We start from the raw sequence: 72,089 nt of genomic DNA, 5'->3' as shown, positions 1-72,089 counted from the left end.
AAACACAATAGGCCTTCGCCTTTTTTTCTGCATAAGACTTCTGACGATCCTGCACGGCCTTCATAAATGCTTTAATCTTGTCGAGCTTATCAGTCGTAGCCTCGACCACCTCTAAACTACCCAACTGCTTTTGACCAATGGAACCCCAACAGACCGGAGTCCTACACCTCCTACCATACAACATCTCAAACGGTGGCATCCCAATCGTGGCGTGATAACTGTTATTATACGAAAACTCCACCAACGGTAAGTGACGGTCCCAACTACCACTAAAGTCGATAACACAAGCCCGCAACATATCCTCGAGAGTCTGAATGGTCTTTTCGGACTGACCATCCGTTTGCGGGTGGTAAGCAGTACTGATGAGGAGTTTGGTGCCCATCTTCTCGTGAAACCTTTTCCAAAACCTGGAGGTGAAACGCGTATCCCTATCCGAGACAATAGATACCGGCACCCCGTGCCTAGAGACGATCTCACGAATAAACACATCGGCCAGTTGCTCAGAATTAAAAGTCTCTCGAATCGGCAAGAAATGAGCGCTCTTGGTCAGTCTATCCACGATTACCCAAATGGTGTCATAATTGCCCCTAGGAGTACGAGGCAGTTTAGTCACGAAATCCATAGTAAGATGCTCCCATTTCCACTCAGGTATTTCCGACGGCTGAAGTTTCCCAACTGGCTTCTGATGCTCGGCCTTAACTTGTAGACACGTCAAACACTTACTCACGTATGAGCCACCTCAAACTTCATCGCAGGCCACCAATAATTTTTCTTCAAGTCTTGGTACATCTTGGTCGCGCCCGGATGAATGGAATAGCGTGACTTGTGCGCCTCATCCAAGATTTTATCTCTGAATCCTCCACACCTCGGTACCCATAAACGACCATCCTTATATTTCACCCCGTCACCGACGTCTTTCAACAATTTCTCCTGACCCCAAACACGTTCTGACATAATCCATTCCACCTGCAACGCTTCATTCTGGACGTTGGCTATTTGTTTCAAAATGTCGGGTTTGAGAATAAGCTGGTAGGATTTCACACGAATCGGCTTCGGTCTCTCCTTTCGGCTCAACGCGTCGGCCACCACGTTAGCCTTACCGAGGTGGTACATAATATCCAAATCATAGTCCTTAATCAACTCCAACCATCGACGTTGGCGCATATTCAGTTCCTTTTGTTCAAAGAAGTATTTTAAACTCTTATGGTCGGTATAAATAACGCAAGGAACACCGTACAAATAATGTCTCCACAACTTAAGCGCAAACACCACCGCCGCCAGCTCCAAATCGTGGGTAGGATAATTCGCCTCATGAGGCTTCAACTGCCGTGAGGCATAAGCGATGACTCACCCTCGCTGCATCAAAACACACCCAAGCCCCTGATAAGAGGCATCAGAATACACTACCAAATCATCGGTGCCATCAGGTAAAACTAAGATCGGGGCATGCGTCAATCTGTTCTTCAACTCGAGAAAAGCCTCCTCCTGATCCGCACCCCAAACGAACTTAACACTCTTCTTAGTCAGCTTGGTCAGAGAAGAAGCAATTTTTGAAAAATAGGGAATAAAGCAGCGGTATATCCCGCCAAACCCAGAAAACTACGGATTTCGGTTGGAGACTTAGGAGACTCCTATTCATTCACGGCTTCCACCTTTGCAGGGTCAACCAGAATACCACTCGGGTTAATAACATGGCCCAATAATTGAACCTCACATAACCAGAAGGAACACTTAGAAAATTTCGCATACAATTTGTTCTTCCGCAGAGCCTCCAACACTTCCATGAGATGACTGGCGTGATCAGATTCACTTTTAGAGTACACAAGAATGTCGTCGATGAACAAAATAACCGAACGATCGAGCATCGGTCTACACACCCGGTTCATAAGATCCATGAATGCAGCCGGTGCGTTGGTCAAACCGAAAGACATCACCAGAAATTCGTAATGTCCATAACGAGTGCGGAAGGCAGTCTTAGGAATATCTTCCTCCCGAATCTTCAGCTGATGATACCCGGACCTAAGGTCGATCTTCGAGAACCAATTGGCCCCTTGGAGTTGATCAAATAAGTCGTCGATCCTCGGGAGCGGGTACCGATTTTTAACAGTGAGCTTATTCAACTGACGGTAGTCAATGCACATTCGCATGCTACCGTCCTTCTTCTTAACGAACAAGACCGGGGCACCCCAAGGCTAGATGCTCGGTCGAATAAAGCCCTTATCGAGCAAGTCTTCCAACTAAGCCAATAGTTCCTTCATTTCATTCGGTGCTAGGCGGTAGGGAGCTCGGGCAACGGGCTTAGCGCCCGGTACAAGGTCTATCTAGAACTCGACCTCGCGATCCGGCGGCATATCTGACAAATCATCTGGAAATACATCCTAGAAATCCCGAACAATAGGAACATCACCGACGGTAGCCACCTCGGTACTCACATTCATAGCAAACGCCAGATACGCCCCGCACCCCCGCTGCATCAACTTTCCCGCCTTAAGCATGGATATAATATGTGGCGTCGCAACATTCCGATCACCGAAGACCGTAATTCGAGTCCCATCCGGGGCCCTTAGACGAACGAGTTTCTGACCACAAATGATCTAAGCATCAACATTCGCGAGCCATCAGGTAAAACTACCAAATCATCGGTGCCATCAGGTAAAACTAAGATCGGGGCATGCGTCAATCTGTTCTTCAACTCGAGAAAAGCCTCCTCCTGATCCGCACCCCAAACGAACTTAACACTCTTCTTAGTCAGCTTGGTCAGAGAAGAAGCAATTTTTGAAAAATAGGGAATAAAGCAGCGGTATATCCCGCCAAACCCAGAAAACTACGGATTTCGGTTGGAGACTTAGGAGACTCCTATTCATTCACGGAACAACCCTGAATAGGCGTAGACACGGACACGGATTTTCCTACGGCGACCTCAACCTCAAACCCGTCGACTACGCGCTCGAGTGATTTATTCAACAAGGAACAGAAAGCGGTAGACACAAAACTCCTACTGGCACCCGAATCAAATAAAACTGAAGCATGTAACTCATCAAGTAGGAAAGTACCTGGGACGATATTATACAACTGCTTAACTCATACGATTTAAAAGGAACAAGAAATTATAACGGTGGAATGAAAGCTAAATAAGGAAAAAGTACCTGAAACGGCATCCGCATCCTCTTTTGCTTCCTTCTTGGAGATGTTGAAGGCCCTCTCCCTGGCCTTCGGCTTCTCATCCATCTTCCCCCTCGAGGAAGTCCCCTGCCCAGACCCCCCCGCCTTACCGGAAGGACAGTTTGATGACAAGTGACCCGAACCCTTACAGCGGAAACAGGTCAATCTCGGACACTCGAAATGAGGGTGTCCTACCTTATCACAACGAAAACAAGTGCCAGACCCAATCCTACATTCCCCCTTGTGCGGCTTCCCGCACTTCTTGCAATCACCGAACTCCGCACCCCTTTTAAACTCAGAAGTCTTAGTCTTTACCCTTTTCTCAGACGGATTAAAATTACTTCCCCCGGGCCGCTTACAGTACGAATTTGGGTTCCATGCCTTCCTATTCTTGGGCGGCGGTAACTTCTCCCTCTGATCATACAGCGTACCTGCTAGAGTGACCACCGAGTGAAAAGAGTTCATGTCGGTAGTCAACACACCCCTACGAATATCCACCGGAAGCCCCTTCACGTACTTCTTAATCCTCTTGGTTTCGGGAGTAACCAAATCGGGACATAAACGAGCCATCTTGTTAAACTTGGTGGTATACTCCCCGATGCGACATAGTACCAGCCTCCAAGGTCAATAATTCCTGCTCTATCTTATCCAATTCATGCGGAGGACAAAACTGATCGAGAACCAATTTCTTCAACTCATCCCACGTCGTCCTCCTAATCGAACGATCACCCATAGCTTGCGCCAAGTTATCCCACCAACATAGTGCCTCGGAACGAAACTAGGCAGTAGCATAAGTCACCATATCATCCCCCTTGCACTTACTAACCCTTAGAACAACCTTCATCTCTCTCACCCACTGATGTGCTGCCAATGCATCTTTAGTACTATCGAAAGAAGGGGGGTCGCACTTCTTAAAGTCACCATACGAGCAACCCCGGGTCGATACACTAACTGTCCGCACCTCATCTTCATCCCCACTCGGCACATACACTTCCTCTTCCTCTTCGACCTGTACCTCCGTACCCTTCATTCTCCTATCCGAACCTTTACCAACCAGTGACTTCTCCATGGCCCTGACGGCCTCAGCAACGACCTCAGGAATGGCGCTATGGAGCACCTGATAAACCTCATCCGTGATAGCCGTGCACATAGCAGGATCTAAGGCGGGGTTATCCCCCTCCTCGTGAATCGGGGTGTCCTGCTGGGAAGTAGGAATCTCACTCTCGGCTTCGGCACGTGGCTTACGACCACGACCACGAACACTAGAACCACCTCTCTTAGCTGCTCGAGTATTAACCATGACTTATCCCTACAAAGACAGAATTTTAATATGGTCAGGTACAAGTGGCATTTAGAACATGTAAGGTAAGGGTAAACTGCTAATGACATTGATAAAGTGTAACTAGTCGTTTACTTTACCCGCCCGTCCTAATCACCCCTACCCCTATCCACATTGGCCTTCTATCTAACACTTAAACAGTTAATCACATGCTGGAAACTTTTAAACTTAAAGGAATGACTAATAATCTAAAGTTACCTGTTGGCGTGCAGCTACTTGCGGTAGGCATACCGGTCTCTTTTCTTACAGTTCGAGTCCAAGCATTCGGGGATGCTCGGATCCCTCGAACCAAGGCTCTGATACCAACTTGTAAGGCCCCGAACCCCCGGGAACCCCACAGTTGATAATCGTAGAAAACTCTTGTAAAATAGTTAAACATAAAAATGATTCATTTCATTAAAATAAGAATTCAGAGTATAATTCAGCGGAAAACATGAATAATAAAATAAGTTCCCAAAACCCGGGAATTTTGCCCAAAATTAACATAGTTGTCATGCAAAAACTCGACAATTGAATTTATAAAAGCGGGTTATAATATCAATTGAATTTATATTGTCATGCATCACCATGACATTTCGAATTTTTAAATTATAATATCAATTGAATTTATAAATAAAGAAAACGGGTTGAAACTCGACAATGAATTAAAACTCGACCATTCACATAACCCAATGAGTTTTCAAAACCGTGATATAAAAAATTGAGTCTTCGAAATCACACGTTGTATAAATCATCATAACTTGTATGTTCCAATAAAAATAATAAAAAAATATGTAATCAAAACGAACCAAAAGCTGGTTATTCGTGTATCACCACGACTTGTCAGACTTTTAGTTAAAACAAATAAATTAAAATGCGAAATCAAATCGAACCAAAAGCTGGTTATTCATGTATCACCACGACTTGTCAGACTTTTAGTTAAAACACATTGTAAAACATTGAGGGTAAGAGTCAAATGTCGCATGAACCACTATGACTTGTGTGACAACCTTAGGAGTGTAACCATATTCTTATGAAGAGGAAATATCGGAAAACCGAAATAAAATCGATTGAAAATTATTTGAAAATATTCGTTTTAGGCATAAGCCTTAGAGTTTCGAGTGTGAATTTGTGTACACGCAATATAATGAAATAATATAACTACATGTAACGAGCATGCAAACAATTCATAAAAGCGGGCACATAACACAGAGTATATATATATCATGGACCTTAAAATATACTTATAACTATTCTAGGTCATTACGTCTAACCACCTATCTTATAGTCATTCGGCTCTGATACCAATCTGTAACACCCCGACCTTGGGCGGAATATGTCGGGGTGGTACGTACAGATTGCTCACAAGCTCATGACACTATTAATGTGACAAATATAATTACTTAATTTTATTAAATCATAAGTACATAATTTGGCATAAATCAAATAACTATACAATAACTTTGAATTTCATTATGATATGTTTGTAATAACCTAATGGTCCAACTAATCTAGTCTTCAATCCTTAAACTTCAACCTACAGCACGTTTAAAACAATATATTTTGTCAACAATAATGTTGGTGAGAATTCATAAAGTTTTGCGTAGTATATAGTACGAAAAGTGTAAAATTCACAAGTCAAGATGTATCGTCTTAATCATAAAGCAAAAGAAAAGTAAATACATGATATTCCCGTTCGCTTGACATAAGTCAAATCTACTAAGGAACCCCCGTTCACCGAGCTACTTGGAGTATAGAATAATGATAATGATACCGCCATTTAAAAATGGACGGCGCAAGTACGTCCCCTCGGAACCTCCCACTATGAGTATGTGTATGATACCACCATTAACAAATGGACGGCGCAGGTACGTCCCATCGGACCCTCCCACTGTGAGTATGAGTCTCCACCAACAAAAACAGTAAACAACTAGCACATAATCATATAGTTTACAAGCAATATGATACAAAACAAATACATACAAGACACGCATGTGAATTTTAGTTTGACACAAGAAAACCAAGTTTAGACGTGCTACACCCCAAAACGTTAAAAGATGAAAAAGGGGGTTATGAAAAATCACTTGTTAAAGTAAGCGAGTGAAGCAAAGTAAGCATTTAAGCGAGATAAACCGGACAAGTTCGGTTCAGCAAACGGTCCTACGAAATAAATTCTAAATTCAAAATAATGGACATGAAATAAAACATCAAAGGCGGCGATAGGTTTTGTTCAAAGTTTGGATTTTTAGAGTTTATAACGAAAAATATATTTTTCCCTTTATAATTGATTTAGTAATGTTTTTGACTTAAAAATACCCAAGTTGGTAAAATTTATTAAGAATTTGGGTTGCGATATTTATTAATCAATTTTTATGAGTTCGGCCATTCAAGAAAGTTAGAAAGGCCTAAAGAGTAAGAAAACGGTTTAAGTGAGTGGTTCGTTTACAGTCGGACCCGAATCCATTTTTATGTCGGCTTCGTTTCCGTCATGGTAAAAATATTATTCATTGGTTAGAACTTTAGTAGTTTATGTTTCAAATGTAGAAAAATAACCAAACTTTGTCCAAAATAAACATAAGCGAGTTGAGTTCGTTTTTAGTCAGACGAATGCCGATAGAAATATTTTTAGTATCGCATAATATCCTAAACAAACTAAAATCACAGAAAAATCAACATACGAACCCGAGGAGTGAACACAAGACAAAAAGAGAATAAACTTGAACTTGGGCGGTTTGACTTTCCTTGGTCAAACTTGGACTTTGCACAAATTAGAGAGCTAGAACATAATTGGGAGTGAAATGGGTTGTGATGCAAGATTTATAGAAGTAGAGGCTAGTATATATAGGCTAAGTATCGTTAAAAACAAGGTTAAAACGAATTAAATTGATGGCTAGTCATAAGGCTAGTCTTATGGAGAAAATTATGGAATTGACTCAATGAATGAGTCAAATGATGAATTGATGTTGGAGACATGTCTAGGTTCATGAAGTATCTTAAAAAAGAGTCAAATGAAAGAAAGTTTGATTTTTGAGAAGTTTAAATAAATGGACTTTGATCAAATAAATTTTGGGGATAAAATACATGAAAAAGAGTTTACGGTCGGTTCCGTAACATCGTAAACATCATAACAATAAAATCTTAAACATGAGTTACAAATGACATGAAATTCAATACCTTCATTAATGCCGATCGAATTATATCAAAATTTTGAAACGGGTCGGGTTTTTCGGAATTGAAAAGTAACGGATGTTACACTGCATTTGTCCCACTCAGGCGGTCTACTAGAGGCCGTCAACCTTCTACTCGTTATTCGACTGGTGAGTTCGTCTTACTCACCGATAGGGGAGAACCCGAGTATTACAAAGAGGTCATGGAAGATAAGCATAAAAGAGAGTGGGTTGAAGCCATGCAAGATGAGATGGATTCCTTGTATGAGAACAATACCTTTGAGTTAGTGAAGTTGCCTAAGGGCAAAAGAGCTTTGAAGAACAAGTGGGTTTACAAAGTGAAGACTGAAGAGCATACCTTGCGGCCTAGGTATAAGGCAAGATTGGTGGTCAAAGGGTTCAGTCAAAGAAAGGGTATTGATTTTGATGACATTTTTTCTCCAGTTGTGAAGATGTGTTCTATTAAAGTGATTCTTGGTTTAGCTGCTAGTCTTGATCTTGAGGTTGAGCAAAAGGATGTCAAGACAGCTTTCCTTCATGGTGATCTAAATAAAGAGATCTATATGGAGCAACCTGAAGGTTTTCAGGTTAAGGGTAAAGAAGATTATTTTGTAAACTTCAGAAAAAGTCTTTATGGGTTGAAGCAATCGCCGAGACAAGAAGTTTGAGTCAGTTATAGGGAAGCAAGGCTACCGAAAGACTGTGTCTGATCACTGTGTTTTCTTCAAGAGGTTTGGTGATGATGATTTCATAATATTATTGCTTTATGTTGATGATATGTTGATTGTTGGCAAGAATGTAGAAAGAATTGTTCAGTTGAAGAAAGAGTTAAGCAAGTCGTTTTTATGAAAGACTTGGGGCCAGCTAAGAATATTCTTGGCATTCGGATTACTAGAGATAGAGCTTCAAAGAAGTTACACATGTCACAAGAGCAATACATTGAAAAGGTGCTTAGCAGATTCAAGATGTCTAAAGTTAATGTGGTTAGTACACCTCTTACCCCCAACTTTAAGTTAGCTGAAAAAGATTGCCCTGCTTCTGAGAAAGAGATTGAAGAGATGGAAGGTGTTCCATATGCATCAGCGGTTGGAACCTTGATGTATGCAATGGTATGTACACGGCCTGATATTGCCCATGCAGTAGGTGTTGTTAGTCGGTTCTTGTCAAATCCGGGTAAGAAGCATTGGGAAGCAGTTAAGTGGATCCTTAGATATTTACGAGGTACTTCCAAATTGGGTATAACATTTGGAAATGGGGAGCCGATGCTTGTTGGTTACACAGATTCTGATATGGCAGGAAATAAGGACAACATGAAATCCACTTCTGGATATTTGATGTTATTTGCAGGGGGGCCGTGTCATGGCAGTCAAAACTTCAAAAGTGTGTTGCTTTGTCTACTACCGAGGCAGAGTATATGGCAGCAACAGAAGCATGCAAAGAATTATTGTGGTTGAAAAGATTTATGCAAGAGCTTAGCTTTATACAACAGCGCTACGTGGTTCTTTGTGATAATCAAAGTGCTATTCACCTTGCTAAGAATTCTATGTATCATAGAAGAACAAAACATATTGATGTGATGTATCATTGGATTAGAGATGGTATTGAAGACAAGTTGTTTGAGCTTGATAAAGTTCAGACCGATGATAATTGTTCCGATATGTTGACCAAAGCATTGGCAAGAGAGAAATTGAAGATATGTTACTCGCTCGCCGGGATGGTGAGTTCTTTCTTATAGACAAAAAAGAAGGAGATTTGTTGGGGTATTTTTTTGCCCATGAGAAAACCTAACAATTATATATTACATGGGTTGTTACTATTATTATCATTATTATTTTGTGTAACAGAAGAAAAGAAAAAAAAAGGTAAAATACATAATATGCTTTCGGTCATTGTTGCTCCACCAAATATAGACAAAAAGAAAAAAAAACTCAAATTAGTTCTTTGATTTTTTGGTGGGCTTTGGGCCTCGTAATCACACAATTAATTATTGTGTTGTTTTTCCTTGGGCTCCAAGATTTACACAAATATAAAAGGTCTTGGTGTTGTAATTCAGCCGACACACAAAAGAATTGAGGTTTTTTTTTCTGGTTTTCTCTTCTGCTACTTTCGAAAGAAGATTACAAAGAGAAGAAAGGGTGCTTCAAGGTTTTTGGTGTTATTTTTGAAGATAAAAGACGTACTAGAGATCGATTCATTCTCTTGTTGGTGATTCCTCTTACTCGTTTACTCTTTTGTATTTGGTTCCATATACTTGAAGATTGTTTGTACCAAGTATATGATGATTTGTGTATGCCTCTAGTTTTACCTAGAGAAGATTTTGTATTGCTCATTATTGGTGATAGTGGATTTGAAGCGGCTTTAGTAGTCCCGTGGTTTTTACTCTCGTCTTGAGAGGTTTTCCACACTAAAATTTTCGTGTCACTTTTACTTTTAAATTATACCCTATTTGTTTGCATCTTCATTGATTTATTCGGGTCGGGAAAAGGTTTAGCCAAATGAAGATTAATTCCGCAATTTTTGTTTACCGTTCGTGGCTAGGTGGTCGTTTTTCCAACATGTTTCCCCTGAGTTTAGCGAAGAAGATGGACCGAAAAATATAACTCGGAATGCATTTGAACTTAGAAGGCAGCCCGGCGAAAAAGATGAAGCAGAAGTGTAGCTCACGTGCTATACCTTATAAGGAATTAATTTCCTTTGTTTCATTTGAGCCCATCAGATTTTACTTTATAATTTATTTGGTCCCAAAGTATTTAAAAGAAATTTATATAATACACCCTTTTAGTTTCTTGTATGGCTATTGCTTCAAAGGTAACTTTATAATTTATTTGCATGGTCATTGTTAATTTACTTTTTTATAATAATAATAATAATAATAATAATTTATTTGCATACATATTGCTCCAAAGATATTTAGTATCATATATAGACGAATTTGAGATCTTCTCATCATCTTTAACCATGTTTTATTGTCTTGGCGTTACATGGAAATTAGGATAATGACGAACTTAAGGCTCTATGACTTATGTTTCATAAAAATATGATGATTAATTTTAGTAACTGAAACTCTTAACATTTTATTTTCAAATACAAAAATTTGAACTAAAGTGTGCTATTATTTTAAATTAAAAATCTTATGAAAACACTTTCTTTAATCTGATTTATATTTATTACCATCATTTGTTATATCACATCAAATCAAGTTATAAGAAATTAACATTTTTATAAATTTATTAATATTCATCATGTTCATGGTTTTATTTATATATATAATTATAAGCAATTAAATATCTTTCGTTTAATTTTGTGTATACTGCTTTTAAATTAAGAAATCGACTAACCTTCGTATACAAACTGCAATATCTTCTTTCCTAAGAATCCAAGACTGACATGCTCGTTATTCTACTTCTCCTTAGTCACTGTTTTAAAATCGTGTTGTCGCACCCATGTTTGAAAACCAAAAGCATCGACTAACGGATTATAAAAAACTTGCACTGACAACCTCTTCAAGAACACATCGTAGTAAAAAAAAAAATCCGCTACCCCTGAAATAATGTTCTGGATCCGCCACCGGTAGGTTCATGCTTGGTTCATTTATTTTAATTAGATGAAATGCTAACTACTTGGCTCGTCAAAATTTTGAGTGGTTTATTATTATTATTATTATTATTATTATTAAGTTTTGAGTTTGTTAGTAGTGAATTTATAATTCATATACTTTACAGTTAGATTATAATTTCAGGTTATAATTCGTATGTATCTAAGTTAGAACTTTAACATAAATGACGGAGCTAATGAGCCAGGTAATAGTCGAGTTAACTGGTTAAATTATGAGCTTACTTCGGCTATGGCTCATCTTACTTACAATAGATTCGGTTTCGTACAGGCTTTCCCAAGCGTTCTCTGTACGCGAGTGACTCAAGCTACGTACATTATGCTGCTCAACTAGGGATGAATAAATTCGGTACTAGTGCGATTGGTATCCGTACTATACCAGTACCGGTACCGATTTGGTACTATCGGTATCTAAGTTTTGAGTTTCGGGATCGGTACGGTACCGGTACAGTACGGTACGATGCTGATATTTCCCGAATTGTTACCTTCAATACCGGTACCGAACCGAATATTCGATACTGATACCAAGATTTTGTGATTTTCGGAATTGGTATTTTCAGTACCGGTACAGTACCGAGCTAATCCCAATGCTCAACAATCGTTATTACTTATTTTATATATAGATAAAAGATCAACATATGCCACAACTCCTTTTTAAAAATCAACTGTTTTATGATTTTGATTTCATCATTTAAACAAATTTGCTGGTGATGGTGTTAACTTGTCAGAGTTCGAATCCCTTGCATATTCTTATGCATCATTTATTTTTTTATCTATTTATTCTTTTAATTTTGGTGGGGTTTTTTTTTTTTTTTGTTTTTTTTCTATTTATTCTTTTAATTTTGGTGTGTCTTGATATTACGTTTTTTTAAAGCCCTTTCAATCTAGATTTTTTTTAAAGGTTTTTTTTAAGTATGATAATTTGAGGAAATTGAGGTTTAGATTTAGTTCTGGAATTGCAACAAATTTAAGCGATACCAACTAAAAACGTAGCGCTTTGTCGCCGCAACACCCGTGTTATTGTTTATTTAGTTTCGGTACCATAACAAATCTAGCCAATAACGAAATTATTTTTTATGTTTACTTTTGGTACAATAACGAATGCCCGTGTTTATTTTGTTTTTTGTTTTTTTGTTTTGTTTCAAATATGTCAACTATTTGGCACCAGTCACAAACCTACCTCCGTTAGCTCTGATGATTCGCTATAGTAATTACTACAATACCTACATATAGTTAATCGAGTATGAGAGATTACTTAGATACAAACGAATAAGGCTACATTGTAAAATGTCACCTATAATTTAAAGCTCATGTACAAAATAATAAATTCAACTAGTATGATCTCATTCCTCATGAAAATAAGATTGCAAGAATTACGTAACAACTAACAACTGTGGTTTAATAGTTTAAATTATTTCTTTACAAGAACACAAATAAATCTTAATAACAAAGAAAATTTATTTTTATATGTAAAGAACTAATTAATAAAATATTTATGACGACTTCTTGGTACATTTGAAAGATAAGAAATGATGAGACTATTTAAAAAAAAACAATGTTACAACGGAGACTAAAATTATAAATTAATTGGTGTCAAGTCTTTAGGGTTTTTTTAGATTAAAAATAAATCTTTGTTTAAATCTCTTCGTTAAATGATTGGTGTAATTTCAACTTTAAATTTGTTTTGTGGTTTGTTGCTCTACTAGTTTGCCGTTTTAATAAAAGCTGTTGTTTAAAGAAAACTTAAAAAATTAAAAAAATTTGTGGTTGTTGTGTGTGTTAAAGATTTACAACACTTTAACTCAAGATTTGAGATATATATAATAAACCCTAATACGTACTACGTGCATACGTCTGTGAGAGAGACATATATACCAGTGTTGGAAGCGGTGGTGACATGTCATTCTTATCAGTAAAGCCCATGTCGCCACGCATACAGCACACTCTCTCAACATCCATCGTTTCTTACATACCCTAAAGAGAGGTAGTGTGTGATCATGCATGTGTGTACGTGTGTGTATATGTATATGGGAGATTTCAAATGAGAACCACTTTTAGTTTTAATAACTCGAAAAAACTCAATATAACAATTTTTTTTTTGAATTTTTTTTATACATGCGTAATATATGTAGGTTACATATACGCAAAAAAATTACAGAATTTTTTACGCACCGACTTGACTTTTTACATATGTGTAACGGACGTAAAAATTAGTGTAATCACTTATTCACTTATATCTTTATTCTCTCTCATACTTCGACTTTTTAATTAGATTTAATTTCAACCACATAATCCAATCCATTTAATTAAATGTGTGGCCAAGAATTAAGTTTTTAAGTTCTTAAAACTTAACATGGTTTTCAAAATATCCCTCCCATATATATATATATATATATATATAAAAGAGGAGAGAAGGTGGCACACGTGTGATACCCGGTCTTTCTAAGTCTAATTAAGCACTAATGTAATAAGGATTCACCTTGTAATGCAATATTATGAACAATAATAACATCAATATTTTAGTCCAAGAACTCCAAATATATGTGTGTTATATTTTAATATGTCTAAAAAGTTCCTTTTTGGCGTATAGCGAATACTGTGTAAGTGAGGCACGGGCAGCAACCCGGGTTAGGCTAATAATCCAAGTAAATTCCCAAGGGTCGGGAATGACTTAAAATAATATAAGTAAAGAGAAAATATTAATGTTAGGACATAAGCATAATTCTAGAAGGTTCGGTTCACAAAGACGGAACAGTAAGTGAACAAAAGCCGGTACCCGACCACCGTAAGGACCTGAAACCAACCAACTCCAAGAATTTACATCTTTATATGGTTTTGAAGCTAATTTTATGAGGAATTCGAATATGTAATCGGTTTTGCATATAAATAAGCCTAACTAGTTAAAAATTATTAATTATAACAAAGTATGGTTAAAATACAAAACTTTATAACTTATTTAATAATAAAAAAAAATAATATACCAACCCCCCTAGCCATCCACACCACCACCATCTAAGACCTAGCTTTGAGATGTTGGAAGCATGGGAGTTTTCCATGTAACCTATACACATAAAATCATGCCAAGTGTTACATTACTTCCCCTATTTATCATACTACCATTTCCCCATACCTCCACTCCCCAACACAAACCACCACCCACTCCTCCTCCCTCTCCCTCTCTCTCGGCCGAACCCACACCCACACACACTTCTCTCTTTCTCTCTTGCACTACACCATCAATATTACAACAAAAACCCTAAGTTTAAACTCAAGAATATGGATTAGGAGCAAAGTAGGAAGGATGGAAGCATAAACAACCCCTTAGAGCCGCCAAGATTACTCTCTTTCATCTCTCTTCTAAACCCTAAGGTAAAAAATCCGAACCCTAACCTTGTTCTTCAAGATTTGGATGCAAAACATTGTTCTTGCATCTTGAAAGGGTTCACACAAGCTACTAAACCATAAACCTAAGTGAAAATGGAAGATTTAAAACCCTAGAGTATGTGTGTGCATGAAACCGTGGGTGTTTGTGTGTGTATGTGGAACCCGAAACCCACATGTACATGCAAACACACATGCATACCAATCCATTTTCATCTTCATTAAACTCGGTTTAGTGATTTAATGGCATAAAGGACTTGAAAATGGAACTAAAAATGGAATAGGGATTAGGATATAGAGAGAGAGCCGTGAGGTAGAGAAAGAGTATGCATGTATGTTTATCAATGTGTATATGTATTGCATGCATGTATGTATCTTGACTAAATTATGATTAAATTGTGACTAGTTTGCATGCATAAGGTATTATAACAAGAACATTAATCTAAAGATGAACTAATGTTACATGACTAATACAAGAGTCACTTAGGTTCATATTAAAACACATAATATATTCATGTTATGTATGTCATACAACATCTTGACTTACTAACATGCATTATACATGTAATATTGAATAATAAGGATTTTTGAAAAAAAAAATATAATAAATATAAGAAGAATGAAATCTGAATTTTTAAGAATATTAAATGTTTTAAATCATTGGAAAAAGATATTTTAAATATAGGTTTAAATGCATAACAAAAGGAATGTTAAGAAAAAAGTTAATGCATGTTTATAATTAATGAAAATATAAATATAAATAAAAATTATAAATCTGGAAATTTGTAAATATTTATATGTTATAAAAATGAGATTTAGTATAAAATATGATTTACATGCTTTATTTGGGTCAAAACGAGTATCGGCTGCTTAACTAGTCGAAAAATCGGTTGTTTAATGTAAACCGACAAGGATTTTATGAGTTGAAACAAAAAAGCCCCAAAAACCCAAAATCTTATATATATTACATATCATATCAAGTGTAATAAGGCCAAGATGGTAAGGCTTAGCAATAAGCGATTCGCGCTGCGAAAGACGACGCGAAAAACGCTCATTTTGCTAATAATTGAACAAAACCGACAAAAATACATTTTTACAAGCTAACTTGTAATATATATACTCTAACCATGAAGATTAAGGTTTTGCTTAAAAAGATTAAAACATAATAAAAACATTAACCGAATTAACGTTTAACGAAAAACCGGCTAAATCGGTAAAACATCCTTTAAAACATGAAGAATTATAAGTGTTGAAAAGACTTGATTAAATAAGTAGAATAAAAAGGTAATTCCATCATATTTAAACATAAAATATTATATAAATATTTACTAAACAATTTTGAGGAAACTTTGCTTAAATATCTTATGTACAAAAATTAATGCTAAGTATATATGTATGTATATTTTCACACACACACACACACATATATATATATATATATGTGAACACTTATAAATACTTGTGATGTGTGCTTGAGTGATAATAAATAAACTAAAAACTTTAAATAAGTAAAACTTGTTAAAACTAAAGAGCTAGTGTGAACACTTAAGTTGGAAGAACAACTTAAGAACTTTATGGGAAATAAATTATTAAAAACGTGTACTAAATGAATAGGACACTAGAAGGGGACAAAACCGACAATATAACAGTCGAGGTGAGTTTCTCATAAATCCCCACTGTTCTAACACATTTAAATGATTTTATAAATGTTTTGAGGGAAAACACGTTTGGGTCAAAACACATTTTATCTTGACAACTGTGGTATTGGAATGACTTTAAATTTGACCAATATGGTCGGGCTGTCGTGGGTAAAAATCGGGAACAATTCCACAGCCTTATAATCATTAACTGTTAAACAGGCATAGAAATATTGATAGATCTATCAGGGTGACGCCCTATCATCACCGGTCGCGCTGGTGGGGTAAGTGATAAATATTTCGATTATTGTACGCTTTGATTATAGATTTAAGGGAGTCATACATTTTTTATATTCCTAGCTAGTCTATAACTATCACACTTGTTAAATAAAATGTTGAATTTTATGCACTTTCGCTTCTATAGCGAAAGGGGGGCCAAATGGTCTCTCGTGGTAACACGAGGACCAGTGTGAAAGACTTGAATAATTTTCGTGTGTAAAAATGAAAGTGGACCTTGGCCAATTAAAGGCAAGGCAATAAATTGAGAATGTTGGTCACGTGTGGACCAAGTGGCATAAGCCGATAAATAATAATTGGTAAAGTTTTTATTAAATTGAGAACTCACCAACCATTATGTTGACGTATATTTTAAACGTGTTTTCAGGTAAAGGAAAACAGGGAACTTCGTGAAGGAGGCTTGGGGAAAAATAGGGATGTTCCCACTTCCCACCAGTTGGATATAAAATGTTGAATAATATGTAATCTGATAACTTAAACTTTGGTTTAAATTAATAAATGTCCAACTTGTATATTTATGGATATGTGTGTGTTTAAATATCGTGTGGCTATCAGCGTTTGTCACCGCCCGAAACGTCGTAATTAAGTATTCCGCTGCTAAACTAAGCTAAATTAAGCTAAGTTAAGTTTTCGGGGTGTGACAAAGTGTTGTGACACCGTGAAAATACCCCGATTTATTTTGTGCTAAAAATGTTAAATATGAAAGTTAAGGGACTGAAATGAAAATTCTGGTATATTCGCGCCACGCGAAGTGGCTGGCACACAATTCAAGAATGTTGTTTCTTCGTGCGACGCGAAGAGATACTTCGCGCGACGTGAAACATGGCTAAGTAATCTGATTCACGTGTCCTACCACGTGGCATCACGAGATTGACATGCAAGGATTGCGACGCTAAGGCGGTTCGCGCAATGCGAAGGAAGCTAAAATCTGGCTATAAATAGGGCAGCTGCGGGTACAGCCCAATTCACACCAAAACACCTTCATTTACACATAGTTAACTTAGAAATTCGTGTCAAGGTTTTTCGACGTTTCGAGGGCTTGATTTCGTGAAGAAACGAGGATCCGAGACGCTGCTAACACTCTGTTGCGATATTAAGCAAAGCACGAACTGATGAGCTGCTGATTTTCCTAGTTTTTATTCCCGAGTAGCCGACTAAGGTAGGAATTATGTTTTAGTTATTTTATTAGACAGTTAATTAGAACCTAGTTAAGGGTATAGTCGTTAAACATAATTGATTTTCTAAATAAATGTTTCAGCAAAATAATGACGTTACTTTCACGAGAAGTAATGTTATCAAAACTATTATTTTGACAGGCATGCAGTAACTTGAAGGGGATATCATTAGTAGACTCTTCTTGCCTAAGGTAAGTAATTCGTATAAATCTCAATCAACCGCGGGACCCGTTTACTTACCTGGAGAAGTTTGCCAACGTGATAGACTCTATTAGGCCAAAACATGCTATACCAAACGTCATATGTAAATTTAAAGTATATTTTCGTAAAACGACTATAACTCTACTAAAGTTAGGTCAGGCTTAAAGTCTGCTAATCAGACCTCGAGTCTGCTGAACTGAATCAGACTTAAAGTCTGCTGAACTGACCAAGAGTCTGCTGAATTGAAACAGACTTAAAGTCTGCTGATTAATCAAGAAACACCATCTAGGTACTTATGCATACCTATTACAAATATAGGTTAATAGCATACTGAGGAAAAATGGTTCTGATTATCACCGAACTGACAACAACAGGTGAACACGTTAAACCTTTTACCGTCTGAACTGATTTTACTCTTGTAATAGACAGTTTTTTTATTGCAAAAAGTCTGATAAATGTTGCATGAGATTACTTGTCTCTAAAAACGTTACAGTACAAAATAGATAATAAAAAGCAACTCAGACCGAATACACATGTGTCTGAATCCATAAATAACTGATAATTGGCATACAAAACCAACTCAGTCATAACCAGTTCTCCAACAGGGTCACATAGCCTAGGGGAAAGATTGTCTCCGAACAGGGGCTATGTAATCGGGGAACCTTTGAATTGTGTGTGTAGGGCAGTTGTACAAATCCCGAGAATGACAGGCGCTCCTGCTGAGTTTGTGAAACAGAAAACTATGTTTGTATTTAACGACTGTTATAAACTGTTTTATCGAGTCAACGTTTTACTAGCACATAGCTGATGTGTTTTTCCAACCCATGCAGGTAATTAAGTGGTAGACAAGGATTTTGAGTTACGATGTTAGAAGAAAGCTCTAGATGGCTCTATTTGAAATATAATCCTCGTAATAATAATAATAACACTATTTTGTAACTAAAAACTTGGGTATTTAATTCCCAAGAAATTTTGTAAATGTAAATTAATATTTTAAAAATATAAAACTTCCGATAAAATGAACCCGCTACTCTGATATATTTACAAAATAGGTACCAACTCCGATAGTCATGCCCAGGCCCTGGACCGGGGTGTGACACGTGTGATGGCAGCTACTATGTGTAAAGTGTAAGCGTGTGAACTGTGAAGGGTGTGTATATATGTATGCATATTATGAATAGGTTGTTTGTGGTCCTTTTTGGTTAGAGAAGAAAGTATAGCCAGTAGAGGTGTTTAAACCGGTTTAAAACTTAAAATCGGTTTGGTTTGGTCAACAAAAGTCAAAACTAGTTTATGATCGGTTTTGGTTCGGGTTGAAACCAATTTTCTGACCAGGTTACGATCGGTTTCGGTTTTTGTTTTGATCAGATTTGGTTTTGTTTTGACCGGTTTTTGCCAGGTTTTAGTCGATTTCAGCTCGGTTAACCGGTTTAGAATCGGTTTTGCTGAATAAAATTACAAACCGGTTCCGAACCTATGGTTTCAATGGATTCCAAATCAGTTTCTACATAATCGACTTCAAACCGATTCGGCTACAGTTCGATTTTCGGGTCGGTACGATTAACCGGTCTATTTGCCCACCTCTAATAACTAGGGTGCAATGATGCATGGTAGATGAAAACGACCAATAATTTTCTCAATGTTTTATTTTTAAATATTTTTTGGTTAGTTTTTGTCTATTTGACATCGTCTGGTTGAGAACTGACACCAACTGTAAATAATAGTGAGATCTAATGGCTCTAAATTGTAGACGTGCGTGTTAGTAAATACCCAAGAATCCGCGTTAATTACCATAATTAACTACCAAAACCAACCCGCACTCTCTAACTTGATTAACAAAATCCGAAACCGATTATATATCAACACCCATCATATATTGGGTTTGTATATTTGGATAGATTTTCAACAAAAAAAATACAACTAGAGCCAAAACTTGAAAAATGGTAAAATTGAGAACCACGAACCAGACCGTTAGCATTAGCGTTGGTCTGTATTGTAATGGGTTTTGCGGGTTACAATATATAGGGTTTGAACAGGTACTAGTTGGTCCGGATTGTAACGGGTTTTACGGGTCAGACTATATAATAACGGTTTGAACAACTACTAGGGGGTTTTTTTGAGTTATAATGTGGGTAATATCCTATCAGTGTTAATGATACTATTAACAAACTTGAGAAACAGTAGATTGTACACAAACCGCAATAAAAGACTCCCATATTTGAGGGTATATTGTCCTCCATCTCATATTTTATTAGTAGTTAGTGAAAAAATGTATTATTTAACTAATTATGAATATATACAATGAATTGGAAATGATGCAATTTTTAAAAGTAACGAATAATGAGAATAAATATGTATTTTAGTTAAATTATATGAATAGGAACGAGGATTCGATTATGAATCCCTACGTGACTAAAGATAAGGATGCAAATATAAATATGAAATGATTAAATCGAGTTTCACCAACTCAAAATTAGTTATTAAGTGTTGGTTATTTCTATTTTGTTTGAAAATGCTAATTATTCAATTTAATGCATTCAATAGTGCATTAAAATTCTTACATCATATAAAAATATATTTTTAGTTTAGTAGGTTAGGTATTCGTGTGTAACATAGGTTGGAATAAATAAATTTAGAGGTGTTCTTCGGGTTAGTTTATCGGGTTTGGGTCTTTCAAGACGGGTTCTTCAGGTTTCAAAGTTTATATTGAAACTTGAAACCCAACTCAAATCTGTCATGGTTTCTTCGGGTTCGGCTAATACGGGTTCGGATTTTTTCGAGTTGGATTAATCAGGTTTCGAGTATCTTAGGAAAAAAAGCTACTCAAATCCGTCACGGTTTCTTCAGGTTCGGGCTTTTTAGAGTTGGGTTAATCGGGTTTCGAGTATCCTAGGAAAAAATACTACATTGCTAAATTTAAATGTAACATATTCTTCTTTACTCGTAATATAAATAAGCCAGTAACAAAACAAAAATAAACCGATAAAGCATCCTAAAAAGAGTAAAATTTAACAAAGTTCAACCATAATACAAGACCGGCATAATTGTCTTCAGAATGCCGTGATTAGGATGTTGGATTCTAGTTGCTTTTAGTTATAAATTGAAATATTAATAAACAACAAACAGTCAATTGATAATAGGTGGAACGAAAGTAGTCGATTTGGATTAAATTACAATAACGTCAGCGGCTAAGGTTTAGCCTATAATACATAAAAATATATTCGGTTTTAAAACTAAAAGTTTATTCGGGTTTTTAGGTTGACCCGAAACCTATAATTCGAACGAACTAACCCAAATTACTTAGGTTCGGGTTTTTTGGATCGGGTTAGTTTGGGTACAAGTTTTCATGTTACATTTAGGGTTTCGGGTAAAAGTGACAGCCTAGATAAATTTATTTAAATGACACAATATGAAATAAAAAAAGTGTTAAACTATTTATATAAATATGTGTTATACGGTATAATAAATATATATTAAACAATATGAACACACACACACACACATATATATATATATATATATATATATTGTTAGGGGGCTCGAATTTTCAGTATTCTAGGAAAGCAGTATGTTCAGTATTACTTCAATATATGGTATCCTCCAAGGTAACATGTATCCTAAATATATTGTATAATTAACAAATTGTTCGTTGTCTTTCCTTGTTTACCAGGTCAAGATATTTATCATAATTCCCTGAATACTCGGACTTGCATTTAATAGGACGTGTTCAAAAAGGAACATGTGCTTAATAGGGGAATTAACGGCTAATTGGATTTAGTCTTTTATTTCCTAAATTGTAGGCATTATTGTTAGTTTCTTTTTGTTATAAATAGAGCAACACTCGGATCAATACACACACTCTTATCATTTGAGACTGAGTAGTACTCGCACTCTGTAATCACGATCCAATTGAAGCTCCACCACTTGTAACCGATTTTTGTTATTAATAAACTGGTGGTGATAGTTTTCACCACCCGGGGTTTTTTTCTTGTTATCCTCAGGATAACGGGTTTTTTCCTCGCAACAAATCTCTGTGTTCTAACATTTCTACGATTCATTTCAAGCAAACACCTAGTCCCATTTACTAATTTGGTTACGAAATCATCTTTGTTAATTTTTGACCAAAACAATTTGGCACCCACCGTGGGGCTATCGGTGCTTTAATCCTTCAAATCCGTTTATTTCACACTCAATCATTTTCATCCCTTAATTACGGCTTCACAACCAAAAACCAGCTCCATTTTTGCTCCGACGGTCACCACTGCTTCAAGTGTTAACCCTGGTCCTCCACCAGTTACGAAGAAGAACACTCAGCCCTGAGGAGAACTTCCACCATACGCGGGAACCTCTACACGGGTAGATCCGGTTATTTCTAACAGTGACATTTTTGCTTTGATGAAACAGGTCAAAACTCACATGGAGCAGCAAGAGAAGACCAACTCAAGGCTATTTAAGGAGATTGAAGGGATCAAGAAAAACCAGGGCAGGAGGCTACTCCAATCATGCCCTGGGCTCTTGATTTTGGTTCTCCGGGATCATCTATCCTTCAAAATCCTGGATCCTTGGGGACACAATCAACAAGGACTCCGTCTCAGCAGCAGTCAGGATACTGGGGAGTTTACCCTCCGGTATCCTTGGAGTTACCCAGACCAACGAGGCCAGACTCCATCAACATGCAGTCTCGTTCAACCATGCCAACCGGCATATTCTCATCAGGATCTCCCATGGTGTCCTCTGAAGTGCATGTTGGGGATGATATCCCTATGCAGACATCAACTTATCCTGAGGATACCCTCAATGGAGGAACTAGTCGTCAACGCTCAGGATACCCGAGGCCTAACCACGATCTTGGTAATAATTTATTTAATGCAAATTTATATACTAACCGAGGATCTGTGTAGGATAAGGGGATATCCCCCGAAATAGCCAAGGAATTACAAAAAATGAAGGATATGATTTCCAATATCCCCGGGATAATACGTCCCAAGAAGTTCCAAACTCCCAGCATGAAGCTGTACGATGGCACTACGGATCCCGAGGAACACGTAGCTCAGTATAGAGAAAGGATGGAGATCAACCTCATCCCCATTAACATCAAAGAAGCCTGTCTATGTAAGGGATTCAGTTCAACACTAACGGGACCAGCTCTCAAATGGTTATTGAGTATTCCTTCCAACACTATTAATTCATTTGCTCGTTTGATTAACTTATTCAATATTCAATTTTATTGTAGTAGAACTTTTGAGAAAATGACAGGTGATTTATATAGAATTGTTCAACATAATAATGAATCCCTAAGGGATTACATAACTAGATTTAGCAGGGAAGCTTTGGATATCCCCAACCTTGATATGACGAATGCCGTTGAAGCTCTCAAGATGGGATTGAAAAAGGATGCTCCTTTCTATGATGACCTTGTCATGACTCCATGCCAGAATCTTGACGAAGTCAGAAACAGGGCCTTAAGATACATTCGGCTAGAGGATGACAAGAAGGCTCACGGAAACCTGGTTATCCCGAAATACGCGTCCACCAACAGGAAGTCAGACTCTCCATAAAAGTTATCTAGGCCAAAGCCTTACTCCAAACAAGTTAATCCCAGGATAAACGCCGTGGAAGAAGACGAAGAGGATGAGGAGTATCCTAAAATCTCTTAATATTGTTTTAACATTGATTTTGGTGGTGTAATATGTGCCATGTAGGATTTAGGTGACAAGGCTAGATGGCCCAAGAAAAATGAAAAGCCCGGATCCAGCAAAGACAAGCCCAAATGGTGTGCATTCCATGAAGACTTTGGCCATCGCACTGATGATTGCATAGCACTTCGGAAGGAAATAGGATACCTTCTCAGCTAAGGATACCTGAAGGAACTATTTGGAAGAAACAAGAACAAGAATCAGGATCCTGTCAAGATACCTGAAAGAGCACCTTCTCCACCACCCGGAGCTAAGGTTGTATCCTTTATCTCGAGAGGATCTGACATTTGTAGGACCTCATATTCAGTGGCCAAGAAGCGTTTCAAAGAAACAAAGATGAACAACAGAGAAAGACCTCTCCGCACATCCACGCTGATAACTCAAAGAATCATATCCTTCAATGAGGTGGATTGATGTGATCTTGTGAATCCCAACCATGATGGTTTGGTAATCACTTTATGTATAGCTAATTGTTTTGTACACAAGATACTCGTTGATGGAGGAAGCTCTGCAAACATTATCCAAATGGATGCCTTGAAGAAGATGGATATCCCGGAAACGGAGACTATCCCGAAATCCTCAGTCCTTGTAGGGTTCACTGGAAAGACCAATGATACTTTGGGAGAAATCAAACTTCCATTATATATTGAGGGAACTAACTCTTTACAAAAATTTTGTGTTATTGACTCATTGTCTTGTTGTAATGTGATATTAGGCAGGCCCTGGATCCACAGCATGAAGGCAGTACCCTCAACTTATCATCAATGTGTGAAACTTCCAAGCCCATGGAGAGTCATCAAGATTGAAAGCGATCAGCAAGATGCCAAGGAATGTTATGCTTCATTAATGAAGTGAACTACAAAGCCTACTCAAGCATAGCAATTACAAAGGCAACCAGGGGAGGTTCTGCAAACCAGGGACCAGGATGTGAAGGAAGTATCCTTGGATTCTTAGGATACCGAGATCAAAGTTTTGATAGGATCGGGTATGTCTGAGGATATCGAACAAGGATTGTTATCCTTCTTAAAGAAAAGAGCTTCTACCTTCGCCTGGAAACATGAAGATATGACAGGTATCTCTAAATCCATAATTACTCATAAACTTGGTATAGATAAATCTTTCAGGCCGGTACATCAAAAGCGAAGGAAGTTTGCTCATGAGAGAAACATTATCATACAGGAAGAAGTGCAGAAGTTGCTCAAGACCAAGATGATAAAAGAGGTCCAATATCCTAGATGGTTAGCCAAACTAGTTTTAGTCCAGAAGAAGAATGGAAAGTGGAGAGTGTGTGTGGACTTCACAGACCTGAATAAGGCCTGTCTAAAAGACCCATTTCCAGTCCCACACATTGATTCGATGGTAGATGCAACTGCTGGCCGTGAGCTACTAACCTTCATGGATGCATCCTTAGGATTTCAACAAATTCAAATGGAACCTTCAGATCAAGAAGATACAGCCTTCATGACTCCCACATGTATATACTGTTATATTGCAATGCCTTTTGGACTAAAAAATGCAGGTGCAACATACCAGAGGCTAGTCAATATGATGTTCAAATACCAACTGGGGGACACGATGGAAGTCTACATAGACGACATGGTGGTAAAATCAAGAAGGGCTGAGGATCATCTCAAAGACTTGGCAACAACATTTGATATCCTGGATGAGTATAACATGAAGTTGAATCCAGCTAAGTGTCATTTTGTGGTCAAAGCAGGAAAGTTCCTTGGATACATTGTCACCAAAAGAGGAATAGAAGCAAGCCCTGAACTGATCAAGGCTATCCTGGATATCAAATAACCAAGAAACGTCAAAGATGTCCAAAGATTGACAGGAAGAATAGCAGCCCTCAACAGATTCATCTAAGATCTTTAGAGAAGTGTTAAGACTTCTATGATATCCTGAGGAAGAATCAAAAATTCGAATGGGGAGAGAAGAAAGAAAAGGCGTTGGCATCCCTAAAGGAATACTTATCCTCAGTACCACTCCAGATGAAGCCAGTTGATGGTGAACCATTGTCTTTGTACTTAACTGTTTCAGGGAATGCAATCAGTGCTGTCCTCGTCAAAGATCATGAAGGACAACATCATCCAATATATTATGTAAGTAAAAGTCTACTAGATGCTGAATCCAGGTATTCTTATCTTGAAAAATTAATTTTAGCACTTATAATGGCTTCTACTGAATTAAGACATTACTTTGAAACTCATGCTATTCATGTTAAAACTAACTATCCTTTTAAAGTTGTTTTGAGAAAACCAGAAATGTCAGGTAGGATGGCAAAGTGGGCTATAAAACTTAGTGCATACGATATTGTGTATGAACCAAGGACAGCCATCAAATCTCAGGCGCTTGCCGATTTTGTGGCTGATTTTAGCCAGGATGTACTTGTAGAAGTAGAAAAAGAAGTTCAGCAGTTGGAGGTCAAGGAGAATTGGACCTTGTATACTGATGGTGCCTCCAACATAAGAGGAACAGGTCAGGTATCCTGCAAAAATCGCCACAGGGGGACATTATACTTCTATCTATATCTCGTGAATTTCAGGCTACTAATAATGAGGCTGAATATAAGGCCCTAATGGCTGGCTTACAATTAGCTAAGGATATGAAGGTCAGGTATCTTCAAGTTTATGTTGATTCATTATTATTAGCTAATCATTTTAATGGCTCTTATGCAGTAAATGCAGAAAAGTTAACAAAATATTTAGAGATAGTTAAGCAATTAGCTATGTGTTTCGAAACATTTGATATAGTACAGGTACCAAGGGAAGAGAACACCGAAGCAGATGCCTAAGCAAATTTGGCATCAGCTCTCAAGATACCAGGTAAAATCAAGATACCTATCGTGCATATCTTGACTCCAGCAACAAAGGAGAACCACGATGTAATGGAGACCTCAAAACCTGAAGATGATCCAGCATCCTGGACCCATCCCATAAGACGGTATCTTTAGAATAACGAGATCCCAAAAGAAGAAATTCCCAGAGCTTTTCGAATGAAGGTAACCCAGTGCATTATCCTAAATGATATTTTGTATAGAAAATCACTTGCAGGTCCATACTTGAGGTGCTTGGAACACCATGAAGCACAAGAAGTCCTCAAATACCCTAATCGAATTGTTGATACAAATGAACTCGGACTCCACAATTGTCAAATCTATGTCTAAGACAACTAACTCAACGATAAGGTTTGATGATTTTAGTTCAATGACACAAGAGCTTAAACCCTAAATGTTGATGAACAACCAAACAAACGTTACACAAATCGATAATCGTAAACACAAACTTTAGTCAACCAAATAACTAATTAAGCAAGACAAATTCATATAAAATCAATCAAGCTATAATCATTAAGCATAAGAATCTAATCATAACAATATTTCACACAAAACCTTAGCCTAGAACGAACACACACGACTAGCCGGACATCGACATAATCGTTAAAGCACTTATCTTGATGAACATATGATCAATGATGGAACCAGAAGCTTCGGGATGGCTGAAAGTCGCCCGAGAACACCTTTTCTGCCTCTGGAAGTTGTAATAATCCTAATGGGGAGGTTAAGAAGTTTATATAAGGCAAACCCTAATTTTTGCCGACTTTGAGCATCTTCGCGTATCGCGAAGATGATAGGCATGCTCCTTCGCGTATCGCAAAGGACAAAATAGTCGGGGTCTAGATCTTGTAAATTTGCGTATCGCGAAGTTGTCCCCTGCATCTTCGTGTATCGCGAAGATGCAATTTTTCAGAATTTATTATTTTCTTTTCTTGACTGCCTCGTGATGCGTGCACTTCCAATCTCTTACTTCTAGATCTTCGTTCCAAGCCCGTAAATATCCTCATTAAGTCCCATAGCTTCCACTATCCTGAAAACACATATAAATGCTTGAAGTGCCATAGTTCGTTCGATTATTTCACTAAAACTAACTAATTAATATATAAAATAAACTAACTTTTACCCAACCATCAGTATGTTTAACTCCTCAGCATCTTAGAATAAAGGTATGTTCCCCGATCTACTTATCAATTTAGTAAATGGGGCTAGAACTCACTTGGAGTCGATTTCTCTCGGCGTTAATGGTAATTCCCTTCTTTAGTTGTGCACGGCTAACTGTAAATACATTACGCGTGTCAATTATCTATTACCACTACTTCCTACATCTAACTTTATGAAGCCCTCAACTAACGGGGGTCCGGGGGCAGCCCCCTGGTAGCGGGGTCTAGGGGCGACAACCCCTAGCAGGGTCCAAGGGGCAGAGCCCTTGGCTGGGGTTGAGCTTAAACAGTCCTTTAACAAAAACACATCAGAAAATTCATCGGGTCTCAGCTTAAACAATTTCGCATGGGAGGTTTCATTTCGCTTGGCATGGAAGCGTTTCGCTTCGCATGGGAGCGCTTCGCTTCGCATGGGAGCATTTCGCTTCGCATGGCTGAGCTAAGCGAAATGCCTGTTTCGCTTCTCAAGGCTGAGCGAAGCGTAATGCCTGTTTCGCATCTCAAGGCTGAGCAAAGCGAAATGCCTTCCTTTCTTCGTTTTTACCATTTTAAAGCTATTTTACTTCGTGGCTCTTACTCAGGACCTGATTTTTACTCTTTCCCAACTCTCGACACATTCTGACCCCATGCACCTGATCCTGAACCCATCTCTCAAAGTCTAAACACCACCTTTTTATCACAAAGTGCACCCGAGAGGTTATAACTTACCAAATTTATATTTTTTTTCTTACATTTCACAACGCGATCTATCATTATATCTGTTTGCATGCCGATTCTAACCATATAACTTAACCATATAAACCGAAACCTACCTTTTGCTTCGGGTTCGAGTTCAGATTAGGACAATACGTAGGATCTTTCAAACGTTTCTTATTGCTCGATGACGTTGAACACGAAATTCACCTTTCTTTTGCTCGGATTTGGATCCGGGTGTTTGAGAGAAGAAGTATGTGTTTTTTTAGTGTGTGGGGAGGGTGACAAAATGGTGAAATGATGGGTGGGTTGGGTTTATACAGTGGGTTATGGGTCCCACCATCTACTCTCCATTCCCATTCAAATCCTTATCCAAACATTTAACACACGACTAACTTAACGACACACAGTTAATAAAAAAACTTTCCGTCATTTATTATTTAACAAAAAGTTGGATGTTAAATGATACTAAAATTCTTGATGAACCGCCGGTTAAAACCGGCATGACCCAAAAATGCCCTTATCCCTTTTATATTAGTAGGCAGTGGTAAATTAGATATGACTTGGATTTTCGCCCGGTCAGCCTCAATCCCCCTACTTGAGATGACATGTCCCAAAACCATCCCTTCTTGAACCATAAAGTGGCTCTTTTCCCAACTTAAGTCCAAATTCGTTTCCACACATATTTTTAATACTTTAGTTAATTAATTTAAACATTTTTCAAAAGATGATCCAAAAATCAAAAAATAGTCCATAAAAATTTCAAGTGAATCCCCGACCATATCTGAAAAGATACTCATCGTGCACCTTTGAAAGGTGGCCGGGGCATTACACAAACCAAAAGGCATTCGCCTAAATGCGAAAGTGCCGTATAGACACGTGAAAGTGGTCTTATGTTGGTCATCGGGGTGAATAGCAATCTGATTGTACCCCGAATAGCCATCTAAAAAACAATAAAAATTCTGACCTGCAAGTTTCTCAATGATTTGGTCAATGAACGGCAAGGGAATATGGTCTTTAGATGTTGTCGCGTTTAACTTCCTATAATCAACACAAATCCGCCACCCGATTACCAGTCCGGTGGCGATTTCCTCACCTCTCTTGTTACGAGTTATCTGAATACCCGCCTTTTTCGGAACCGTTTGTGTTGGACTTACCCACATGCTGTCTGAGATTGGGAAAATGATGCCCGCGTCCAACCACTTCAAGACCTCTTTTTCACTACTTCCCGCATGTTTGGATTCAACCTTCTTTGTGCATCATGAGCGGGTTTTGCCTCGGGATCGGTGATGATCTTATGCATGACAATGATGGGCTGATCCCCCTCAAATCTGCTATCATCCAACCAATCGCCACCTTATGCTCTCTCAAGACTTCCATCAACGCCTTTCCTTGCTCGTCTTCCAAATTTGCGACGATGATGGCCGGTAATGTCTCTCCCTCTCACAAAACATGTATTTCAGGTGTTTCAGGAGCTCATTCAATTCAACAGTCGGCGGACTCTCCAATGATGGTTTCAACTTTGATTCGATCGTATCGGGCAACCGCCCTACTTGCTAAGACCATAGCGGTTTCCCAATACTTGCCGCATACAACTCCACTTCTCTCTCTTCTTCTTGTAACTGTAAGACATGCTCAACTGCTTTCCTGCAACAAATAGCACACTCCTTTGTGGCATCATCCCCACTTCGGTGAGGGTTCAACCCGTCAATGACTTCATCCGCGAAGCATTCATCACTCACCAGAGGGTTAGACACGTTTGAAAACACATTAAGCCGAAGATTCTTATTACCAAAAGCCATGTCCACTACCCTGGTTCTACAATTAAATAAAGCATTCGCGGTGGCCAAAAAGGGTCGATCGAGAATTACGTTTGGTTACCGTTTCGTGTCAACTGTCACGTTGTCTAGAACCAGGAAGTCAACCGGGTAATAAAAATCTTCTATCATCACAATCACATCTGTCACGATTCCCCTAGGAAGCTTGAGTGTCAGATCGGCCAACACCACGGTGGTGTCGGCTTTTCTAAGTGGACCAAAGTCGTACTGGTCATACAAGCTTCCCGGGAGAATACTCACCCCATCCCCAAGATCTAACAACGCCCTAGTCATTTTAAATTCGCCCACTTGAATGGGTATAATCGGTGTTCCCGGATCTTGTAGCTTGGGTGGGAGGATACTCGTCAAGCCCGAACTCACATTTGCAGTTAAGTCAACTTGTTTTAAGATTTCCCACATTTCCTCCTGTTGTGGGCCCCTCTTTCTAAGTGCCGATGAGGTCTCGGGGTTCACCAAAGCCCGAGAAGACGGCACGGTTTTATTCGCTGGGCCCGTCTCCTTGGCAGTTGGTGCACCTGTTTTAGTTATTGTTTCAATTTTATTTTTATTTATCTGTTTTGGTTTATGTTTTGGTTCAATTTCATTCCCATCGTCACTCTTCCCATCTTCCCCCAAGTCCTCCACCTCACCTTCAATCAAAGGTGGTGGAGCTACCCCATTATTGTATACCTTTCCGCTCCTAAGGGTACTTACCTGGTTGACATGGGCATTCTTACCGTTTGCAGAACTGCTACTCTGATGACTCGGATTCTTCAATGTGTCACTTGGTAGCTTAGATGGATTTCTCTTCAAACTAGCTACTTCTTTTGCTATCTGGCTCACCTGTTTATCTCTCGCAGTATTAGACTTCTCTTGGAGCTCTAATCTCTTATTCACGCTTTGATTCTGAGCCTCCAGGTCTGTCTTCATCTGCTTTAGAAAATCCATCACGTCCTTAATCGACTCCTCCTTGTTACCCGAAAAACTTCCTTGACCTTGTGCTGCCCCTTCATTTTGCTGACCTTGCTGATAGCTCTTCTGATAAATCTTGTTGTAACCCCCCGATTCTCTTTGATTATACCCGCTTTGACCGCTACCCTTCTCATTCAAATATTGACACTAATTTGACTGATAACCTGCTTTTTGGGAGTTACCTTGAAAATTGGGGTTTTGTTGCGTGTTCGGGTTTCCATAACTGAAGTTGGGGTGGTTCCGGAGACCCGGGTGATAGGTATTTGAATTTATATTACCATTGTTGTACCTCTTCTCACCCTGAACAAAGGTCACCTCCTCTTCTTCCTCTTCTTCTTCGTCTTCCAACACAACTCCACAAGTAGCCACAATATGGCCTATTCCTCCACAACCCTCACAAACTGGATACGCCTTTCCTGACTTGCTTTTCACTTTCACTCCCACACCCATCAATTGATCCAACTTTCTCTCCAACCTAGCCGTACGATCATCCGACTCACCACTATCCACGGCTTTCACAACCGCCCTTTTTACTATGCGATTCGACTGAGCTTGCCTCTTCGAGTTCATTGCATGCCTCTCTAAGTGTTGCCAATCTTCATTCTCATCATTAGTCAAAAACGACCCATTTGTGGTTGACTGAAGATCACGCACATCATCACTCGATAACCCGTCATGAAACTCTTCGATCAACTCCCACAACGCAATCCCATGATGCAGACAAGTTCTCAACAACATCTTGAATCTCGTAAACGCTTCAAGAAAAGTCTCACCCGACCCTTGCTGAAAATTTCTGATGGAGGTTCGGGCCTTGGATGTTCTTTGTGGGGAGTAGTATTCATCCAAAAACTGCTAAGCCAGATCTTGCCACATGTAGATACTTGCTGACGGTAGAGATAAGAACCACCGCTTCGCTAGATCTCTAAGGCTGAAACGAAACACAACCAGCTTTACTGCATCAGCGGTGAACCCTTGACTAGAGATGGTGACACAAATCGCATTAAACTCGCTCAAGTGTAGGTATGTCTCTTTAGATGCTTTCCCATGAAAGGTAGGCATGTTGGTCAGGTTACTTTGTCTTACTGAAAACGTTCTTCCTTCTCTAACCGGGATCACAATGGGAAGCGGGATCGTGGCCACTTATGGAATGAAGTGTCTTTGAACCCCCTGAATGGGCGGTGGAACAAATGCTCTCGTGACCCCATCATCAAACTCGTACTCGGGAAATCGCGGCTCGGGAATCTCTTGTCTTCTTCGGTCTCGATGGTTTCTCGGTTGTTGGACTGGCTCGGGTGTTCGGTTGCGGGGGTTGGGGGGGTTGTTGTTGTCTTCTATGATACCAACCCCCTCGCGCATCTTCCATCTCCTCTTCATCCTCAAACTCCTCAAAATCGTCAAAACCCCTTCGCCGATCATACTCAAACTCGACCCTATTGGGTGGTGGTTCAGACCTGATGGAACGATCATCTATCAATTGATATCTTCTTTGAGCTCTCGGGTTTCGGTTTTGGTGGATGGGTGGGTTGAATGGTGGTAGGTTATTGAGTGGTGGGTATTGTGGAATCGGTTGGAATGGGTTGTTCTATATTGTGCGGTGGATTAAGATCGTCGGGTTGAACCATCGGTGGTATTGGGTATGGGTTTTCTTCCTGATGATTCATGTCTTCTTCTTTCGGCCTCGAAGTTTCACCCCTTTTCTGTTTTGCTTGGTTTCTTCTCGCGGCTTTCTCAATCTCAGGATCAAACTGCAACATCTCCTTGTCTCGAGCAAATCTCGTATGCATCAACCTAAAAGATTAACTGCACACACCAAACAACCACACCCTACGTAAAATCAATGAAGAAAAGAAATTAAACTAAAATTAAACTAAATTATGCTAATTTAAACTAAACTAACAAGCACTAAGCACGTTGAGTCCCCAGCAACGGCGCCATTTTGATGTAGGCTGTCGCGGTCTACTCAAACAATTAATTTTTAGACTTAAATACCTATAATAAGTGCGGGTAAGTAAGGTCGTCTCCATAGGGACTCAAGGAAAGTGCAGGTTTATTTAATTTATAACTAATTATTGAATCTAAGCGGATAGACGATGTCAAGCCGTTTTTAAAAAAAGATTTAATTAAAACTAATGATTACTTAAAAAGATTTGTAAATAATATTAATTAAAAGTATTCATTCTAGGTTCGGGTTACGTGTTCCATACGTTAATCACAGATTCTCTCGTCTTTGGTGTTATAATAATTGCTAGTCTTATGGTTTGATTTATGATGACAAACAATACCCTAGCCGAATTGTTGACACAAGTGAACCCGGACTCCACAATTGTCAAATCTATGTCTAGGACAACTAACTCAATGATAAGGTTTGATGATTTTAGTTCAATGACACAAGAGCTTAAACCCTAAATGTTGATGAACAACCAAACAAACGTTACGCAAATCAATAATCGCAAACACAAACTATAATCAACCAAATAACTAATTAAGCAAGACAAATTCATATAAAATCAATCAAGCTATAATCATTAAGCACAAGAATCTGATCATAATAGTATTTCACACAAAACCTTATCCCAGAACGAACACACACGACTAGCGGACGTCGACATAATCGGTAAAGCACGTATCTTGATGAACATATGATCAATGATGGAACCGGAAGCTTCGGGATGGCTGAAAGTCGCTCTAGAACACCTCTACTGCCTCTGGAAGTTGTAATAATCCGAATGGGGAAGTTATTGAGTTTATATAAGGCAAACCCTAATTTTTTCCGACTTTGAGCATCTTCGCGTATCGCGAAGATGATAGGCATGCTACTTCGCGTATCACGAAGGACAAAATAGTCGGGGTCTGGATCTTGCAACTTCGCGTATCGCGAAGTTGTTCCCCCTGCATCTTCGCATATCGCGAAGATGCAAATTTTCAGAATTTATTATTTTCTTTTCTTGACTGCCTCGGGATGTGTGCACTTCCAATCTCTTATTTCTAGATCTTTGTTCCAAGCCCGTAAATATCCTCATTAAGCTCCATAGCTTCCACTGTCCTGAAAACACATAACAATGCTTGAAGTACCATAGTTCGTTCAATTATTTCACTAAAACTAACTAATTAATATATAAAATAAACTAACTTTTACCCAACCATCAGTATGTTTAACTCCTCAGCATCTTAGAATAAAGGTATGTTCCCCGATCTACTTTTACATTATTTCATATTTAAAAATTTTATTATATCTTTATCAAGTTTACTGACTTAAGCATCGGAGGGTGTTAGCCAGGCTAACACCCACCCCTCATTAAGAGTTTAGTGTTTTGCAGTTATCATAAGAATACGTTATCTTAACAATAGTTAGAGGCTGATCACCTACCACACGGATATGATATCCCTGATATCTCCTAAGGTTTAAAGGTCTTCACCTTTCTCAAGAATTGGGTAACACCCCGCCTGGAGCGCACGATGATCGAGTATAGTTCGAGGCAGGTGGACCAGATCAGCTGCTAATCCGTTTGTGGTTGGCTATATGTCGAATCCTCAAGATAAGTGGCAGACGTGGCACACATATGGTTTATAACATTTTCATGTTATTTAAGGTTTATAACATTTTAATGTTATCTAAAGTTTCGTCATTTTCATGTCCACACGTTTGGGACTTTCCACAGTTTTATCTAATAGACATTTTCATGTCTCTCAAGTAATGGCCTTGTCGCCAGAAATTGTCTTTATCGCCAGTAAGCAGGCTCTATCACCAGTAAATGGACTTTATCGCCAGAATTATCTAACTTTGTTTTAACAGGTCGCAATCGGCCAGGTCGCTAAGTGTAGATATGTTACTAAGTTGGTTTTTAACTTAGCAAATCTCAAAAGCATGATGAATAAAAAGACCAGCAATTGGGGACATCGTGTGTAAGTTTGTCAATTTATTATCATGTGCGAAGGTACACTTTTATACATAATCTTTCCTTTACATTTTATTTGAAATATGATCTTTCGGCTCAATTGTGTCAAATCTCAACTATATAGGTTTTAAACATATATTTTATGAATGTGTTATCCTTAAAGTATTTTACTAAATGTAATAAGGACGTGTCCTCTACAATACACCAACCTCAAATATTGTATTTTTTAATATGATAAGTTTTGGGAATTTATTTCATAGATATATTATACTTAACATTACTTTAGGAAGTTTAAAACCATTTTGGATGTGTTATGTTAAAAACATATCAAATTGATTTTTCTTAGAAGTATTAGTCAACACTTTAGATTCAATGATATATTGTCCTTAAAATATTTTATCTCAATGCATGATTGAACTTAAAAACATAATTTTTTAGATATAGTCCTTAAAACATATTTTATCTCAATAAGGGTATTGGCATCCAGGAGTACGTAATGCAGATCGTTAAAGCTGGAGGATAGCTGCTCCAGTCCCTGCTCAAAAAAAATTATCCTCAGCATATATTATCTTCAAAATACGAGGATATAATCAGAAGACATACCTTTAAACTCAAGGTTGCAAGTCAGAGAAGAGTCAGAAACTTCCTGGGTCTTCCTATTTTTTGAACCCTTGGCACGACTGCTTTCGGGTTTTGGCTGGGGAACGGGATCGGATTCCTTCTTCTTGGTGCTACGGGAGGAGACCATACTATCAATGTCGTCAAGAATGAAAACAGGAGCAGATTTACCTATAGAAAACGCAGGTTAGTATCTTTAACCTTTAATTTTTTGACTAATGTATTGATACTTCTTACCAGACATAGCGGAGCCCGCTGACGGTGATGGTTCTTGAATGGCCGACTGGAAGTAAAAGGTCCTCTCTTCCTCGTCAATAAGGTAGAAAGAGTTTAGCTTGCTCTCGGTCTCTTTGCTGGGAGGAGCAATCTCAAAGAATTTCAAAGTTGCAAGAAAACAAGGCAAAGCATATCAGTTACAGACATATCAACATACGGCTTCAAAATAAGGTATCCTACTTTTGGTCAACCAAAGGTATGGAAGGTTTTCGGGTTTCGGAAGTGAATATCTCCTAACAAAGAAGAACGGCTTCTTCCATTGGTCATTATTTTGGGTATTTCTCAAAACGAGTGGGTTTAAGCCAGATTTGGTTTTGAGAAGGTATCTTAAGGAACCGTGGCTGTGAAGGTCATACACAAAAGCAAGTTCAGAAAGGCTGAAATCAATGGCATAGTCGGCGATTAACCTTTCCAATACGAACAAGGTCCTCTAAACCATGGGCATGGTTTGGGCAAAGCTAAGGCTAGTTCTGGTGAAGAAATCGGTGGTAAAGGCCGGGAAAGGATAAGAAAAGCCGATTTTAAATGGCAAATATGGAAAGCAGATTCGGGTTTTTGAAACAAGATCAGAAGAAACGACAGCATCGAAGGGTCTAAAAAACAGTTCCTGGAGGGAAACAGCCCCGAGACTGTAGATTCATAATGTTGGTGTTGCTAAAGGTACATATTTCACTCGCAGGGCTTGCGAGAAGATTTTGTGACACAAAATCATCAATGCCGGAAGGGTGAAGCTTTGGAGCCATGATTTCATGAAGATAAAGAAGAGGAAGAAAGAAGAAATTACCTGGATAAAAGAACCGATGAAGAAAAGTATTATTTATCCAGGTAGTTATATGGACAATCTAGGGTTTAATTAATTACCATGATGCACGACACGTGCAGCAAGATCCATCACGCAAAATTCAAAACTCACAAATCAACAGTTGTATCCCACTTTAACAGCCGCTAATTTTGAGCACAATTGTTAGGGCTTGGATTTTCAGTATCCTAAGCAAGCAGTTTATTCAGGATAACTTCAAAGATATGGTATCCTCCAAGGTAACATGTATCCTAAATATATTGTATAATTAACAAATTGTTCGCTGTCTTTTCTTGTTTACCAGGTCAAGAGATTTATCATAATTCCCTGAATACTCAGACTTGCAGTTAATAGGACGTGTTCAAAAAGGAAAACGTGCACTATTGTTAGCTTCTTTTTGTTATAAATAGAGCAACACTTGGATCAATACACACACTCTTATCACTCGAGACTTAGTAGTACTAGCACTCTGTAATCACGATCCAATCGAAGCTCCACCACTTGTAACCGATTTTTGTTATTAATAAACTGGTGGTGATAGTTTTCACCACCAGGGGTTTTTTTCTTGTTATCCTCAGGATAACGGGTTTTTTCCTGGCAACAAATCTCTGTGTTCTAGCATTTCCATTTCAAGCAAGTACCTAGTCTCATTTACTAATTTGGTTACGAAATCATCTTTGTTAATTTTTGACCAAAACATATATATATATATATATATATATATATATATATATATATATATATATATATATATATATATGATAAGGTTAAAATAAAAACCTACTTAAATTGTGAAAACTCTAGAAACTCATTCTCAACCACATGTTTTTAATTAAAATTTGAAACTTGTGGTCCACAATTAAAATTAATAAAAAATATATAAGTGAATATAACTTTTTCTCTTTCCTGAAAACATATATAAAAATTAATAAAAGAATGTTAAAAAATAGCAAAAAATTTTTTTTTTATTTTTTGATATTTTGTATTAAATGTAACAACATATATTACATGTGCAAACCAAAAAAAAACGATGTTACATAGGGTTTTCACAGCTCAAATGGGTTTTCATTTTATACTTCCCCTATATTGTTAGGGCTCGGATTTTCATAATCCTACGCAAATGATATGTTCAAGATAACTCCAAGATATAGTATCCTCCGAAGATACATGTATCCTTAATACATTATTGTGCTAACGATTCCACCGCCTTTCTTTGATGCTTACCAGGTCATACAATGTTCCCATGTGCTCCTAAAGACTCGGACTACTCGTCAACAACCTCAAAGAACGTGTTCAACAAGGTCAAACGGCTACCTTAAATAAAACGTGTTCAAAAAGGAAATGTGGCTGATTGGAAGGGGTCTGTTATCTCCGGAATTACAGGGATGGCTAATCAGGAAAGAATCAATTATTTCCGGAAAAGTAGGAACGGCTAATTGGAATTTAGTCTTCTGTTTCCTTTATTGTAGGCAATCTTATTAGCTCCTTTTGTATATAAATAAAGCTACAAACGGATCATAACACACACTTTATCACATGAGACTTAGCAGTACTCAATCTTTTTAATCAGGATCCAGTTAGAGCTCCACCAATTGTAACCAATTTTTGTTATTAATAAACCGGTGGTGATAGTTTTCACCGCCCGGGGTTTTTTTCTTGTTATCCTCAGGATAACGAGATTTTTCCTCGCAACAAATCGCTGTGTTCTATCATTTTTACATCCGTTACAAGGAAGCACCAAGCCCTAATTACTAATTTGGTTACGAAATTACCTTTGTTAATTTTTGACCAAAACAATTTGGCGCCAACCGTGGGGCTATCGGTGCTTCAATCCATCAAAACCGTTTGTTTCACTCTCAATTACTTTCATCCTTTCATTATGGCCTCACAACCAAAAACAAGCTCCAATCTTGCTTCGGTCACCACTGCTTCGAGGGTTAACCCCGGTCCTCCGTCGGTCCCAAAGAAGAGCGCTCAACCCAAAGGAGAACTTCCACCGTACCCGGGAACCTCTACACGGGTAGATCCGGTTATTTCTAACAATGATATTTTTGCTTGATGAAACTGGTCAAAACTCACATAGAGCAGCAAGAGAAAACCAACTCAAGGCTATTTAAGGAGATTGAATGGATCAAGAAAAAACTAGGGCAAGAGACTACTCCAATCATGCCCTGGGCTCTTGATTTTGGTTCTCCAGGATCATCTATCCTTCAGAATCCCGGATCCTTTGGGACACAATCAACAAGGACTCCGTCTCAGCAGCAGTCAGGATAATGGGGAACTTATCCTCCAGTATCCTCGAAGTTACCCAGACCAATGAGGCCAGAATCTATCAACATGCAGCCTCGTTCAACCACGCCAGCCGGCATATTCTCATCAGGATCTCCGATGGTGTCCTTTGAAGTGCATGTTGGGGATGACATCCTTATGCAGACGTCACCTTATCCTGAGGATATCCTCAATGGAGGAACTAGTCATTAAGCCTTAGGATACTAGAGACCTAACCACAATCTCGGTAATAGTTTACTTAATGCTAATTTATACACTAACCGTGGATCTGTGCAGGATAAGGTGATATCCTACAAGATAGCCAGGGAATTGCGGAAAATGAAGGATATGATTTCCAATATCCCTGGATAATTCGTCCCATAGCTGAAGTTCCGGTAGGCAGTCACAGATTATCCAGGTTCACATGGCCTATATGTGACGTGGAGATCCCCAATAAGTTCCAGACACCCAGCATGAAGCTATACGATGGCACTACGGATCCTGAGGAACACGTAGCTCAGTATAGAGAAAGGATGGAGATCTACCCCATCCCTATTGACATCAAAAAAGCTTGCCTATGCAAGGGGTTCGGTTCAACACTAACGAGACCGGCTCTCAAATGGTTATTGAGTATTCCTTCCAACACTATTACTTCATTTGCTCATTTGATTAACTTATTCAATAATCAATTTTCTTGTAGTAGATCTTTTGATAAAATGACAGGTGATTTATATAGAATTATTCAACATAATAATGAATCCCTAAGGGATTACATAACTAGATTTAGCAGGGAAGCTTTGGATATCCCTAACCTTGATATGGCGGTTGCTGTTGAAGCTCTCAAGATGGGGTTAAAGAAGGATTCATCCTTCTATGATGTTCTTGTCATGACTCCATGTAGGAATCTTGATGAAGTCAGAAACAGGACATTAAGATATATTCGGCTAGAGGATGACAAGAAGGCTCATGTAAGTTTGGTTATCCCGAATTACGAGTCTACCAACAGGAAGTCGGACTCTCCACAGAAGTTCTCTAGACCAAAGCCTTATTCCAAACAAGATACCTACAGGATAAACGTCGTGGAATAAACGAAGACGATGAGGAGTATCCTAAAATCTTTGAATATTGTTTTAATATTGATATTGGTGGTGTAATATGTGCCATGCAGGATTTAGGTTACAAGGCCAGATGGCCCAAGAAAAATGAAAAACCCGGATCCAACAAAGACAAGTCTAAATGGTGTGCAGTCCATGAAGACTTTGGCCATCGCACTGACGATTGTATAGCACTTCGGAAGGAGATAGGATACCTTCTCAGCAAAGGATACCTGAAGGAACTGTTTGGAAACAAACAAGAACAAGAGTCAAGATTCTTCAAGATACCTGAAGGGCACCTTTTCCACCACCGGAGCTAAGGTTGTATCCTTTATCTCGGGAGGATCCGACATTTGTTGAACCTCGTATTCAGCCGCTAAGAAGCGTTCCAAAGAAACAAAGATGGACAACGAAGAAAGACCTCTCCGCACTTCCACGCTGACAACTCAAAGAATCATATCCTTCGATGATGAAGATAGATGTGACCTTGTGGATCCCAACCATGATGGTTTGGTAATCACTTTATGTATAGCTAACTGTTTTGTGCACAGGATACTCGTTGATGGAGGAAGCTCTGTGAACATTATCTAAATGGATGCCTTGAAGAAGATGGATATCCCAGAAACGGAGATTATCCCAAAATCCTCAGTCCTTGTAGGGTTCAGTGGCAAAATCAAGGTTACTTTGGGAGAAATCAAACTTCCAATATATATTGAGGGAACTAACTCTTTACAAAAATTTTGTGTAATTGACTCATTGTCTTGTTGTAATGTGATATTAGGCAGGCCCTGGATCCACAGCATGAAGGCAGTACCCTCAGCTTATCATCAATGTGTGAAACTTCCAAGCCAATGGGGAGTCATCAAGATTGAAATCGATCAGCAAGATGCTAAGGAATGTTATGCTTCATTAATGAAGTGAACTACAAAGCCTACTCAAGCATAGCAATTACAAAGGCAACCAGGGGAGGTTTTGCAAGCCAGGGACCAGGATGTGAAGGAAGTATCCTTGGATTCTCATGATACCGAGATCAAAGTTTTGATAGGATCGGGCATGTCTGAGGATATCGAACAAGGATTGTTATCCTTCTTAAAGAAAAGAGTTTCTACCTTCGCCTGGAAACATGAAGATATGACAGGTATCTCTAAATCCATAATTACTCATAAACTTGGTATAGATAAATCTTTCAGGCCGGTACATCAAAAGCGGAGGAAGTTTGCTCATGAGAGAAACATTATCATACAGGAAGAAGTGCAGAAGCTGCTCAAGACCAAGATGATAAAAGAGGTCCAATATCCTAGATGGTTAGCCAAACTAGTTTTAGTCCAGAAGAAGAATGGAAAGTGGAGAGTGTGTGTGGACTTCACAGACCTGAATAAGGCATGCCCAAAAAACCCATTTCCACTCCCACACATTGATTCGATGGTAGATGCAACTACTGGCCATGAACTACTAACCTTCATGGATGCATCCTCAAGATTTCAACAAATTCAAATGGAACCTTCAGATCAAGAAGATACAGCCTTCATGACTCCCACGGGTATATACTGTTATATTGCAATGCCATTTGGAATAAAAAATGCAGGTGCAACATACCAGAGGCTAGTCAACATGATGTTCAAAGACCAATTGGGGGACACGATGGAAGTCTACATAGACGACATGGTGGTAAAATCAAGAAGGGCTGAGGACCATCTAAAAGACTTGTCCATAGCGTTTGATATCCTGGATGAGTATAACATGAAGTTGAATCCAGCTAAGTGTCATTTTGAGGTCAAAGCAGGAAATTCCTTTTATACATGGTCACCAAAAGAGGAATAGAAGCAAGCCATGAGCTGATCAAGGCTATCCTGGATATCATATCACCAAGAGATGTCAAAGATGTCCAAAGGTTGACAGGAAGAATAGCAGCCCTCAACAGATTCATTTCAAGATCTTCAAAGAAGTGTAAAGACTTCTATGATATCCTGGGGAAGAATCAAAAATTCGAATGGAGAGAGAAGCAAGAAAAGGCGTTGGTAACCTTGAAGGAATACTTATCCTCAGCACCACTCCTGATGAAGCCAGTTGATGGTGAACCATTATCTTTGTACTTAGCTGTTTCGGGGAAAGCAATCAGTGCTGTCCTCGTCAAAGATCATGAAGGTCAACAGCATCCAATATATTATGTAAGTAAAAGTTTACTAGATGCTGAATCCAGGTATTCTTATCTTGAAAAATTAATTTTAGCACTTATAATGACTTCTACTAAATTAAGACATTACTTTGAAACTCATGCTATTCATGTAAAAACTAACTATCCTATTAAAGCTGTTTTGAGAAAACCAGAAATGTCAGGTAGGATGGCAAAGTGGGCTATAAAACTTAGTGCATACGATATTGTGTATGAACCAAGGACAAACATCAAATCTCAGGCGCTTGCCGACTTTGTGGCTGATTTTAGCCAGGATATACTTATAGACAGAGGCGGATCCAGAAATTTTTTATACGGTGGGCACAATACGAACCGCCATAAAATAGATCAACAAAAAACTATGTTAAAAAAACCATTCATTACATATTCAAAATAAAATTCAAAGTACGTCGATTATAATTGTCCTCTGCGTGTTTTCATCTTTTGGAAATGCTCCATTACATCTTCATTAGTTACATTGACAAGTTCATCTACTTCCACAGCACAAATGACACAAGCGTTCAAGAAATCATCACTAATACGATTGCGCAAACTTGACTTTATTCGTTTCATCACCGAAAAAGATCTCTCCACAGATGCAGTTGCAACAGGCAAAACTAATGCTTGCTTTAATAGTCGATAAACCAATGATAAGATAGATGTTTCTTTGTCTTTACCATCATTTTAGAAAGGTCGGCGATACTTTTCATGTTAGCAAACTTTGTGTCTTTTAGAACACTATGATGATATAAGGATACTTGATGCTCAAGCTTAATCTTTTCCCTATCATCAAAATCATATAGATAGAACTCACTCAACCGAAGTAACTTTGATGTGTTGAACTGAGCAAAAGAGTCGCGCGGACTCAAAGCCGCCATATTTTTAAGCAATTCCATGTTAACTTCATTAAAACGATCACCAAATTCCTGAAGCAACTTATCCATAATAGAGTTAAAGCAATCAACCTTGAAATAATGTTGATTGGTGATTTGTTCCTTTGGTTCCGAGATCTTGAAGGAACCATAATATTTCTCCATGTCCAACATTTGAATATTACGCTTACCACAAAAATTAGATACCTTTGCTAAAACTTTATCGAATCCACTTTCTATAAAATTTTGCAAGACCGCTTTGGTTGATTCCACCATTGAAACCGCTTCTAGCATCTCTTGATCTTTCTTTTGAAGTCCTCTTGATAAAGTATCCATTATCCCTAAAATGTGAAACATCAAATGTAGATAAAACAAAGATTCAAATGTTTCAAAGTATTCTAAAATGCCATCCGCATGACGTTTGCGAAGAACATTAGGGCATTCCTTTACAATATGTTCAAGCACATTAACAATGGATGGAAACATATCAATTAAGCGCATAAGTGTTTTGTAGTGAGAATTCCACCGTGTATCTCCCGGCCGTATAAGAGAAAGCTCTTGATTTAACCCACTTCCGGTTATAATTAACCCACAATTAATCTCCTTTGCTACCCTTTCTCTCTCCGTTTCTCGAAGAATGTCATTTCTCTTACAAGAATGTCACACCCGGCCCTGAGTGGCGGAAACAGCCGGGCGCGCGCGAGTGGGGATTGATAATTAAGCACGGGCCATTGCAAACATTTATAGTAAGATTTTCATTGCGCATGAAATATTTAATACAAATACATTACATTGTTTAAAAATTACATAAAAACATCAAAGTATAAAACTGTTGAAGATTTCCACGCCCTATCCCCTTGCGCGGCGGGAACAACCACGCGCATCGAAGGGATAGAACTAAAATCTTCCAAAAAGCTAGTTTTAGATGTTCAGCGTGAGGTGCTCTAAGTGTGACTCCATGCGCTACCTAGTTATCTCCTGAAAGACACGTAAAAACATTTGAATCAGTATAAACTGAGTGAGTTCACAAGTTTTAGTAACTATATTAATCGCATTGCATCATAGTCTTGATAAAATCATATTGAAACACATTTCTGATTTCATGTCTAAACATATACTCGGGAATCCGTATGAAAACATAGATCTGACACATATTTCTGATAAAAGTCGTTCAGCGGCTACGCGCGATCATTACTGGAAGTGTGCTCGTCCATGCAAAGTGGCGCTGCCACTACGAGCTAAATAATATAATGCCGTCCCGCGGTTTACGCGTGGACATTTCTGAAAAAAAACCGTGCTCGTCTATGCAAAGAGGCGCTGCCCCTACGAGCTAATCAATAATTCCGTCCCGCGGGTTACGCGCGGACGTTGTGCCGGAAAACAAGGCGCTCGTCCATGCAAAGAGGCGCGACCCCTACGAGCGGGCTCAAACCCATAGTACTGCCCCATGACCATACTAGGCACTCGTCCATGCAAAGAGGTGCGACCCCTACGAGTGGGTGGATCAAACCAGCAGTCCCTACCCTTAGAGTTCCAATGGTAAAGTGATCACTTACTCGAGTTCTAGCGCACATACATCGAAAACCTTAGATAACCGTTCGCATTGCTCATCATGAAATATAATTTAAACACATAATCGCTTGCATAGCTTGTAAGTATACCATGATAAAACATTATTTAAGTACGTGTCCCTCGCCCCGAAAACAGTTTAAAAACAGTGAAAACAGCGAGAATAGGGGCTGTGAGACTCACCTGTGGTTCTTGTTAAGGGATTAATCGAGATTCGGGTTTTCTTGGTGTTGGCCTCGGAATTGAAGGTCTAGAATGCGATTAAATAACAAGAAGTATATATATTAAGATCAAGAATTAGGAGAATATAAGGGTTGGAAAGCAGATCTCAAGGTTATATTCTAGGCTTACCTGGTAACAGGATCGGAAACGAAAACAACGGATGCTTGGGAGATGATTAGTGCAAGTTGCAGTTCTTAAGAGAGAAGTTTGAAGTGTGTTTTGGGTGATAATTTAGGTTACATATTTATAGGCAAACTCAAGGGAACACAATCCCTTGCTTTAGGGGATTGTAATCTCTTCATATCTAGGTGTAATGATGATAAAGTATGGAAATTATTATTATTTATTTAAGAGTGGAGTAGTGGATAAAAGATTTTGATTTGATTTGGACAGGACATGCAGGTCTGTGGTTGGTGGGAGTAGGGTGGCTGACAGTTGACTTTTCATGTTACAGTGTGCTTTTTCAGGTACTTTGTCAGTGTACAGTAAAAAGTGGAAAATCTCTTAAACACGCTACCGTTTCTTTTTGGGCGGGAGTAATCTCCTTACAACTGGAGAATAGACTAAGTGTTCTGCGCGTATTACTTTGTGCGCATAGCTTTCTGCGTGAAGGACATTTCTTTGCTGCGGGTAGGTGCGTGACCTTCTCGCAGTCAGGGACATTGAGTTTCATTTGTAGATTCTCCAGGTGGTCTTGGTATTTCAACATAGTGATCAGTCATGTTGAAGTCAATTCCATCTTGGAGCTTCAGACAAACTAGTTCTCCATGTTCCCGCCATGCGGGAAGGTTAGTTCCCCTTCCGCACGCGCATAAACGATTTGGGATGCACCCGCCTTAGCATCATGCGAGACGGTCAACCCATTAGACAACATTAAGTTATAGAAACATAAAACCAATACGCTCGCGCATGGCGCATATAACATATGCCCACGCAGGTTCTTAACATGGTGCGCTCGCGCAGGGTGCTCATAACAAATACCCGCGCCGATTCTAACATAGCGCGCTCGCGCAGGGCGCACATAACATGCCCGCGCTGACTAATATGGCGCGCTCGCGCAGGGCGCACATAACGTGCCCGCGCTGATTCTAACATAGCGCGCTTAATATTTACAACCACCTAATTATTAGGTTGATTACTTAGTTTATAGGATTGAGAAATTTACCGGGTGTCACATTCTCCCCCTGTTAAGCGAATTTCGTCCCGAAATTTAGGAGACGTTGCTGGCAGAAGCCATGTTCTGAAAGAGGTGTGGGTATTTCTGGCGCATTTGATCTTCTCTTTCCCAAGTGAATTCAGGCCCACGCCTTGAGTTCCATTAAACCTTTACTAACTTGATTCGACTTCTGCGCAACTTTTGTTCTTTCCAATCGGTTACGGCTATAGGCTCTTCTACGAAGTGCAGTTGTTTGTCGATGTGAATCTCTTCCAACGGTAAAATCAACGTTTCATCAGATAAACACTTTTTGAGGTTGGACACATGAAACGTATCATGAACTCCACTGAGTTCGGCGGGGTAAACGGAGTTTATAAGCAACCGGACCGATCCTTTCCAGGATCTCAAATGGTCCGATGTAGCGCGGATTCAACTTTCCTCGCTTGCCGAAACGGGGGACTCCTTTCCATGGAGAGACTTTCAAAAGTACTTTATCCCCTACTTGAAATTCCAATGGTTTCCTTCGCACATCTGCGTAGCTCTTCTGTCTATCGCGCGCTGTCTTAAGGCGATCCCTTATCTGAAAAATCTTGTCTGTTGTTTCTTGGATCAATTCTGGACCAGTCATTTGCTTGTCACCCACTTCAGCCCAGCACAGTGGGGATCTACACTTGCGCCCATACAAAGCTTCGAACGGCGCAGCCTTGATGCTTGTGTGATAACTGTTGTTGTAAGAAAATTCAACCAATGGGAGATGAGTATCCCAGCTACCACCGAAATCGATTGCGCACGCGCGCAGCATATCTTCCAATGTCTGGATTGTTCGCTCGCTTTGCCCATCCGTTTGGGGATGATATGCCGTACTCATGTCAAGACGAGTACCTAAAGCCCCTTGTAACGATCTCCAAAACCTTGATGTGAACCGACTATCTCTATCAGAAATGATGGACACCGGGACTCCATGTTTTGAAACTACTTCTCGAATATACAGTCGGGCTAACTTTTCCATCTTATCGGTTTCCTTGATCGGCAGGAAGTGCGCTGACTTAGTTAGCCGATCTACAATAACCCAGATCGTGTCATAACCCCCAGGTGTCCTTGGCAGTTTGGTGATGAAGTCCATAGAGATTTGTTCCCACTTCCACATGGGAATTTCTGGCTGCTGAAGTAACCCCGACGGCTTCTGATATTCAGCCTTTACTTTTGAACACGTCAGGCACTTACTGACATACGTCGCGATGGCGCCTTTAAGATTGGGCCACCAATACAGCGCTTTAACATCTTGGTACATCTTGTCTGCGCCAGGATGTACGGAATACCGCGTCTTGTGAGCCTCGTTTAATACTCGCTCACGCAATCCTCCCTTGAGAGGGACCCATATGCGGTTAGCGAAATATAGATTGCCGTTCTTAAGTTCCAAATTCTTAATCATACCCCCAAGGGATTCGTTTTTAGCAAACTCTGGTTTCAAAGCTTCTTGCTGAGCGTCTCGGATGCTGGTAAAGAGATCTGCGCGAATGGTCAGCCTTAGAGCCTTGACTCGTAGTGTTTTTATTCGCTCATTCCTGCTTAGCGCGTCTGCCACCACATTCGCCTTTCCAGGGTGATACTTTATTTCACAATCATAATCGTTCAACAATTCAACCCATCTTCGTTGCCTCATGTTTAAATCCTTTTGATCAAATATATGTTGAAGGCTCTTGTGATCCGTAAAGATTATACACTTTGTACCATAGAGGTAATGGCGCCAAATCTTTAGCGCGAAGACAACCGCTCCAAGTTCCAGATCATGCGTTGTGTAGTTCTTTTCATTGGTCTTGAGTTGGCGCGAGGCATACGCTATGACTTTGTCTCGCTGCATAAGGACACATCCGAGTCCCTGATGTGAAGCGTCGCAGTAAACGACGATGTCGTCCGTCCCCTCGGGCAGAGACAAAATTGGCGCACTACATAACTTCTGTTTCAACATTTGAAACGATGCTTCCTGATTTTCGCCCCAAACAAACTTCTTGTCTTTCTGAGTTAGCGCGGTCAGAGGTAGAGCTATCTTGGAGAAGTTCTCAATGAAGCGTCGATAGTAGCCAGCTAGTCCTAGGAATTGCCTCACCTCAGTTGGGGTTTTTGGCGCTTCCCAGTTTTCGATGGCCTTGACTTTGGAAGGATCAACGTGTATTCCTTTCTCGTTTACAACGTGACCGAGAAAGTGAACTTCTCTAAGCCAAAACTCGCACTTGGAAAACTTCGCATACAACTTTTCTTTCCTCAACAATTCCAAAATCAATCTCAGGTGTTGCTGATGCTCGGCCTTGGTCCGAGAATAAATCAGAATATCATCTATAAATACAATCACAAACTTGTCCAAGTATGGTTTGCACACGCGGTTCATCAGATCCATGAATACAGCCGGCGCATTAGTTAGCCCGAAAGGCATCACTAAGAACTCATAATGGCCGTATCTAGTTCGGAAGGCTGTTTTCGGCACATCTTCCTCATGGACCCTAAGTTGGTGGTATCCGGACCGTAGATCTATCTTCGAATAGTAACTGGATCCTTGCAACTGGTCAAATAAGTCGTCAATCCTCGGTAAGGGGTACCGATTTTTGACTGTCAGCTTATTCAGCTCCCTGTAGTCAATACACATTCTGAACGAACCATCCTTCTTCTTAACAAACAGTACTGGAGCTCCCCAAGGTGAAAAGCTTGGGCGTATGAAACCCTTATCCAATAGTTCCTGTAACTGATTGGATAGCTCTTGCATCTCAGATGGAGCTAGTCGATAAGGCGCTCGAGCTACTGGCGCAGATCCTGGGACCAAATCAATACGAAACTCGACTTGTCGCGGCGGCGGTAATCCGGGCAAATCTTCAGGAAAAACTTCTGGAAATTCGCGCACTACTGGTAAGTTTTCAATTCTTCGCTCATCTCCTTTCTTCTCTACTACATGCGCCAGGAAGGCGTAGCACCCTTTCCTTAGGCACTTGCGCGCTTTTAGGCACGAAATTAGTTTCGTCGCAACTCCCCTTCTTTCCCCTTGAATCACCAAGGTTTCTCCGTTCAACAGTGGGACCCGAACCTGCTTCTCATGGCAAATAACTTCCGCGTGGTTCTCGACTAACCAATCCATACCTATCACAATATCAAAACTTCCCAAGTCTATTGGCAACAAGTTAATATTGAACCCGTGACCTCCCATGACTATTACACATTGTTCAGTTCTTTCGTTTGCGCATAACTGCCTACCATTGGCTAGTTCTATAGTATAAGGTGTGTCTAGCCTACTGGTTGCTAGGCCTAGGGAGTCTTTAAACTCAGCGGATATAAAACTTAGGTCAGCGCCAGTATCAAATAAGACAGATGCAAAATGTCCGTTAAGCAAAAACGTACCGGTTACCACATTCGGCTCTTCTTTAGCTTCGCCTGCGCCGATCACAAAAGCTCTCCCGCGAGCTTGGTTTCCCTTTTGCGGGCAATCCCGACTAAAATGCCCTGGCTTCCCGCATGCGTAGCAGTTGTCGCTCGCTCCAGCTTCTCTGACACGGCAATTCATCGTCTTGTGCCCTGGTCTGCCACATTTGGCACATTCGATTCTTGCGCATTCACCCTCGTGGTGATACTTGCATTTGTTGCACCATGGGCGAGGCCCGCTGTATCCTTTCCTTGATGGCTCCGCGGCTTGGATCGCGTAAGCCCTTACGCTCTCCTGCTTCTTGAACGGTGGTTGCTTGGAGTCGGACCCTCGGTGGTGAGAGTTCCACTTCCTCTTGGGATCAGAGGTTCGCTGCTCGATTCCGCGCGTAGTTAACATACCCGCACGGACCGTATCCCTTGTAAGGGTGATGGCCCGCGCTACCGCCTCATCAAAGGTTGGAGGCGCTGCGGCGTTGAGCGGAACCCTAACAACAGGAGGTAACCCAAAGATATACCTCTCGATCTTCTTTTCCTCCGTGTTTGCCATGTCTGGCACCAACTGGCAAAGCTCGTTGAACCGGTTGTTGTAGGCGTCGATATCCGTTCCTACCATTGTGTGGTTCCAGAATTCCTGTTGTAGGTTCTGAATTTCTGCGCGAGAGCAGAACTTTCTCATCAACATTTCCTGCAGTTCCTCCCAGGTCTTGTGAAGAGCAACTTCTCGCCCCAAGGTTTTCACTTGAAGCTTCCACCAAGACGAAGCTGCTTCTTGGAACATGCAGGTCGCGTAAAGGACCTTCTGGTTCTCACTACATCCGCTAATGGAGAGAACTGTCTCCATCTTGTCAATCCAGTTGTAGAGCCCAATGGCCCCTTCGATACCCTTGAATGGCCAAGGCTTACAGGCCATGAATGTCTTGTAGGAGCATCCTTTGTCCAAGGCTCCTGATTCGGGTTCTGGGGTCTCATTCTGACGACCCTGACTTGATTCGGCCTTGCTGGCCTCATGTGTTGCGATTGCTTGCGCGATTATTTCCGCGAGTTCCTCGGGTGTCATGGTAATTCCCTTGGCTTTAGTTGGAGGCATTCTCGCTTTAAAAGAGTGAAAACATATCAACCTTAGCGCACGTATTCCGAGCACATAATATTATCATTATTTACTAGACACTGTGTGACCCGTGTTCCTAAGTGTGTGTATAGTTTCTTTTGAAAATATTTCATGCGATTTCCCCCAACGGTTATAGTCTAGGTTAAAACTTCTTTTCCTAGTTCGCTATAACCAGTGCTCTGATACCAATCTGTCACACCCGGCCCTGAGTGGCGGAAACAGCCGGGCGCGCGCGAGTGGGGATTGATAATTAAGCACGGGCCATTGCAAACATTTATAGTAAGATTTTCATTGCGCATGAAATGTTTAATACAAATACATTACATTGTTTAAAAATTACATAAAAACATCAAAGTATAAAACTGTTGAAGATTTCCACGCCCTATCCCCTTGCGCGGCGGGAACAACCACGCGCATCGAAGGGATAGAACTAAAATCTTCCAAAAAGCTAGTTTTAGATGTTCAGCGTGAGGTGCTCTAAGTGTGACTCCATGCGCTACCTAGTTATCTCCTGAAAGACACGTAAAAACATTTGAATCAGTATAAACTGAGTGAGTTCACAAGTTTTAGTAACTATATTAATCGCATTGCATCATAGTCTTGATAAAATCATATTGAAACACATTTCTGATTTCATGTCTAAACATATACTCGGGAATCCGTATGAAAACATAGATCTGACACATATTTCTGATAAAAGTCGTTCAGCGGCTACGCGCGATCATTACTGGAAGTGTGCTCGTCCATGCAAAGTGGCGCTGCCACTACGAGCTAAATAATATAATGCCGTCCCGCGGTTTACGCGTGGACATTTCTGAAAAAAAACCGTGCTCGTCTATGCAAAGAGGCGCTGCCCCTACGAGCTAATCAATAATTCCGTCCCGCGGGTTACGCGCGGACGTTGTGCCGGAAAACAAGGCGCTCGTCCATGCAAAGAGGCGCGACCCCTACGAGCGGGCTCAAACCCATAGTACTGCCCCATGACCATACTAGGCACTCGTCCATGCAAAGAGGTGCGACCCCTACGAGTGGGTGGATCAAACCAGCAGTCCCTACCCTTAGAGTTCCAATGGTAAAGTGATCACTTACTCGAGTTCTAGCGCACATACATCGAAAACCTTAGATAACCGTTCGCATTGCTCATCATGAAATATAATTTAAACACATAATCGCTTGCATAGCTTGTAAGTATACCATGATAAAACATTATTTAAGTACGTGTCCCTCGCCCCGAAAACAGTTTAAAAACAGTGAAAACAGCGAGAATAGGGGCTGTGAGACTCACCTGTGGTTCTTGTTAAGGGATTAATCGAGATTCGGGTTTTCTTGGTGTTGGCCTCGGAATTGAAGGTCTAGAATGCGATTAAATAACAAGAAGTATATATATTAAGATCAAGAATTAGGAGAATATAAGGGTTGGAAAGCAGATCTCAAGGTTATATTCTAGGCTTACCTGGTAACAGGATCGGAAACGAAAACAACGGATGCTTGGGAGATGATTAGTGCAAGTTGCAGTTCTTAAGAGAGAAGTTTGAAGTGTGTTTTGGGTGATAATTTAGGTTACATATTTATAGGCAAACTCAAGGGAACACAATCCCTTGCTTTAGGGGATTGTAATCTCTTCATATCTAGGTGTAATGATGATAAAGTATGGAAATTATTATTATTTATTTAAGAGTGGAGTAGTGGATAAAAGATTTTGATTTGATTTGGACAGGACATGCAGGTCTGTGGTTGGTGGGAGTAGGGTGGCTGACAGTTGACTTTTCATGTTACAGTGTGCTTTTTCAGGTACTTTGTCAGTGTACAGTAAAAAGTGGAAAATCTCTGAAACACGCTACCGTTTCTTTTTGGGCGGGAGTAATCTCCTTACAACTGGAGAATAGACTAAGTGTTCTGCGCGTATTACTTTGTGCGCATAGCTTTCTGCGTGAAGGACATTTCTTTGCTGCGGGTAGGTGCGTGACCTTCTCGCAGTCAGGGACATTGAGTTTCATTTGTAGATTCTCCAGGTGGTCTTGGTATTTCAACATAGTGATCAGTCATGTTGAAGTCAATTCCATCTTGGAGCTTCAGACAAACTAGTTCTCCATGTTCCCGCCATGCGGGAAGGTTAGTTCCCCTTCCGCACGCGCATAAACGATTTGGGATGCACCCGCCTTAGCATCATGCGAGACGGTCAACCCATTAGACAACATTAAGTTATAGAAACATAAAACCAATACGCTCGCGCATGGCGCATATAACATATGCCCACGCAGGTTCTTAACATGGTGCGCTCGCGCAGGGTGCTCATAACAAATACCCGCGCCGATTCTAACATAGCGCGCTCGCGCAGGGCGCACATAACATGCCCGCGCTGACTAATATGGCGCGCTCGCGCAGGGCGCACATAACGTGCCCGCGCTGATTCTAACATAGCGCGCTTAATATTTACAACCACCTAATTATTAGGTTGATTACTTAGTTTATAGGATTGAGAAATTTACCGGGTGTCACAAAGAAGCACAAACCACATTCAACAAAGTGGCTATCTTATCAAAAAAACGCCCAACACCCAAATGTTTTTTTACAACCGCCACAACCACCAACTGAAGCTGGTGAGGAAAACAATGCACATAATAAGATGATTTGTTTTCTTCTAAAAACTTTGCCTTCAACCCATTAAATTCACCCCGCATGTTGCTTGCTCCATCATAACCTTGACCTCTTAACCGACTCGAACTCAAGTTATGTTTTGCAAAAAAAGTGTCAATAGATGACTTCAAAACTGAAGAAGATGTTTCCATCACATGTACAAGTCCCACAAACCTCTCTTTAATAAGTCCATGTGCATCAACATACCTCAAAACAATTGCCATTTGTTCTTTCCCGGATACATCACTAGACTCATCAACTAATAACGCGAACACATCATCACCGATTTCATCAAAGATATGTTTAAGCACTTCTTCAAAACAATGAGCAACATCCTTTTGAGTACTTGGACATAAATATTTTTTATTTCCTAATGCTTTTGGTAACTTTTGTAGTTCAACATTTTGACTTAAAATCAAATCCATTAATTCCAAAAAAAATCCTTTAAAACTAGAAGTTTCACTCTCATCGTGACCTCGAAATGGTCATGCGCATTTCAAACAGAACCTACATGCATCAATCGTAGCAGTCAATCGAACTCGATTTGCTTTCCTCACAATATCATCTTTTTTATTGGCAGCAACATTAATAGACTGAGCTTGGTTTACTAGATCTTCACATCTTTGTAGGGCTTTATTATGAAAACTATTAACATCACCAACGTGTTTATCAAATTTTGGCTCTTTCCAATTCTTATAGCCCGTTGTAATATATGCATTATGCCCCCCTTCATTAGAGTTTCCAATCCCGACAGCGTCTCTACATAAATAACAACATAAACAAAATACTTTGTCTGCTTTTACACTATAATCTAACCATCTGCGATATGAATCAAACCAAGAAGGATGGAAACTGCGGTATTTATCCCCGTACATTGTTTTTGGAAACTCATGATCGTGTGGTCGGCACGGTCCTTTTAACCAATATTTTCTCCTTATCACATCTCTTTAATTTGGATGATAATTAGAAATTTTTATCCTATCAGGGGGATCCCACGGAAGATCATCCAAATCAACTAACTTAGGCATAGTCGGAGTAGAGATAGGAATCGGACCATCCTACTACTAGATGGAATTTCACTTGATGATGGAACCTTTCTTTTTAAGAAATTGTTAAGAGTTCCTAAATGAAAACCAAATAATCAATTTACACGACCACAAAAAAAAAACAATAAAACAATCATCACAATTATATAAGAGGGTAAAAAATGAGCACCTTGTTTTTGTTTTACTTGTGAAGACATCACCGGTTTAGTAAACGAGCAAATCACCAATTCACCAAATAAGCTAAAAAGGATCTACACAAAATTATGTAAACAAGAAAAAGTTAGACATGTTTGCTACAACTTACAAGGCCTATAAAAAATTGTAAACCAACAATCAATAAAAAAACTTTAACAATTGACAAGATTAGAAAACACACAATACGAGAAATTGACAAAAGAAAAAAAAGATAAGACATCAAAAGATAAGCACTTCCGTCTTCCACTGTTCCACACCGAGTCACCGACTTACCAAGTAAAATCAGTTAGACATTAAATTACTTAACAAAATAAAATTAATTACTTCAATATTCAACAAAAGATATACATCAGACATGTTAGTTCAATCATCCATAACTTCCATCTTCCATACAGTGATACGGACTTACCGAGTAAATAAAATAGAGTGAGGCGCGGCAGCGAGCGGAAACGGCAAATGGCAATGGAGCAAGTATCTAGAGTTGAGCCTGGATCAGGAGGTGTTTGAGTGTTGCTGTAGGGTTCTTTGAGGAGGAGAGCTGCAGCTGCGTAGTCTACGACGTTTCATGTTCAGGTCCATGTTTAAAATCAAAAATGTATTTAACAGGTTTGGGCTTGCTCTTGGGTTTGGAGGGTGGGCACTTGAGTTTAAAGGAGGGTGGGCATTTGGGCTTTAACCAGAAAATCAGTATAATAAATACACTACATATATGGGCTGGACGGTGGGTCTTTGCCCACCCTCGTAATGTGCTAAATCCACCCCTGCTTGTAGAAGTAGAAAAAGAAGTTCAGTAGTTGGAGGTCAAGGAGAGTTGGACCTTGCATACTGATGGTGCCTCCAACATAAGAGGAACAGGTCTAGGTATCCTGCTAAAATCGCCACAAGGGGACATTATACCTCTATCTATATCTTGTGAATTCCAGGCCACTAATAATGAGGCTAAATATGAGGCCCTAATAGCTGGCTTACAATTAGCTAAGGATATGAAGGTCAGGTATCTTCAAGTTTATGTTGATTCATTATTATTAGCTAACCATTTTAATGGCTTTTATGCAGTAAACGCAAAAAACTTAGCAAAAATATTTAGAAATAGTTAAGCAATTAGCTATGTGTTTCAAAACATTTGACATAGTACAGGTACCAAGAGAAGAAAACGCTGAAGCAGATGCCTTAGCAAATTTAGCATCAGCTCTCAAGATACCGGATGGCATCAAGTACCCATCGTGCATGTCTTGACTCTAGCAACAAAGGAGAACCACAGAGTCCTAGAGACTTCAAATCCTGAGGATATCCCATAATGCGATATCTTCAGGATAATGAGATCCCAGAAGGAGAAAATCCTAGAGCTTTCCGCATGAAGGTAACCCAGTATATTATCCTAAATGATATTTTGTATAGAAAATCACTTGCAGGTCCATACTTGAGGTGCTTGGAACACCATGAAGCACAAGAAGTCATCAAAGACATACATGAAGGTGATTGTGGAAACCACACTAGGGGCAGAGCCAGTATCCAAGATACTTAGGACAGGTTACTACTGGCCAACAATGAAGAAGGATGCAATGAATTTCTCCAGGAAGTGTGATGCTTGTCAAAGACACAACAACATCTTGCATCAACCAGCTGAACCATTATATCCTATCATATCCCTGTGGCCATTTATGAAATGGGGAATGGATATTGTTGGAAAGTTTCCCAAGGCTCTTGGTGGAAAAGTCTTTATGCTTGCCATGACAGATTACTTTTCCAAATGGATCGAAGCTGAGGCGTTTTTCCAAGTTAAAGAGAAGGATGTGATCTCATTTATCAAACGCAATATCCTGACAATATTCGGTATCCCGGTAGAGATTCGCCAAGTCCTAGAACAAAAACATCTGAATTCGAAGATTCCAAGAAGGAGATATGGTGTTAAGAAAGGCATTCCAGAATACCACTAACCCAGCAGATGGAAAGCTAGCTCCAAAGTGGGAAGGTCCTTACTTGATCGATTCAGAAGCAGGCAAAGGGGCCTACAGATTGATCACTATGGAGGGTGTTCCTATACCAAGGGCTTGGAATGCTATCCTAAAGCATATTTTTGTTAGTATCCTTAACTGGTATGTTCATATCCTCAACATCTTAGGATAAAGGTATGTTCCCTGATCTACTTTTACATTGTTTCATATTTAAACTCTATTATCTCTTTATTAAGTTTACTGACTTAAGCATCGGAGGGGTGTTAGCCAGGTTAACACCCACCCCTCATCAAGAGCTTAGTGTTTTGCAGTTATCCTAAGGATACGTTATCTTGACAACAGTTAAAGGTTGATCACCTCCCACACGAATATGATATCCCTAATATCTACTAAGGTTTAAAGGTCTTCATCTTTCTAACGAGCGCCTGGAGCGCACGAATATGATATCCCTGATATCCTCTAAGGTTTAAAGGTCTTCACCTTTCTAACACCCCCTGGAGCGCACAATGATTCGGATATAGTTCGAGGCAGGCGGACCAGACCAGCTGATAATCCGTTTGTTGTTAGCTATATACCGAATCCTTAAGATAAGTGGCAGACGTGTCACACATCTGGTTTATAACATTTTCATGTTATCAAAGGTTTATAACATTTTCATGTTATCTAAAGTTTCGGCATTTTCATGTCCACACGTTTGGGACTTTCCCCAGTTTTATCCAAGGTTTAGACATTTTCATGTCTCTCAAGTAATGGCCTTGTCGCCAGTAAACAGACTTTATCGCCAGTAAGCAGGCTCTATCGCCAGTAAATGGGCTTTATCGCCAGAATTATATGACTTTGTTTTAACAGATCGGAAATCGTCCAGGTCGCTAAGTATAGAGATATTACCAAGTTGTTTTTAACTTAGCAAATCTCAAAAGCATGGTGAATAAAAAGACCAGCAATTGGGGACATCGTGTGTAAGTTTGTCAATTTATTATCATCTGCGGAGGTACACTTTTATACCTGATCTTTCCTTTGCATTTTATTTGAAATATGATCTTTCTGCTCAATTGTGTCAAATCTCAATTATAAAGGTTTTAAACATATATTTTCTGGATGTGTTATCCTTAAAGTATTTTTCTAAATGTAATAACGACATGTCCTCTACAATACACCAACCTCAAATATTGTATTTTTTTAATATGATAAGTTTTGGGAATTTATTTCATAGATATATTATACTTCACATTACTTTAGGAAGTTTAAAACCATTTTGGATGTGTTATGTTAAAAACATATCAAATTGATTTTTCTTAGAAATATTTGTCAACACTTTAGATTCAAGGATATATTGTCCTTAAAATATTTTATCTCAATGCATGGTTGAACTTAAAAACATATTTTTTAGATATAATCCTTAGAATATTTTACTCTAAAGTATAAAGAGTTTAAGAAATATGTTTAGGATATATTATCCTCAAGATAGTCTATTTCAAAAACTTAAAAATATTTCACAAGACATGTTCTAATTAAAACATATTCAGATAAATTATCTAAAATGACATACAAAACACAATGATAAAGCCACAAAATCATATCATTACTAACATTAAGTGCAGATAGATAAAAAGACAATGCAATGGCTTCTTCTTCAACAAGTGGAAGATCCCTCCACCCAAGCATTGCTAGATGTTCAAAATTCAAGATAACATGGGCTTCGTCTTGAAAACCATTACAAGCCAACATCAAACCACAAACAAACATACTTAAAAAACTGGACTCGGGCCTTGTCTTTTCCGACTTCATTGACCAGTTACGCCTCATCACCAGCTGCCTTCGCCGCATCCTTGATCGCCACCTCGACAGCCTCACCAGCTTCTTTCTCCACTTCACTCGGACCCGGCTCTTCCACATTCTCTCCGCCACGATCTTCTCCCAAGTGACCACATCCCAAAAGGGAGTCTCCAACCCAGCAACCTTAGCCTCCTGAGCCTGGACTTAATGACGGAAAGCTTGAGTTTTTTACTCATGGTGATTGAAGATGAAGAGCAAAGAGAGAAAGAAATTTACCTGGATAATGATCAGGTGAAGGTTTAAAATATTTATCCGATATAAAACAAAGGGGTTTTGACGTTTCTATGAACGATCGACACGTGCAGCTTATCCACTCCATCTGAAGAATTTGAGATTAAAAAACTCAACAGCTGTTAACCACCTTTTACAGCCGTTAATTTGGGGACAATTGTTAGGGCTCGGATTTTCAATATACTGGGCAAGCAGTATGTTCAGGATAACTTCAAGACACGGTATCCTCCAAGGTAACAGGTATCCTAGATCTATTATATAACTAACAAATTGTTCGCCATCTTTCCTTATTTACCAGGTCAAAAGATTTATGGTGATTTGCAGAAGACCCGGAGTAGCAGTTAATAGGACGTGTTCAAAAAGGAAACGTGCTTAATGAAGGGATTGACTGCTAATTGGAATTAGTCTACTATTTCTTAATTTATAGGCATGGTAGTTAGCTGTGATCTTGTATAAATAGAGCACTACTCGGATCATATTTCACACACTCTTATCACATGAGACTTACTAGTACTCGCTCTTTGTAAACACAATCCAGTTGAAGCTCCACCACTTGTAACCGATTTTTGTTAGTAATAAACTGGTGGTGATAGTTCTCACCACCTGGGGGTTTTTTCTTGTTATCCTAAGGATAGCGGGTTTTTTTCTCGCAACAAATCTCTGTGTTCTAGCACTTTTACGTTCATTTCAAGCAAGCACCGAGTCTCATTTACTAATTTGGTTACAAAATCACCTTTGTCAATTTTTGACCAAAACACCTATATAAGCAAACCCTCATTCCAAACACTAGAAGCTACTGAAATATTGATATCCCAGCCGCCACTCCCCTTCACCTGAAGATTTCTCTTTCATTTTTGCTTATTTACTCGAAGATTTGAAGCTGCTGTTTGACTTTGTCGGTTTTCTAATCTTTGACTTCGATTTCTCGTTAACTCAAGCATTATCCGGGTAAGTTGTCAACTGATTATTATTCATTATACCTCACCTTGTCGATAACCCTCAATCAATTTCTAAGATTGAGGGGTATTGACGAGTCAATTTAACTCAAACCCGTTAAGGGCAAAATAATCAATAACTTTGACTAATCAATTTCTCATGCTTCTAGTCATTTCGGCCAGAAGACTTTTATTTTTACTCGAGATTTTAAGGCTACTGACCAAAACCCGACTTCTGACTCGCTGTTGATTCTGGTCAGTACTGGCTCGCTTATTTACTGAAAATCTCATAACCGGAGTTCTAGATATCCGTTTGGATTGATTCCAGCAGATATGTTCTCGGTTTTTAATATATTTTATTTTGTATGAGTATCAGGTCTATTTGGATCAGAAAAATTATTACGTTAACTTTGCTCGTTTATTCTACCTCTCGGTTTAATCGCTTAATCATCAAGGTGATATATTATTCCCCATTTATTTTACTGTTTTCGAACGTTTTTGGGACATATTTGTATCTAAATTATATTTTTATATCATATATATATATATACACAAACTCGCAAACATAATTATTGTGTGTAATTTAATTAAATGCTAATTGCTACTTGTTTAAGTGTGTATATTCTATCACTTTCGGAGAGGTCCATCAGAAGTCTAGCATGTCATTATGATTATACGCCATCTTAGTAGCCATAGCCTGTGTTCCTGAGGCATGATCAACCGACAATCACATTATTTGCTTATGGTTTGATTGACTAGTACTCACATTATTTTGTTTGCGTATTTATCATTTATTATATATATATATATATATATATATATATATATATATATATATATATATATATATATTTATATTATTGCACATGAAAACTGGTGATCATCTCACTTAACATGTGTTGTTGAAAAATCTCTTTATTTTCTACGCATATGCAGGTTAGCAGTTGATTCGAAGCTAAGGTGAAGAACGCATAAAAAGACTTTAGGAAAGAATATTTGCGCCATTATTTAGTTTGAAATTATTCTTGTTATATTTGAAACTTGTGCACTTTTTTTGAATTTTGAAATAAATAAATTAAATAGATATTGTCATCTTTTATAATGTATGATAGTACCTTGTGAGCTGTGAACAATCAGTTCGCGCCCCGATATTTCCGCCTTAGGTTGGGGTCTGATACCTCGTTAAAAAATTTTAACTTCGTTAATTTTTTTTTTTTTTGGAATTTCAAACTAATATTTAGGTTTTTGATCGGAAGGAGAATATGAGTCGATCGATGTAAAACTTACTTTGAAATGATGATCTAAATCGCTTGATTTTTGTTAATTGAAAGTTTAAACACCCGAATGAAGCACATTTTCATCATCTGGAGCACCGTTTCAAGGTAAGTTTTACATCAATCAACTCGTATTCTCCTTCTAATCGAAAGCCCTAATACATCAGTTTGAAATTCAGAAGAAAGTTAACGCAAGTTTTTTTAACGAATGTCCAATGAGAAAATATATGGCGAAAGGTGGGAATAGTAGCAAAACCTTTTTAATGTAAAATTTTTATTGGCCAACTGAAAAAATATGAGATTATTAAAATTCAATTTGCCTTTATAGTTATATTTTTAATTTAACGTATCAATCTCTACATATATTTCATGTCTTCATTTTTATCTTCGTGTTCTTAACAACGGATACAATATATCAAACCATACACAACAAATGTAAATATCCATTTGTGTAATTCTAAAACTTCAAAGAATTGATTCTTTCACTTGGATTTCTTTTTCTTCATTTATTTTAGTTTTTGAAGAATGACTCTTCCGAGCTTTGCCTTTAGGCTATTCACATTATGAGTAGATTGTAAAAATAGCACATTTAACACCAATATCAAGAAAAAAAATAGCAAATAATGTAACCAAAATCAAGCAATATGATTTTATTAAACTTTTTCGAACTATGTACTTTTAAACAGATTGATTCAAGTTACGCTAAACAAAAATATGAAACGAGTCAGGCATGTTATACTTCGTAATTCATATTATCAATATAAAGATTATTATTGAATATTTATGACTTTTTTTTGTAAACACATTTTGCATAGATGTTTTACGAAGACATTAAAAACTTTAGACAACAGCCTAACCAAGTTTTACCCACCTTATGTCATACTAAATAAAGTCATATTTTCACTTATAGATGGTATAGTAGATTTTAATAAAGACATTAAGGTAGAGCCTAGGGTTGTTCACAGTTATGTTTTTAGGTAAAACCATAAACCAAACTGTTAGAAGCAGTTATCTGTTAAACTTAAACTGAACCGTTAAAAGTTTAAAACAGAATCAAAGCGAACCGTTACTAACAGTTTGGTTCCAGTTTAGTTTTACGGTATTTTTCTCGTTGGAGCTTAACATAGGTTATCGTAAAGTAACCCAAAGTTAGATGTGATGGTAGCAAGAATTAGAATGGGTTAAGTAAGAAGTTAAATATTATATATCAAGTGTGCAGGTAAACAATAACTTCAAAAATTAGAAAATGGGCAATTTCATATAATAGTAACACAGTTTCAAAAGTGTTCCAATTAGGTCACTCAATTTTAAAAAATGTTTCAATTAAGTCACTCAACTTACATATTTTATTAAATTAAAGGTTTTAGCTTGTTTTTTTAGCCTTTTTCCTTTTTGTTTCACATAGGAAATCTTTTTATCTTTTTTTTTATGTTGACGTTGAGTGGCGACATGAATTTTATTTTTTATTTTTAAATTTTAATATAATTGACGTTTTTTTAAATTATTTAAATTTAACTACATATATACGACTCCCATGTTTTATCCACCATTTCTTTTTGACGCACAAAAAAATCGGTGAGACTTGATTTGAAGATTTAGTGACCCAATTTGAGGAAAAATTGCATGAGTGGCCTAATTGAAACCCTTGAAACTTGGTTACTATTCTATGAAATATTCTCAAAAATTATTAAGGAGTTTAGCAGCAAAACCAATATGCTTATTAGAAAGAACAAAACATTCGCATATGCAATATATTCATCCAAAATTTATACAAAAATCAATCTATTTTACCCATTTGAGATAACAGCAATGTTTTAAAAACCAGACCGGACCAGACGATCCAACTAGGAACCACCAAAGTCATCAACCCAACCCAATTATAGGCAAACAAACCAAAAAATAAAAACTGGATGATTATTCACAAACAATAAAAACTGCTTTGAGCCGGCAAAAAGAACCGAAAAAAACCAGTCAGTATAATATAATAAATATTTTTAAAACTAAGTAGCTTGACACTCATGCACTACCGAAAGATATGTTTGTTGTACTGCATTTTATAACCATTGGTTTCCTCTTTACTTTCTTGCTAGAGCAATGTGGGTTTTCCTTTAAACCTTTATTATATAAACATTGATTAACAAAAGAGGTGTCAAGTGACACAAGGACGGTTTATTTATATGTTTTATTTATATTTCAAGTGACACAATCATCATTTTTATTTATTATATTAAGGATGTTTGTGTTTTCATTTTTCAATAGAATCAGTTCTATCATTCGAAAGAGGGTGGCAGGCTGGCAGCACAGTTTGTTATACGCTTGTCTGCCCCTCTATTATAATTATATATTTTTTTCCAATATTAATATAACTAAGGAATATTTACTTTTAAAATTTAGTATTTGTGTAAAATCTTTATGAAAATAGAATCATTTATTTAAAGTCATAAAAAACTATATAATTATATAATAACGAACAATACCATTTATAACTTATTGGTATGTTTTTATAATTTATTCGGTTTCTAAAACTTGAGATGTGACAGCAACCTAAGTTTAACTTGAAGTGGCCGGAGAGATTTGAGACTGAAATTTATGAGGATTAATGCCAACTAAAACAACCTTGTTACTTGGCACTCGAACAAAAGTTGATGCGAGCGAAGACGAACTTTTAAATATGTCTGAAGACCAATACCCTTTGATAGATGATACATTGTTTACCCATATGGCACATGGAGAATAAGTAAATATCATCCTAATTTTTGTTAAACGTTATTTTTATTTATGTAATTTTTGTTTTTTTGTGAAATATAATTTAAATTTCTTTAATGAGTTTACATTTCTTTTGTTCAAAAATAGCCATTAAATGGCCATTGGCCCATTGATAACTGGGTGTTTGATAAGACTTTATCTTTCAAAATAACAAGGGTTCAAGTCCCGTATTTATTAAAAATGATCTAATTTAAACTAAAAGTTAGAAATTGTGTCCGTTGTCATTCTAAGTTAATTTAAAAGTAAGGTAGCTACAAGATGGATGCGGCATATGGCCCCACCATTGGTTTACAGATGAATTATGAATGTAATGGGGTAAAAGATATGATCTTGACATGAAAAAAATAGGGTGTTAGTTATGTTTATTATTATTTTTTTAACAATTTACTCTATTGCTAAACCACACCATATTTCTATATTAACTCCATGTCTAATAGAGATAAGGCTCTGTCATTATGCCAATTGCCCAGGTACGGCAATATTAGGTACTAGGTTGGTATCCTGTGTAATACACGGGCTGAATAAAGAATATAACATCAATAAAAAAGATGTTTATATACGTGTTATAATTTAGAAATGCATAACAATTTGTCATATATGAAATTAAATATTATATTTTATATAAATTTGAAAAAAATATTAAATACAAAAATTGTTCATAAATTTTCAAATATCTCATTATACACAACATATATGGTTTTCCCGTATTAATAATTTAATAGTATGAAATGATAACTTTAAGGTTATATAATAGTAAAATAAATCAAGAGTTAATGAAAACCTTAAATGTAAATGTAACATATTATTAATTTAATAGATTTAAATAGGGTTTAATTTTAGAAAATAACTTATGTGTTATCCTATATGGACACTTTAGAAAGATGTCATGTGTCCATGTTGTTTTGCTTTAATATATTTGTAAGATGGTAGAGACCACATCCTACCCTTATATTAATTATATTTTCTTTTATCACCGTTGATTTAAAAATAAACGGTCAAGATCTCACATGCTTGTATTTTCACTGTCTATAAATACCACTGAAAAACTTGTTCATTTCATACAATAACAAACATCATAAAATTACCATTTCCTCTCGTCAATATTTTCTTGTTTTGAAAATGAAGGTTTATAGTTTTCTTTGGGCGATGGTGATCGCATTTATGACAAATCTTATGATGCATGTGAACCTTACTATGGCGGTAGATTGCAGCGCGGCGAAACTGGCACCGTGCCTACCGTTTATAGTCGGTGACCGAGCACCACCGCCAAGTTCGCCATGTTGCCAAGAGCTCAATGCGCAAAAGCCATGCCTTTGTGGCTATGTGAAGGACCCGGCATTTCGAAAATATCTCCAAATGCCAGGCGCTAAAAAAGTTTCACGAGCTTGTAGAGTACCAATCCCAGATCCTAGAACATGTAACTAGTTATTACATTTATCCTATGTAATTTAAGTTGATTAATGAATAATCATTATGAAAAACTTTTAATATATGCTGGACTTAAGTATAATTTAATTTCTTTTAATATTTATATATTATTCTTTCTTATGGGACAAAAGATCCATTGATATAACTAGGTACGGTTAATATGTGTGTTGCGTGGGGCTAGATTTGTATCTATGTTTAACTTGTAATAAAGCAAATGAAACCCCGTGTGGCGACAGAATGCATCGGGTCACAGTGCCAGAATTAAACGAAAAAATAAATTCATCAACACCCAAACACAACAAATTAACATACTTAAAACAAACAAACAAACAAACAAACAAAAAAATCGAGCGTTGCGGCGGTGAATCAGCGCGAATTTGGTTGCTATCGGCGGCAACAAAAAAAATCCGCACATTGCAACGTCGATGCAAATTCAGTCGATATTGGGTTACGCCATTATAACAAAATAAAAATAAACATAAATCATCAACACCCGCATACAACAAATTATATATTAAAAAAACATGTGTTGCGGCGGCAAACCAACACAAATTAGACGGTAACAAAAAAAAAGTGTTTTGCGGTGTCGAACCGACAATAATTTGGTTGGTATTGACTGTCTTGGCACCAAGTCATAAACATAGAATTTTGTTGTTATCGACAGTACCGGTACTAAATCGTAAATATGTATTAACAAGGCATAAAAATAAAATAAATATAAATATAATAAAATAAAAAAAACATAAGACGTCAACATATGATTGGGCCACATGGACCAATCAAAGGTCTCGCGGCCTCAAACTATGTGTCATATATATATACACACACACATACATACTAGGTGCACACCTGGCCGGTTGCGCTGGGCTGATATTATTGCCAATCATATAGCATATCAACCCATGCAACACGGTTGCGAGTCGAGTTGAATTTGGTTGGCACTAGATTACGACATCGAAAATAAACCAAAAAAAAGTTTATTAACGCTCAAAAACAACAAATTAACATAACAAAAATTGTGTGTTATGGTAGCAAAATGACGCGAATTTGGCTGGTATCAAATTACGACACCGAAAGTAAAGAAAAAAATAACTTTATCACACCTAGATATAACAAATTAAAAAAAAAAGAAAGCTACGGTGAACAAAAAAAAACAAGAAAACGCATGTTGTTGTTGCTGTTGTGAGTTGGCGCGAATTCAGATGGTAGCGCTTTGCAGTGGGGAACCAACACGTATTTGGTAGGTATCTACGACGTCAGCACTAAATCATTATCATAGAATCCGGTTGTTATCAACGATACCAACTTTAAATCGTAGGCTGCAATGATTTAACATTAAAGAAAAGAAAAAAGATAAAAAATAAAGTGGCTAAACGGGGTTGGTGCCATGCGGACCAATCAAGATCCAGCGGCACCAAACTTTCTGATTGTTATATATATATATATATATATATATATATATATATAATTGAAATTCAAGGGAAAAAGATACTAAATTCTTTTATTTTAACCTATTTATAATAGGTATACAAGATTTATGGACTTGAAACTTGATCTCGAAATTAAATGAGTATGTTTAGCTCGGATTGACTTTTAACAAGACAAAATTTATGTTCAAGCTTGACTCAAACAAAGCTTGAGCCAACTCGCAACTCACAATACATTATATTTGTATATTTGGATTTTATAATCCACATCAAAAGCCAAAATGGTGTTGACTGTTGAAAATCAAGTGTAATATTGTAGCAAATTATTGGAATATAGTTGCTATTTGTAGTTTAAATAGAAAATATGTTGTCGGTTTTAAAAAATAATTTGCCATTTTAACCTGTTTTGGGTGAAAATGGAAACAAAATATGAGATGTAGATTGAAAGAGTTGGTATAAGTTTAATTTTGTTAATTTTTTTTTGTGATTGGTTCTTCTGTTTGTTTGTGTTCATCTACCCCCTCCCCCCCCCCCCCCGGTTTTTTATTTTGTGTTTATTTGTACATGGTTTTCGAGTTCCCATTTAGGTTTGATATATTTATTTGATCTTTCAAAAAGAAAAAAAGAAAAAGGGAAAAAGAAAGTCTCTTAACTTGATTTATAATCTTTTAACTTGTTTTATATATAAACATGCTATTTTAAAACGGGTTATTAGAACATTCTCATTCCTTCCCTTATCTCTAAATCCAAAATTTACAAAAAAAATCATTAAATTTTTCTTTCATTTTTAATTAAATAATATTTTTTTATACATTTATTATTATATTTTTCTCTCTTCTTCACTCACAATAATTTTAAAAAATATTAAAAAATTTACAGGATGCATCAAGAACTTTTCAAATCTATAGAACAATAACTGCATTTTCTCTATCTTTCGTTCAGAACACCCTAAACTATTCCTTAGCTTCATAAAATCTCCCTCGTAAAATATGATGAATAGAATGAGCAGGCTCTTAATAAGCATTCTAATTAGAAAAAGAAATGTTATTGCATGTATATTGCCGATGTAACTAAAGATATTTTGACCATGTATTTATTATCATCTTATGCCAAGTGGCTGGCTATATGCTTGCATAATGACTCCACGTGTCAATGCATTTACAATGCCAAGTGGTATGTGTTTGCATAATGGCAAGTGGCTGGCTATATGTTTGTATAAATACATGATTTCAATTACTTTTTTACTCCTCAAAATTATGATATAAATTTTAATAAAAACGATGTTGTATTCGGAATAAAGCTTCTTTTAATAGTGTAAAGTACACCGATTGCTGGTACCGTGTCGTTACCGTGAGTCTCTGACATTAGTCGAACCGATTCTGACTGAACAACGTCATGCTTTTAATTTATTTATGTTTTAATAATTGTTTGTTCTCTAAATACGTGTGTTCGTTATCTTAAAAAAAAACATACAGTTATGATTAGCTTTTTTCTCAACATTCCGATATAAATTTTATTAAAACAAAGATGCATTCGAAATAAAGCATTTTTAGTATCGTAAACTATAATGACATACCGTGACTAACCGAAACCAACCGAACTATGTAGGTAACAATGTCGGTATTATCCGATCAGTATTGGCACTTTGTTTTTTACGGTTTTCGATCAATATAAAACATGTGTTGATGTACTTTTATGCATATTACGACTATGCATTATGGGTTACATGAGACAACTTTTGTGTGATCAAACCATTATAAAAAACTGTTAAATTTTGAAATACACAAGTTTTTTTATCACTTGAAAACTCACAATTTTATGTTTATAACTTGTATATATATATTAATCAATCATACTCAGTATTTTTCACAGATAGCCTAAGCTATCAGTAAGTAGGGTCTGGAAAGGGTGAGATGCAGACACATCTTACCTCTAGCCCTAAAGATAGAGAGGTTGCTTCTAACGAGACCCCCAACTCAAAAGTAAATAAATATACAGAATATATATATATATATCTATATAATAAACTAAAACAATATGATATTAATAAGTTTCAATCAACATTTCATTATAGATAAACTAAAACAAAACCAAGGTAAAATTAAGCAAATAATAATAAATAGAAAATAATAATAACAACAACCATAATAATAATAAAGGTTATAACAAGAAATTGCACCTCCTTCTAAAGGTCATTAACCTTAATTCTACGTCTTCAGGAACTTTTATCCTCAACCATGTCCTCAGAGATGTGCAAGTCTAGCAACACGTCTAATCCTCTCATCAAAAGTCAATTTGGGTTTACCTCTGCCCCTCCTCCCCCTCTATGTTTATAACTTGTATTTGATTAAATATAATATTAATACCATTGTAAGCATTTTTTTATGTTTTAAAAATAACTTTACATTTTATCAACACCCTCACTCCTTTACCAACTTAAGTTGAACTATAAAACAAATAAAGGAATACAAATGATAGGAATACAAAGACATGTTATAAGGTATAAACCTGTATCCAATTCATTAACTATCTGCAACATAAACTTCTTTTTCAATCTGTCCAAAAAAAATATTCAATACATTGACGATACCATTATAACTCGAGTGCGATTCATCTCCAGCAATAAACGCATGAATTTTGTCCCCGATTCTGATCCAACTACAAGCGGGATCCTTTTTATTCATATTCTTACTTAGCATACGTCTCACATTCGCTGCATCTTTATATCTTCCCACAGAAGAATATATATTCGATAACAGAACATACGCACCAACATTTTCGCTATCAAACTCACATATATGCATAACAACCTTTTCGGCTAATTCAACGTTCTTGTGGACCCTACAAGCAGCTAGCAACGGTAACCAAACACTAACTGTCTTATTTTCTGGCGTACTACATATGAGCCCAAAAGCGTCCTCCAATCTCCCAGCCCGGCCCAAAAGATCCGCCACACAAGCATAATGCTCAAAGTCAGGTACTATTTCATAATCATTGACCATTTTGTTAAAAAAAGTCAAACCTTCATTGACCATTCCAGCATGACTACAAGCAGTCAAAACCGCCACAAAAGCCACAGAATTTGGTATAAAATCTTCCATCTCCATTTTCTTGAATAAAGAAATTGCAACTTGAGCATAACCATGCGAAGCACATCCCATTATCATGGTGATCCACGACACCAAATCATGACGTTTCATGCCATCGAAAACACGTTTTGCAAGTTTAATGTTGCCACATTTGGCATACATGTTAACAAGCGAGCTTGATATAAACATATTATCATCAAAACAACGCCTAATTATGTACCCGTGAAGTTGTTGTCCTAACGGTAAACTGGTTAAGTGTGCACAAGCAGGAATAATGGTGGAACATGAAACTGGGTTTGGTTTAATATTATCACTCAACATTCGCCTAAACAATCTTAATCCCTCATCAAATAAGCCATTTTGCACACATGCTGCAATCATAGAGCACCAGGAAACACAATCCTTTTCAAGTAATGAACAAAATAACCAATACGAATGTTCCACCATTTTGCACTTTGCATACACGTCGGTCAATCCGCTTGTAATGAATCCGTTTCTTTCAAACCCGTGTCTTATTCCATACCCATGGATCTCTTTTCCCTTCCAAACATCCATATGTTCTGCAACAACTGGAAGAACATTTGATAACGTAAATGCATCGGGCTTCAATTTAGCGTAATTACACATCTCCCTAATCATCACCATAGCTTCGTTGTACATATTGTTTTGCGCATATCCCAAAATAACCGTGTTATAAGAAACCACATCTTTCTCCGGCATTGTTTCGAAAACTTTTATCACACTTCGCATCTGCACATTTCTTTGATCTTGATTCTTACTCATTTCATTCAAAGCACCCGGAATTCGAAAATTTTGATTAATTTTGTTGTATGCTTCATAAATGTCATCATTATTATGATTTAATATTCTCTCAAGACTTTCATCGAACACCTGGAGGTCACTACCCGTCTGCACAATTCTTCGATCTCGATCACTCATTTGATTCAAAGCACTCGGATTTCGATACTTCTGACTAACTTCTGGGCATGATTTATAGCCATTATTATCATTAGTAATAACATTATTATGTAATTTTCTCTCAGGACTTTCATCAAACACCTGGAGTGCACTAAACCTCTGCGCATTCCTTCGATCTCGATCACTCATTTCATTCAAAGCACTCGGCTTTTGACGGATCCAACTAACTTTGGGGCATGATTCATAACAGTTGTTGTTATTATTATTATTATTATATAATTTTCTCTCAGGACTTTTATCAAACACCTGGCGTGCACCACCCCCCTGCAACTTCGAATACATATTCAGCAACGCATTTCCAACAAAAACATCAAAATCCAACCCGACCCGAATCACAGAGCCATGAACAGCTTCCCCAAACTTGAAACACAGCAAATGGGTGCAAGCTTTTAATACAGATGGGAAGACATTGTGGTCTGGGTGTATCCCCATGGCTCGCATTCTGACGAAACATTTTAAAGATTGGAAGAAACAATCGTTGGATGAGTAGCATTTGATGATTGATTTCCAAGCTTCCAGTGAAGATGCGTAGGGGAGTGTTTTGATGATTTGAGCATGGAGTTGTTTGGCTTGTAATTCCATTTAGTTATCCGGGTTATCGAACCCGAGCCACAAATAAAGTTGGTGTAGTTATCAAGGCCGAGCTTGAGCTTTTACCCGGAAGATCGTTTAGGCTCGTCGAGACTTGACGAGTGTATTTTGAAGTTTTAGCTTTTTTTGGACTTTATATGTATTAATTTCAAAGTGCATAGTTTAACTCGAGCTGAGCTTTGGCTTATTTAAGGCACTAGACGAGGTCGATCCAGACTTAGGCTTATTTAAGGTTTTCTTAAAAATATATAAAAATAATTAAAAACGTATAAAATTTAATTAATAAAAAGTAAAGGTTGAGCTTAAGATTGAGAAAACAACTCACGATCCAAGTTCGAGCTTTATAAAAAGAGCTCGAGCCTAGTCGAGCTCAGGCTCAGCTCGGCTCGTTTACACCCCTAGCTTCAATCATCATTCACTACACATAAAATAGGGGGAGGGGGAACCAGGTGTCTACGTAGCGTTGAGGTGACATAAGAAAAAGACTTTTTTAGCTTTTCTCACTGGTAGAAAATAGACCATTAATAACGCATGTCATAAAGGGGTAGATGACATGAAAAAGCGCGTCAAGGAAGTTTCTGTCATAAACGAAGATGACGCGCTTTTGCGTGGGACACATTCATGACACATTTTTACATGCATTTTTGGCACGAGTTTTTGACAAGCATTTGCGTGCCATAGTTTTAAATGTTTTAAAAAACATTTTTTTGTCGAATTACTGATTTTCACATAATAAAAACTATAAATGCCTCATAATACAAAATAAAATGCATACAACAATCCATTTCATACAATATTTCATAAAATCCTACCATACACCATACATTTCAAGGCAAACAATATTTCATTAATGTCTATACAAAAAAAAATCACCAGAAAATGAAGGCTGCAACGAAAGTCAAGTATTCTTCATGAATTCCATCAATATCAATGTTTGTGTATTCATCTTTCCGTCCCCCAACCTAAGAAAAAATTTATAAACAAGTTAATAAGACATTCCAATATATAATTAACTAGTCAATAAGTGTAATTAGAGTCAATTAGCTGCAAGTCATCTATTTATAATTGACTACGAGTCAATTCCATATCTGATCATGGTAATGAAGCAACAATATCTG

At 38.0% G+C, this 72,089-nt stretch overlaps 3 protein-coding genes across 3 annotated transcripts; all 3 read right to left on the bottom strand.

The window, feature by feature from the left end:
* Positions 1 to 42,662: 42,662 nt before the first annotated feature.
* LOC143557786 (uncharacterized) lies at positions 42,663 to 43,456 on the bottom strand. The gene is made up of 2 exons (XM_077046780.1): positions 42,926 to 43,456; positions 42,663 to 42,875 (listed from the first exon to the last, which is right to left on the bottom strand). The coding sequence occupies exons 1-2, from the start codon at positions 43,454 to 43,456 to the stop codon at positions 42,663 to 42,665; spliced, it is 744 nt and encodes a 247-aa protein (XP_076902895.1).
* Positions 43,457 to 53,078: 9,622 nt separating this feature from the next.
* Positions 53,079 to 53,645, bottom strand: LOC143557785 (uncharacterized). The gene has a single exon (XM_077046779.1). It carries the CDS (start codon positions 53,643 to 53,645, stop codon positions 53,079 to 53,081), a length of 567 nt encoding a protein of 188 aa, XP_076902894.1.
* Positions 53,646 to 68,835: 15,190 nt separating this feature from the next.
* Positions 68,836 to 70,962, bottom strand: LOC143557784 (putative pentatricopeptide repeat-containing protein At3g23330). Its single transcript, XM_077046778.1, has 2 exons — positions 70,577 to 70,962; positions 68,836 to 70,276 (listed from the first exon to the last, which is right to left on the bottom strand). Exons 1-2 carry the CDS (start codon positions 70,960 to 70,962, stop codon positions 68,836 to 68,838), a joined length of 1,827 nt encoding a protein of 608 aa, XP_076902893.1.
* Positions 70,963 to 72,089: the final 1,127 nt, after the last annotated feature.

This window comes from Bidens hawaiensis, unplaced genomic scaffold, assembly GCF_021521415.1.
Source record: "Bidens hawaiensis isolate Kalapana, Puna unplaced genomic scaffold, B.hawaiensis_p1.1 tig00019187_1, whole genome shotgun sequence".
Classification (NCBI taxonomy): Eukaryota; Viridiplantae; Streptophyta; class Magnoliopsida; order Asterales; family Asteraceae; genus Bidens; species Bidens hawaiensis.
This window is presented reverse-complemented; position numbering and strand designations above follow the sequence as displayed.

What these genes read in the sequence shown, in the direction of transcription:
- LOC143557786 (XM_077046780.1), bottom strand. Translation starts at nt 43,456, where the DNA reads ATGGATACTTTATCAAGAGGACTTCAAAAGAAAGATCAAGAGATGCTA. An exon ending in CCGACCTTTCTAAAATGATG is followed by an intron (nt 42,876 to 42,925) that starts GTAAAGACAAAG and finishes CGACTATTAAAG; the next exon opens with CAAGCATTAGTTTTGCCTGT.
- LOC143557785 (XM_077046779.1), bottom strand. Translation starts at nt 53,645, where the DNA reads ATGGATTTGATTTTAAGTCAAAATGTTGAACTACAAAAGTTACCAAAA.
- LOC143557784 (XM_077046778.1), bottom strand. Translation starts at nt 70,962, where the DNA reads ATGGAATTACAAGCCAAACAACTCCATGCTCAAATCATCAAAACACTC. An exon ending in TATAATAATAATAATAATAA is followed by an intron (nt 70,277 to 70,576) that starts CAACAACTGTTA and finishes CGATGAAAGTCT; the next exon opens with TGAGAGAATATTAAATCATA.